General features: G+C 43.4%; 1 protein-coding gene and 1 pseudogene across 6 annotated transcripts; both read left to right on the top strand.

The window, feature by feature from the left end:
* The first annotated feature begins 47,879 nt into the window (after positions 1 to 47,879).
* On the top strand, positions 47,880 to 51,847 carry LOC146389793 (uncharacterized). 5 transcript variants are annotated; one of them, XM_084912841.1, is made up of 5 exons: positions 47,880 to 48,141; positions 48,472 to 48,521; positions 49,338 to 49,440; positions 49,894 to 51,498; positions 51,746 to 51,847. In XM_084912841.1, exons 3-4 carry the CDS (start codon positions 49,423 to 49,425, stop codon positions 51,472 to 51,474), a joined length of 1,599 nt encoding a protein of 532 aa, XP_084768967.1. In that variant the 5' UTR covers positions 47,880 to 48,141; positions 48,472 to 48,521; positions 49,338 to 49,422; the 3' UTR covers positions 51,475 to 51,498; positions 51,746 to 51,847. The 5 variants fall into 5 exon arrangements, with proteins under 5 accessions (XP_084768967.1, XP_084768957.1, XP_084768948.1 ...); XM_084912831.1 differs by having other exon boundaries at positions 48,472 to 48,590; XM_084912822.1 differs by having other exon boundaries at positions 48,472 to 48,822.
* Positions 51,848 to 53,012: 1,165 nt separating this feature from the next.
* On the top strand, positions 53,013 to 55,028 carry LOC146389792 (uncharacterized; annotated as a pseudogene). Its single transcript, XR_014797619.1, has 3 exons — positions 53,013 to 53,289; positions 53,447 to 53,587; positions 53,735 to 55,028. The product of XR_014797619.1 is annotated as an uncharacterized LOC146389792 (transcript).
* Positions 55,029 to 72,089: the final 17,061 nt, after the last annotated feature.

Below are 72,089 nucleotides of genomic sequence, written 5' to 3'. Positions count from 1 at the left end.
TACTGTAAAGGATACATGAATGATGGTGGGACAGAGGAATGATGGATGGCACTTGAAGGGCTGTTCACACTGACAGGGCACGTGCTCCATTGCTGGACCGTTGGCTGGCCTAGTTTTTCATATGTGTAGACACGCCGGGGTTGTCTCATTCTCTTTGGCTTGTGCCTCCATGTCTCAGCATCACTCTGCTCACTCTCGGGTCCAACAGCTGGAGCTTCAACCTCCTCCTCCAAACTGTGTCTCTCCTCCACCTGTTCCTCTTCAGGATGCCCCTCTGCTCTGAAAGCAGGCTCAGACTTCTCTCCGAGTGCTTCACTCCGGGGGCAGAAATCCTCTGCTTCTGGGTTGAGGGGTAGATCGGCATATCTGAGTGCTGTCCACATGTGACAGTCGTCTTCACTAGAACTGCCTGTGTCTGTTTGGTCAGTATCGGGCTTGGTCTGATGATGTCTTCTTGCCGACTGTCTCTGTTTGTTTCCACGGCTTTTCTCTTTCAGGCTGCTTTCGCACACCCCAGACTCGTCAACCAGGTAAGGACACGGCAACAGTAGGTTACGGTGTAACACTCGTCTTCTTCCTGTCCCCTGCAATGGCTCAACCACATACACTGGACTATCAGGACCTTTCCTTTCGGTGATGACATGAATCATATCCTCCCAATAGCTGCGCAGTTTCCCAGGACCTCCTCTGGGTGTGAGATTTCTCACCAAGACATGGTCACCTGGCTGAAGCACAGAGCTCCATGCACGTTGATTGTAGTTTTTCTGTCCCCTTCTTGCACTCTTTCTCATGTTCTGCCTCGCAATTGTATATGCCTCTTGCATAACTCCTCTCCATTTCTCTGCATAGCCACTGTGTGACTGACTCTTCTCTTCTTCTCTTTTTGGGAAGAGCAGGTTGATAGGCAAGGTTGGTTCACGGCCAAAGAGAAGGAAGAATGGAGAAAATCCTGTTGCTTCGTGCACAGTCGAGTTGTAGGCATGAACTACTTTGTTCAAATGGTCTTTCCATCTTGACTTCTGAGATTCATCAAGTGTCCGGAGCATACCTAGGAGTGTCCTATTGAAGCGCTCTGCAGGATTGGCCTGTGGGTGGTACGGGGAGGTACGAGAATGGCTGATACCGCAGTAGCCTTGAAGCTTGCGGAAAAGATTGTTCTCAAATTCTTTCCCCTGGTCATGGTGTATTTTGGATGGGAAACCGAAGCGCATAATAAAGTCATCAAAGAGCTTTCTTGCTGCAGTCTTCCCAGACTTGTCCCTTGTCGCATATGCCTGGGCATATTTGGTGAAATGATCCACAACTACGAGTATGTATTCTTCACCTCCTTTGCACTTGTCCAAATGCAGATAGTCAATGGATATCATCTCAAACGGTGCAGAGGTTTCAATGCTCTGAATTGGTGTTCTGGTTATTCTGTTAGGCTTCTTCTTCTTTATGCAGCGACACACCTGAGTGACATAGTGCTCCATTTCCTGCCTCATTTTAGGCCAGAAGAAGCGCTCCCTGGCGAGAGCAACCATCCTATCTGCTCCTAAATGTCCCATCTCCTCATGTAGATGTTTATAGACCATGGGCTTTAATGAGTCAGGAACAACTAACTGTTTTCTCCTGGTGGTCTCACGCCTCAGAATGCCATCTCCATCAATCTGCAAATGGGGCCACTGCCGAAGAAGGTACCTAACTGCCTCACTCTCCGCCATCTTTTCTTTATGCTTCAGGTAGGTGTATGTTCTTTTCAGGGACAAAACTCGGTTTATGGCTATGTCTGCATCCTGGGCGTCTCTGATGTCATCAACTGCAAACGGCTGAATTGATTCTGAGACGATGCATCCCTCTGGCAACGCGTTGACATTACAGGTGACAGCTGAGATCCAGTTCATTTCTCCTGTTTTCTCTCTCTCTAGGGCTTTCCCAATACATTCAATGGCATCTTGCTGACATTCCTCTGTGCATTCCTGCATGATGTCTTCAATGGGCTTTCCTCTTCTTGATAAGAAATCTGCATCTCGATTCGCTGCCCCTGGCCTGTACTTAAGAGTGAACCGATAATCTGCCAACTCCGCCACCCAGCGGTGTCCAGCTGCATTAAGTTTCGCTGACTTCATGACGTATGTCAGCGGGTTATTGTCACTGTACACAGTAAAATGAGGCGCATGAAACAGATAATCACGAAAGCGTTCTGTTATGGCCCATTTCAGTGCCAGGAATTCCAGCTTGCCTGAATGTAGCTTGTAGTTTTTTTCTGCAGCTGTCAGTGTCCGTGATCCATAGCCTATGACTCTCAGGGCAGTCCCTTGACGCTGGTACAATTCAATTCAATTCAATTCAATTTTATTTATATAGCGCCAAATCACAACAAAAGTCGCCTCAAGGCGCTTCATAGATACAGAGAAAAACCCAACAATCATATGACCCCCTATGAGCAAGCACTTTGGCGACAGTGGGAAGGAAAAACTCCCTTTTAACAGGAAGAAACCTCCGGCAGAACCAGGCTCAGGGAGGGGCGGCCATCTGCTGCGACCGGTTGGGGTGAGAGAAGGAAGACAGGATAAAAGACATGCTGTGGAAGAGAGACAGAGGTTAATAACAGATATGATTCAATGCAGAGAGGTCTATTAATACATAGTGAGTGAGAAAGGTGACTGGAAAGGAAAAACTCAATGCATCTTGGGAATCCCCCGGCAGCCTACGTCTATTGCAGCATAACTAAGGGAGGATTCAGGGTCACCTGGTCCAGCCCTAACTATATGCTTTAGCAAAAAGGAAAGTTTTAAGCCTAATCTTGAAAGTAGAGATAGTTTCTGTCTCCCGAATCCAAACTGGAAGCTGGTTCCACAGAAGAGGGGCCTGAAAACTGAAGGCTCTGCCTCCCATTCTACTTTTAAATACTCTAGGAACAACAAGTAGGCCTGCAGAGCGAGAGCGAAGTGCTCTAATAGGGTGATATGGTACTACAAGGTCATTAAGATAAGATGGGGCCTGATTATTTAAGACCTTGTATGTGAGGAGCAGGATTTTGAATTCAATTCTGGATTTAACAGGAAGCCAATGAAGGGAAGCCAAAACAGGAGAAATATGCTCTCTCCTTCTAGTCCCTGTCAGTACTCTTGCTGCAGCATTTTGGATTAGCTGAAGGCTTTTCAGTGAGTTTTTTGGACATCCTAATAATAATGAATTACAGTAGTCCAGCCTGGAAGTAATAAATGCATGAACTAGTTTTTCAGCGTCACTCTGAGACAGGATATTTCTAATTTTAGAGATGTTGCGCAAATGGAAGAAAGCAGTCTTACATATTTGTTTAATATGTGCGTTGAAGGACATGTCCTGGTCAAAAATGACTCCAAGGTTCCTCACAGCGTTACTGGAGGCCAAGGTAATGCCATCCAGAGTATGAATCTGGTTAGATACCATATTTCTAAGATTTTCAGGGCCGAGTACAATAACCTCAGTTTTATCTGAATTAAGAAGCAGAAAGTTAGCGGCCATCCAGGTCTTTATGTCTTTAAGACATTCCTGCAGTTTAACTAATTGGTGTGTGTTATCTGGCTTCATGGACAGATAGAGCTGGGTGTCATCTGCATAGCAGTGAAAATGTATGCTATGTCTTCTAATGATGCTGCCTAAGGGAAGCATGTATAATGTAAACAGAATTGGTCCTAGCACTGAACCATGTGGAACTCCATAATTGACCTCAGTGTGTGAAGAGGACTCTCCATTTACATGCACAAATTGGAGTCTATTAGATAGATATGATACAAACCACTGCAGCACAGTACCTGTAATACCTACAGCATGTTCTAATCGCTCTAATAGGATATTATGGTCGACAGTATCGAACGCTGCACTGAGGTCTAGCAGGACAAGCACAGAGATGAGTCCACTGTCAGAGGCCATAAGAAGATCATTTGTAACCTTCACTAAAGCTGTTTCTGTGCTGTGATGAGCTCTGAAACCTGACTGAAACTCTTCAAATAAACCATTCCTCTGCAGATGATCTGTTAGCTGTTTGACAACTACTCTTTCAAGGATTTTTGATATGAAAGGAAGGTTGGAGATTGGCCTATAATTAGCTAAGACTGCTGGGTCTAGAGATGGCTTTTTGAGTAAAGGTTTAACCACAGCCAGCTTGAAGGCCTGTGGTACATAGCCGATTATTAGAGATAGGTTGATCATATTTAAGATCGAAGAATTAATCAATGGCAGGACTTCTTTGAGCAGTTTTGTAGGAATGGGGTCTAAAAGACACGTTGATGGTTTGGAGGAAGTAATTATTGAAGTTAACTCAGAAAGATCAATTGGAGAAAAAGAGTCTAACTTAACATCAATGGTACTAAGAGTAGCTGTAGATAATATTACATCTGTGGGATGATTACTGGTAATTTTTTCTCTAATGATAAAAATTTTATTTGTGAAGAAGTTCATGAAGTCATTACTAGTTAACGTTAAAGGGATGGTTGGCTCAACAGAGCTCTGACTCTTTGTCAGCCTGGCTACAGTGCTGAAGAGAAACCTGGGGTTGTTCTTATTTTCTTCAATCAGTGATGAATAGTAAGATGTTCTGGCTTTGCGGAGGGCTTTCTTATAAAGCAGCAAACTATTTCTCCAGGCTAAATGATGATCCTCTAAATTTGTGACACGCCATTTCCTCTCCAGGAAAGACTGCACCCAAACCATCCTCAGAGGCATCTACATGAAGAACAAATGGCTTCTCTAGATCTGGATATGCCATGATTGGTGGGTTTGTCAGCTGGTTTACTATTTTGTCCAATGTCTCTTGGTGAACTGTCATCCACTGGATTGGATGGGATGGTGGCAGCTGGGCAGATTTGCGGTGGCACTCCTTACTCTTTCCACGCTGCTTGTGTTCAGACTTAGGCTTTGCTAAGAGTTCATAGAGGGGTTTGGCTGTCCTTGAGAAGTCCTGTATGTAGGGTCTGTAGTAGCTAAGGAAACCCATCAACTTTCTCACCTCTCTCACGGTCGATGGTTTCTCCTGTTTCAGTGCTTGCACTGCTTCAACTTCTTTGGGTTTCATCTTGTATCCCTCTGCTGAAACCACTCGCCCCACATAGCAGACTTCACGTTTGAAAAAGTCACACTTCTGTGGCCTTAATTTGATACCACATTCTCTTTGTCGCTGTAGCACTCTCCTCACATTTTGGATGTGTTGTTCGAAGCTTGAGCTAAAGACGAGTACATCATCCAAATATGGGACACACATTTCATCCCTGAGGTCTCCCAGGCATCCCTCCATGTAGCGCTGGAATGCTGCTGGGGCATTAGTAAGGCCGAATGGGACCCTAACCCACTCATAGAGTCCCCATGGTGTTATAAATGCGGTACAGGGTCTACTGTTCTCACTCATGAAACCCTGGTGATAAGCCTTTCCCTGGTCCAATACTGTGAACCAGGAGTTGCCCCCAAGGTTTTCCAGGATCTCCTGTATTCTCGGGATGGGATGTCTGTCGGGCAGTGTCTTTGCATTCAGGAGCCTATAGTCTACACACAAGCGAAGGCCACCATCTTTCTTCCTGACGCATACCACAGGCGAAGAATATGAAGAACAAGATTTTTGGATCCAGCCCCGATTGAGTAAGTCTTGTATGTGTGCTTTTACCTCCTGATAAAGGTGTCTGGGGATTGCATTATATGTCTTTTGCACAGGCACTTTGTCTTTTAGCTGTATCTCCAGCTCTAGATCTTTAATGCATCCCGTGTCCCAGTCATCTTTTGCAAAAACATTGCATTCCTCCCTCAGCATCTGTTTTACCTGCTGCTGTTGGTCACTTGTCAGATGGCTCAAATCCACTGGTGGGTCCCAGGGCTCAGTTTTTGTTGTCTGGCTGGACTGCACTGTGGGTAAGGAAGTACTTCCGTCTGATGTCTTAGAAAGCTCCCCCTCCATACATTTTACATGTGGCATGTAGATAGCATCAACATTGTGCAGCCACCCCAGTGTAGTGCGACCACAGAGGGTGATATCATGGTCAGTCATGTTTTCCACAGTCACTGCAACTTTAGCATCACCTTCTGAGGGGAGCTGAATTAGCTGTTCTCTAACAACTAGGCCTGCTGGCCATGGTGTCTCACAGTTTGGCTCCAACACTGCATGTGACCCACTCAACACACTCTTATTTAGCCAACCACATTGCACTGTCATCATGTTACGCTTCGGGATGGTCACAGGTCGCCTTCCTACTCGGGCTATGTGGGGATGGCTGTCAGGCGTTTGTTTCTTTAGGACAGACAGGACAGCTCTTCCAGTTTTGCGCCCCACCTCAAATGCTGAGCACAATCTGTCCAGCATATGCCCTGGGGGGATACAGTCTTTGCTGGTGTCATTTCTCAAAGCTAATTCTTCTATCACATTAAAGCCAATGATGGGGCATTCAATGTCACCACTGGCGACTAGGATTGGAACTTGGACGGGCACTGTTGGTCATCCCAGCCACAGCATTTTTGGACAGGCTGAACTCAGTCTCTATCCATCCTTCATATGGAATACTGGTCCCATTAGCAGCTGAGAGCTCTAAAGCTCCCTCTTCGAGCAGCTCTTCCACTGACCTCATTTCAGCATCAGGCAGGTGTTTCTTCCTCCAGTTCGTCCCCACTATCGATACTTGTGAGCCGGTGTCCCACAATATTGTGGTGTCCACACCTCCTAAGAAGCCACGGACCTGGCATCTTTTGCCTACCACCTTCGCCATTTGTTGTTGTTTACCAGTGAGGGGTGCTTTGAGGCTGAATGTTAAGTATGATTTCGATCTTACTTGAATTAGCTGAGCACTTTTTCCTACGACAACCTGCTGCCCAGTGTTCCGTACTGCCACATTTGTAACAGTGGTCACATTTGTTTCCTGTATTGGATGATTGACACTGCTGGCACTGTCTAACGTTTGTGCTCCTAGGCTGTGATTGGTATTTCCGGTCAGGTGGTTCAGCCATTCTCATGTGCTGAGGCTTAACGGTCTGCTGGAGGCTGGCAATGTGAGTGGTGAGGTTCTGCAGAGCCTCACATATAGCCTTGTTGCCTTGATCAACTTTATCCATTAATGTGTCTCGTTTGACCGCTCCACCTTGCTTGTTCTTACTGTCTGATGTGTGCATACTGCTTTCTTTCTCCACCTCTTGATCTTCCCCACTTACTGCTGCAACTTTGATCATCTTTGCTCTTGATGCAGCTGACAGCTTATTCTTTCTTTCCATTTCCAGACTGTATGCCGCAGTCATTTTTTCCAGAAGAACCTCATCTGTGATTTTAGGATTTTGCAGGTATAGCTTCACATCAGCTCGGATGGTGTCATCATGGAGGCCAGTGAGTACTGTCTGGAGAAACTGATTTTGGATGAGCTCCAAACTGTACTTTAAACCAGACTTAACTCTCTCTGAAGCAAGAACAAGTTGTTGTCTCAAATCCATTGCTCGCATCAAAAACTGGATTGGAGTTTCTTTTGGCTCCTGTACAGCACGTGTGAGCGAGTGATACAACTCTGTGGCATCTTTCTCAATGTAATGAGTCCGTAATATTTGCCTGAGAGCTTGCAAAGTCAAATCTACTCTACTCTCAAGGTAGCTTTTCAGTTTTGTTCCTGGGGTTATAGCTTGAATGATGGCTTCAACAATGTCTCCTTCATCATATCCCCTCTTCAATGCCCTCTGGATTTGTCTTTCCAAGCTAGTGTATGTTAATTTGTCCTTTTGGTTTGGTTCTCCAATTTGTCCCATTATTTTCAGATCCCGTCGGTACAGTGGGTGTACAAAAGGGACACTTTGAGTGGCGACAGGGGTGACTCGTGTAGCATTCAGATGAGAAACACTTTCTCTCTGCTCGTCTGAATTACTGGGTGCTATCACATTTTCAGCCACAGGGTGGTGCTCTTGTACCACTTGTTGAGGCAACGGGGCATTACTTTCGCATCTCTTTTGCTTCACTTCATTCATTTTGTCATCTAATTCCAACAACAGAGACATTCCTTCATCTTCTCGTGCAGTAACATCCTCTCCCTCTAAGTACTGGAGAATACGCCGCCTCAGTTTACGAGGTAAGTCTTTTTCACTTTCATCCACGGCTAAACTGAGGGCAGCACAAATCTCATTCAAATCCGGTGCTAGCAGTGTAAGTAACTTTTCCTCTATCTCCTCAAGAAGTTGCTCCCAATCAGGAGACATCTGCTGTACTTTAGACATGACGAAAAACTTTTACCTTCACTGCCTTTTCTGGAAGGGATGGCACTGCTGTACGAGTTCAGGTGGGGGGTAGTGAGCGAGGCTAGTCACATGTAGCTCGTCCTTCTTTGCGGTATAAACTCCAAACCGGGCGGAAACACCAAGATTATGTTGCACCCTCAGAGAGACATGACTCTATTCTCCTTTTTTTTGCAACTTTATTCTCCTCAGTTCAGTTTGGAGTTTACAGGCAGCATAGCGTATCATCAGCAAAACATCGCTTCCTCACGTCTCAGACACTGTTTGTTTTTTCTGCGCTTACTGATGACATCACACATCTGAACTCTGACCTCCTGGAGCCAGTGAACTACAAAAATTAACTGGAAATGTGTCCAAAAACAAAACACAATTAAATAAGAATAGTCTTTAAAGATTTTCCCAACAATTCAGAAAAATTTAAGTTTTCTTAAAATACTTTCAGAGCGCAACATCAGCGCGACGCGATTGTGAAAACAGCAAACAATTAACACCACGCCGGTGTTGTTCACAGGAAGGCGAGAGTAAACGATCAGGAGATTCTTGTCGCCGTTATCGCTTCCCTCGCACATTTTATTACGCAGAAATAGCACAACCAACAACTGTAATACTTGCATTAACAACAATAAAAACAAAACAAACTACTACGACAATCAGTCCAACATATCCCTCCAACAGATCCATCCATTTGGTTCCTCCTGGCTGACCTGAAGGTAAGAAACATATGTAGTGTGTCAGCTGTCAAGTAGGTGAAGTAAGTAACTAAAACTTATTAATATAGCACGTTTTTAGACAAGAAACAACACAATACACAAGAACATCATAAAAAATATTTTTTATAGTTGATCAGAAATTTACTGTAACTGTTTTGTCTGGGAGTGTTATCTACTAAAACTGAATTGTAACTGAATCTTGGCTCTATTCAAACATCCTCAATGCCTAGATGGAGTTACCAAGCTGGACATTACACCACCAGGATCACACCAAATATTCCTGTAAGGAAAGGTGCGACCACAGCAGAGAGCAACCAGGGCGTCCATATCATTGTTGGGGACTTTAATAAGGGATGTGTGAAAATTGTACTCCCCAAATTCCACCAATATGTTACATGTCCTACCAGCGGTATAAGGACACTGGACCATGTGAAGATATCAAGCAGGCCTACAGACTGACACCCCTCCATGACAATCTGACAGAATCTCTCTGCTCCTCATCCCTGCCTACATCCCCCTCAGGAAAAAAACAAGCCCCTCCAAGAACTCTGGTCATGGCTAAAGACCTATAGCCGTCACAGGAAAAGCTACGTGAGGATCGTCTTTGTGGACTAAGCTCAGCGTTCAACACCATAATCCCAGATATTTTTACCACCAAACTGGACCACCTTAATCCTGATCCTGATTTAAATATTTCCTCATCAACTGGCCCCAAACAGTCTATGAGTCCAGCAGCCACATCTCTGTCAATCTCACCTGGGCCCACAACACCAACATGCTGGTAAAGAAGGCCCAGCAGCAATTGCATTTCCTCCTTGTCCTAAGAAAGAATAACCCAGACCAGAAGCTGCTGCTGGTCTTTTACTGTGCTTCAGTGGAGAGCGTACTCTGCCACCCATGGAGGCCATTGCCATGTCCTCCATTCTCAGGAAAACCACTGTCATCATGGGTGACCCCTTGTAACCCGCCCACCACCCATGTGACCCGTGCACTCTGGTTGGTACCTAAGGTCAGTCATGTTTCACACCTCCAGAGTCAGAAACATCTTCTTCTGATTCGGACTCTCAAAAAGTACTGTCCCTGCTGGTGACTTCTTGTGACAATTGGATAAACCTAGAATCTCAGCTCACAATGACTTGATGTCATCTTCATTTGGCCTTCATTTTAATGTAGCTAATCACATGCAAAGATAGGATCTAGGACTATGATCACAACATTGTGTGAAAGAAAGACGGAGGGCAGAAACTGTGAAGACAGCGACTGTGGTGGTACAGGCCAGGTACACAGAGCGACACAGAGACAAGGATCTGGAATTAAATGCAGGCAAATTGGGAAAAAGTGATAGAAATGATCAAAAATGGAACAGGAGAATGAATTTCTAAAATGTTAATATTTATAAGTGCTGCTCATATCTACTTGTAGCTGGAGGAGAGGTGACATTCACTGGCCCTGGGAGAGTCTCCTGTTTTGAGTCAGGTATATCTGCTGCACCATCCACTGTGTTGAATAAGCTACGGCCTGCTGCAAGTCAAATCAAAAGAACAACATTTATTCCAAAACAAATGTCCCCCGACAAACAAAAAAGTGTTGATGAGGAGGATTTTTTTGTCTAGGCTTTAAACCACATGTCTGTTCTTCTGAGCACTATTATACGCATAAGAAATAGGCTTTTATGAAAACACTAAATCAAACACTGCTAACTGTGGGAATAAAGGAATTATTTTACTGCATTAATAATATAACTTTATCATTAACATTGCATTAAACTGTTTATTACAGCAACTGGCATCAGATTAACATTTTTATTACAGGTGCAGCCATAATCATTGTATACACACATTCAAATGTTTTCCAGCTCTCTTGATGACACAGCACTCATATGTTCCAGCATCATCTTGTCTCACATTCTTCAGAATCAAAGACATGTCTCCATCAGCTATCTGTCTGTCCTTCAGATCCACCCGGTTCTAAAAGATGGATGCTGGTAATCTGGAACAAGTCGTCCATGCTGATATAAAAGGACAAGTTCTTCATCTTCCAGGTCAGTTCTGCTCCACTCTACAACTATGACGATGTGGGCTTGAGCTCGACATGTCAGAGTGATGTCCTGTCCAGACTCAGCTGTGATGCTTTTGTGATCTGAAATAGGAAACAACACAGCGGAGAGAGGTTAAAGGTCAAAGTAACACTGTTCACTTCTACAGCAGCCAATCAGAGTGATGATCAGACAGCACTAAACTGTACTTACACACAGAGAATTTTCAATAATATCACTTATTACAAAATTAATGTGTGCAGCCTCATGTTGCCTGCACACACACAGACAAACGGAATGAATATGAAATAATCCTACTCTATTTCTTTCTCTTTATCTGTCATTGAAATGTCATTTATCTCCTGACAGCTAAAACTCACCTGCAGAGGTAAACATGCAGAGGCTGAATAACAACAAAGCTGAGCAGAGTGATGCAGTCACAGCAGACATTTCCTCTAGCACAGATGGTCTTAGTTTGTTCTAAATGTCTGTATTGTCAGTGAATAACAGAACGTGAGTTTAAACCTGACTGCATCAGATTAAATTTAACGTTTACATAAAATTCAGTTTCCATAGAAATTATTCCAGGTTAAGATACTAATGCTGGATAATAATCACTAAGGCTTTTGAAATATGTGAGCGAACTCGATCCTCAGCAGTTCTGTGTAATTAGTAAAGAGGTATGTGTCTCTCAGCTTTCTAGTCAAACTGGTCCTGTAATGATTTTTGCTGCGTGCGATGTGTGTGTGTGTGTGTGTTTGTCTGAAATCAATTTTTTTCCCCTCTCTCTGTTCTTGTTTTTGCATGATCTGTTTGGTTGAAAAGTGATTTCAAAGTTTCATGTGAGAGATAAAATAACAGTGGTTAAATGAAGCTGTCTAAAACTGTCAAGATTCAGCCCAGAGAGAAGAGCAGACTCATTTTAAGTTTTATTTTAAACAAGTTCCTCACACCGAGGGGTTTCAGAGGTGAATATTTCTGAAGCTGACACTGGACTCAGCGCTCACAGAGAGAGAGGAGAAAATAATTAGGCTACGTTCACAGTGCAGGGCTTAATGCTTAATTCCAATTTTTTTGATCAAATCCAATTTTTTGTCTGCTTGTTCACACTACAAATAAAATGTGAAAGCAAACGCGCTCTAGTGTGAACCCTCAAAGTGCACAAAAGAAGATGTCACACACAACGCGCTCTGTTTAGACCCAGAGCAAACAATATTGTTTTACTGATGGCCCTAGGGACAACTCTGCTTTGTCTGCATCTTAGGTTGAAACGGAGATGGAGAACCTAAGATGCAGACAAAGCAGAGTTGTCCCTAAGAGCCTGCGCCTTGGATCCACTGTTAGGGGATACAGAGCAGACTTGATTCTACAGAGAGCACAAAATCACCTTTTAAGTGAAAGGATAAGACAGGTCCATTTCACTATAGATGCCCTCCAGATCAAGATCAGCCAGACTCTGCAGGAACTGGAAACCCTTCTACCCTCTACTATCTTAGAAGAGGTTTAACAGTTTGTGGACAAGGCTCAGCGGGCCCAACACTCTAAAGGAAAAGAAAGACAATGCAGGAAATTTCACACCTTGCTTTCAAAAACACACACTCCTCATTCTGAACCTACACAACCCAGAGAAGAAAACACACCTAAAGACAGTCAGGAGAAATGGGTAAAGAACTTTTCAGGCCGGAATCTGACTGAACCTGAAAAGAGAGTATTAGCCAACGGACTCAATTTTGCCATTTCTCCACAACAGTTGCCCATAGTGGACTTCATCACAGCCGCAGAAACCGCCATACGGATTAATAAATTATCACAGACAGAAGCAGAGCAAATCAGGATGAAAGTCTCAGCCACCCTCTCCAGTGCCAAAGTCCCTCCGTCTAACCTCACAATACAAGAAAAGAAGGCCTTCGCTTCCCTGAGCAAAGACCACAACATCACTGTTTTACCAGCCGATAAGGGAAGATGCACCGTGGTCCTAAATACTACAGATTACCATACAAAGATCACTACTCTCCTCAGTGACAACAATACCTACGAAGCCTTAAAGCGAGACCCCACAAGCAGCTACAAAAATAAAGTTATAGCTTGCCTTCAAGACTTTGAAAAGGACAAAATTATTGACCGCCTTACATATCACCGCCTTTACACAGGGGATGCCATACCCTGCATTTACGGACTTCCTAAAATCCACAAGGAAGCTGTCCCACTCAGACCCATAGTCAGTAGCATAAACTCAGCCACTTATAACATTGCAAAACACCTTGCTACCATCCTTGCTCCTCTTGTGGGGAACACCCCACACCACATCAAGAACTCCACCAACTTCACTGACAAGGTCCAGAAATTTACCCTGGATCCAGATGAAACGATGGTGTCCTTTGATGTAGTCTCCCTCTTCACTTGCATACCCACCACGGAGGCAGTGGAGACTGTCAGAAAACGACTACAAGAAGACAGCTCCTTGGAAGACAGGACCAACTTCACACCCGATCAGATTTGCACACTGTTTGACCTCTGCCTCACCACAACATACTTCAAATACAACGAAGGCTTCTACAGACAAAAACATGGCACCTATTGTAGTCAACCTTTACATGGAGGAAGTGGAAAGGAAGGCTCTTGGCTCTTTCAAAGGAAGAGTACCCAGCCACTGGTACAGATATGTAGACACCTGGGTCAAAATCAAGACACAAGAAGTGGAATCCTTCACTGCGCACATTAACGCTGTGGATAAAAACATGAAGTTCACCAGGGAAGACACAAATGACGACTGTTTGCCTTTCCTCGACTGCGCTGTGCACATTGAAGAGAATGGCAACCTCAACATCGAAGTTTACCAGAAGCCAACACACACGGACCAGTACCTCCTCTTCGACTCCCATCACCCTCTGGAACACAAACTTGGAGTAATTAGGACCCTACACCACCGGGCAGAACATGTTCCCTCTAAGCCTGAAGGAAAAAAGAAGGAACACACACATGTAAAGGAAGCACTCAAAACGTGCGGCTATCCTAAATGGGTGTTCTTAAAGTCAGCAAAGAGGCACAGAAAAGAAGATCAGACACCAGCGAGGGAGGATAAGAAGGACAGACGCAACAACATTGTCATCCCCTATGTAGCTGGTGTATCAGAAAAACTCAGGAGAGTTTTCTCCAAGCATGACATCCCGGTGCATTTCAGACCCAGCAACACGCTCAGACAAAAACTGGTTCACCCGAAAGACAAAACTCCAAAACACAGACTTAACAATGTGGTGTATGTGGTACAGTGCAGCGAGGAATGCCCAGACCTCTACATTGGAGAGACCAAACAGCCACTTCACAAGCGCATGGCACAACATAGAACAGGCACCTCCACAGGACAAGACTCAGCAGTCCATCCGCATCTTAAGGATAAAGGACTCTCTTTTGAGGATGCCAGTGTTCACATTTTGGACAGAGAGGACCGATGGTTTGAAAGAGGAGTGAAAGAAGCCATCTATGTCCACTGTGAGCGACCATCTTTGAACAGGTTTACTACACCAACTGTCTGCCATCTATAATCCAGTTTTGAGTTCCCTCCCCAGATGCCTTAATGCTCACTTACATCCTGGGCCATCTGACCTCAGGAATTTGCATGATAAGGTGGGGCCAGGTTTCACAACGAGCTCATCCGAAACCCTGGCTGATTGGGACCCACACCCAGTTTCACACCTTGGCTCAGGCGATTAGAGGATCATCAGGGGGTCCTTTTGTCCCTCTGCGGGGGGATACTCCCACTAGGTTTAAATCTGGGACTCCCCACCATTTGACCTTAGAACAGAAGAAGCTTCTTGGATGAGAGGTGAAACGTCTTCAAGCAACTTAAAGAAGTCCAGACGCTTTTCTTTGCAAGTTCCTTTGATGACTTTGAGGTAGATGATGCTGATGAGCTTCATATGTTGTCTGCCTCTCTGGATGACACGACACCTATATGTTCCACTATCAGCAGTGGTCACATCCTTCAGAATCAAAGATACGTCTCCATCAGTGATCTGTCTGTCCCTCAGAGGCTGGTAATCTGGAACAAGTCGTCCATGCTGATATAAAAGGACAAGTTCTTCATCTTCCGGGTCAGCTCTGCACCACTGTACATGTCTGATGATGTTATTTTGAGTTTGACATGGCAGAGTGACGTCCTCTCCAGGCACAGCGGTGATGATTGTGTGTTCTGAAAAAGGAAACAACACAGAACTGATGGATTAAACATTTATCACTCAGACCGTCTAAGAAAAGGTGATGGTGTGGCAGCTTGTGTGAAGGTCTGTGTTGCTGCTCAAGTGCTGCTCTGTAGATCTGCAACTAAGCAATTTGCGATTTTGGCCTTAAGTATTAATTTGTTTAGAAAAGTCTTTGACAGTTGTTGGCTCCTGTCAGTCTCCATCTGCTTCCCCCAGCACATTACCTTCCCTGGTTCAACTTTTATCTAAACTGCATTTTAATGAAGTCACTCTGGTGGGCGATTTTTATTGGGGCTGTCTTTTTTTTCTGTCTGATGATTTTAAGGTGCACTGCTTGTTGTTAAATCTTACACTAATAATTTAAAGCCAACACTTTAATTACAAACCTCCAGACAAATCTTCTCTTTTTGTAACCAATGTGCAGCATACGTTTTCCACATTAGCAATTTTTACCAGTGGCCTTAATCATCACTGCATAGTTGGCGCTGTGAGAAACACCAAAATCTCATGCTCCAACCCCCACATGATCACAAAAAAAATAATTAAATAATTAAATAAATAAAAATGAAGCTTTACAGTGAGCAAGCTTTTCTTCATGACTTAGTCAGTTTTAACTGGGTTGGTATTAAACTGATCGACAATGTCAATTTAGCTTGGAAATATTTCCAGGAGAGTTTTATGTACTTTAGGGACAAACATTTTTGCCACATCAGAGTGAAATGTCAGGACATCCCTCAGTTCAGGTCTGAACTGGCTGATCTCCTACATAGAGAAACCAGGTCTGAGCAGCCGTGAGAAAGTTCGGATCTGATGCTATTGCCAACGTTTTTGTCAGCAGTGTAATCGGTTTACTGCCTCCATCAGGAAGGCGAAATGTGACTATTTTTTTACTTTAACCTCCTAGGACCTGGAGTCCACATATGTGGACATCACATTTTGGGTTATTTAGACCAAAATACTCAATTTTGCTCTGCAAGGGCCTGATATCCACTTATAAGGACATTATACTGCTACTGTTCTATCAAAATTTTAAACGAATATCCTCAGATGTGGCTCTTATTTTTTTATATTTTTTATAAGAAAAATACATATATACATATATATATATATATATATATATATACATATATATACACACATATATATATACATATATATACACATATATATACACATATATATATTAACAGCAGTGTTTACAGGGAAGGCCATTTAAACGTGCAGCATTTATAGAATGACTATTAAAGGTCAGCGAGTGTCAATAATGTTAATGTGGTTATGTTAGTAATACACCGAGTGCTAATATATCAGCTTTAAGATGCATTTGTAGATATTATTACGCGTTTTACCGTCTTTATGGTGCTAGCTTAAAGTTACGGTGTGTAAACGTTAGCTTCTATGGTAGTAAATCTGTTACTGATTAAACGATGTTAGGACAGAAAGATTAGCTTCTGTCATGATTGATGAAGTTACTAGTTAATAAAGTTTCCAGTAAAGTGATTAATCACAGCCACAGATTGACAGTAAATATCCTGATTAGCTTCAATGCATCTGTAATAAATATGTGCAAGTTTCAGTTTTTTTGAAATTCTATACGCGAAAAGTGAGCGCGAGAGCCCTCGGTGCGCCTTCTTGTTGCTGAAGTCAAAGTAAACTTTATTGTCATCGATGTTATATACAGTGCAGTATATAGAGAGACGAGACGACGAGGCTTCAGTTACAGCAGTGCAAGTAAACAAACAATAAATATAAGAAGAGTAAGAAAATAAATATACACTTTAGGACTAGGGGTAAAGGGATCAACAACAATTTAAGATTTATATTTTTATAGTTTGATGATTTAAAGTCTCACACACAACCCGTCGAAAGGGGAGGGGGGCCGGCTGCTTCCAAATAGAGCACATTTCGTTCATAATGTTGTAAATACAAGATCATTATGTATTCATGATTTGAATCTGGTTGTGCAAAATCCCAGAAATAAACCCTAGACAAAGTGAATCTGTGAACTAAGGTGTAGGTCTATTAATTCAATTCAATTTTTCAATTCAATTTTATTTATATAGCGCCAAATCACAACAAAAGTCGCCTCAAGGCGCTTCATAGATACAGAGAAAAACCCAACAATCATATGACCCCCTATGAGCAAGCACTTTGGCGACAGTGGGAAGGAAAGACTCCCTTTTAATAGGAAGAATATGATTCAATGCAGAGAGGTCTGTTAATACATAGTGAGTGAGAAAGGTGACTGGAATGGAAAAACTCAATGCATCTTGGGAATCCCCCGGCAGCCTACGTCTATTGAAGCATAACTAAGGGAGGATTCAGGGTCACCTGGTCCAGCCCTAACTATATGCTTTAGCAAAAAGGAAAGTTTTAAGCCTAATCTTAAAAGTAGAGATAGTTTCTGTCTCCCGAATCCAAACTGGAAGCTGGTTCCACAGAAGAGGGGCCTGAAAACTGAAGGCTCTGCCTCCCATTCTACTTTTAAATACTCTAGGAACAACAAGTAGGCCTGCAGAGCGAGAGCGAAGTGCTCTAATAGGGTGATATGGTACTACAAGGTCATTGAGATAAGATGGGGCCTGATTATTTAAGACCTTGTATGTGAGGAGCAGGATTTTGAATTCAATTCTGGATTTAACAGGAAGCCAATGAAGGGAAGCCAAAACAGGAGAAATATGCTCTCTCTTTCTAGTCCCTGTCAGTACTGTTTCTGCAGCATTTTGGATTAGCTGAAGGCTTTTCAGCGAGTTTTTTGGACATCCTGATAATAATGAATTACAGTAGTCCAGCCTGGAAGTAATAAATGCATGAACTAGTTTTTCAGCGTCACTCTGAGACAGGACATTTCTAACTTTAGAGATGTTGCGCAAATGGAAGAACGCAGTCTTACATATTTGTTTAATATGTGCGTTGAAGGACATATCCTGGTCAAAAATGACTCCAAGGTTCCTCACAGCGTTACTGGAGGCCAAGGTAATGCCATCCAGAGTAAGAATCTGGTTAGATACCATATTTCTAAGATTTTCAGGGCCGAGTACAATAACCTCAGTTTTATCTGAATTAAGAAGCAGAAAGTTAGCGGCCATCCAGGTCTTTATGTCTTTAAGACATTCCTGCAGTTTAACTAATTGGTGTGTGTAAACTGGCTTCATAGAAAGATAGAGCTGGGTGTCATCTGCATAGCAGTGAAAATGTATGCTATGTCTTCTAATGATACTGCCTAAGGGAAGTATGTATGATGTAAACAGAATTGGTCCTAGCACTGAACCCTGTGAATCTCCTTAATTAACCTCAGTGTGTGAAGAGGACTCTCCATTTACATGCACAAATTGGAGTCTATTAGATAGATATGATACAAACCACTGCAGTGCAGTACCTGTAATACCTACAGCATGTTCTAATCGCTCTAATAGGATATTATGGTCGACAGTATCGAACGCTGCACTGAGGTCTAGCAGGACAAGCACAGAGATGAGTCCACTGTCAGAGGCCATAAGAAGATCATTTGTAACCTTCACTAAAGCTGTTTCTGTGCTGTGATGAGCTCTGAAACCTGACTGAAACTCTTCAAATAAGCCATTCCTCTGCAGATGATCTGTTAGCTGTTTGACAACTACTCTTTCAAGGATTTTTGATATGAAAGGAAGGTTGGAGATTGGCCTATAATTAGCTAAGACTGCTGGGTCTAGAGATGGCTTTTTGAGTACAGGTTTAACTACAGCCAGCTTGAAGGCCTGTGGTACATAGCCGATTATTAGAGATAGGTTGATCATATTTAAGATTGAAGAATTAATTAATGGCAGGACTTCTTTGAGCAGTTTTGTAGGAATGGGGTCTAAAAGACACATTGATGGTTTGGAGGAAGTAATTATTGAAGTTAACTCAGAAAGATCAATTGGAGAAAAAGAGTCTAACTTAACATCAATGGTACTAAGAGTAGCTGTAGATAATATTACATCTGTGGGATGATTATTGGTATTTTTTTCTCTAATGATAAAAATTTTATTTGTGAAGAAGTTCATGAACTCATTACTAGTTAATGTTAAAGGGATGGTTGGCTCAACAGAGCTCTGACTTTTTGTCAGCCTGGCTACATTGCTGAAGAGAAACCTGGGGTTGTTCTTATTTTCTTCAATCAGTGACGAATAGTAAGATGTTCTGGCTTTGTGGAGGGCTTTCTTATAAAGCAACAATCTATTTCTCCAGGCTAAATGATGATCCTCTAAATTTGTGACACACCATTTCCTCTCCAGATTACGAGTCATCTGCTTTAGGGTACGTGTTTGAGAATTATACCACGGAGTCAGGTACTTCTGATTAGAGACCTTACTTTTCACAGGAGCTACAGTATCCAGAGTCGTACGTAGTGAGGAGGTAAAATTATTAACATGAAAATCGACCTCTGTTGGGGTAGCGTTCAGATAGCTGCTCTGCTCTATGTTGTTACAGGTCATTGAAGATGATAACAGTGGGTGGATTATATTCTTAAAGTTAGTTACAGCGCTTTCAGAAAGACATCTACTTTGATAAAGTCTACTCTCCACTGCTGTGTAATCAATTATTGTAAATGTAAATGTTATCAGGAAATGATCAGACAGGAGAGGGTTTTCAGGAAACACTGTTAAATGTTCAGCTTCTATGCCATATGTTGAAACAAGATCTAGAGTGTGATTAAAGTGGTGGGTGGATTCTTTTACATTTTGAGAGAAGCCAATTGAGTCTAATAACAGATTAAATGCCATGTTGAGGCTGTCATTTTTAGCATCTACATGGATGTTAAAATCACCCACAATAACTATTTTATCTGAGCTCAGAACTAAATTAGATATAAAGTCTGAGAAATCAGACAGAAACTCTGTGTAAGGCCCAGGTGGACAATAGATGATAACAAGTAAGACTGGTTTCTGAGTTTTACAGCTGGGGTGGACGAGGCTAAGCATCAGGCTTTCAAATGAATTAAAAGTCTCTCTTGCTCTTTCGTTAATTAATAGGCTGGTGTGAAAAATTGCTGCCACTCCGCCCCCTCGGCCTGTGCTTCGAGATTTCTGGTAGTTAGAATGACTCAGGGGTGTTGATTCATTTAAACTAACGTAATCATCCTGCTGCAACCAGGTTTCTGTAAGGCAGAGTAAATTGATTTGTTGATCAATTATTAAGTCATCTACTAACAGAGACTTGGAGGAGAGAGACCTAATATTTAATAATCCACTGTCAGTTTTGGCCGGCGGTCATAGGTTCTGTCCAATAATATGACACGAGACTAGAGTAAAAGACATCCATGGATTGGCACTTTATTAAAGAAGGAGCGTGATAACAGCACAAACACTAACTACAACTAAACAAAATGGCTTCCTTTTATACTCTACCTTTTCAGGTGAGCATGTGGAATAGCCCAAGTATGGGGGTTAACTAATCAAAATGAACACATAACCCTCCACACAAACAAACATACAATAACATTAAAGCACATCACATACATATACATATTTCCAACACGTACTATAAACAAACCAATAACATAAGCTTCACCCATTTCTATCTAAATTAAAACCCTCTTTAACCATACTCCCTAACCTGGCACACTGGTCTGCTCCAAGAGCTCTTAAACAGGTGACTGAGCCGCTTTCACTCTTTTGCGCTACATCCTGCAAGAAGCAACCAGGACAGGTGAGTACCTTTACAAGTTCTCATTTCACATATGTTTAGGTTATTGATAAATGATTAACTGCAAGCAGCTCTAACTTTGGCTCTTCTCCGACACAGGTAGGATGGCCAGTCCCACTGTCTCTTTTCCGTTACAAGCTGTCAATTTAATCGTATGTCAAATAACCTAACAAAAGACTCCATAAGAACGAATGAGTTTTCTTTATTACCCTATTTTAAATTCCTAATCCAACAATTAATCACTAACACTACCAACCAGGTAATGGAACCCCTGGTCTCCATTACATTTCCTCCCCCCTTCTCCTTAGACTACCGTACTTCAATCTTCATACATACGTGAAAGACAGTCTGCAACACAGTTAGATTTGCCTGGACGATACCGCACTGTGAAATCATAGGGTTGCAATGACAAATACCATCTCGCAACACGCATGTTGTTCTCCTTCATCTTGTGCAGCCACTGAAGGGCACGGTGGTCTGTCTCCAGGGTGAAATGTCTGCCTAGAAGATAGTACCTCAGTGACTCCACTGCCCACTTCATAGCAAGACACTCCTTTTCCACGGTGGAGTATCTAGACTCTCTGTCTAGAAGCTTTCTGCTGAGGAAAACAACCGGGCGCCTCACTCCCTCCACCTCCTGCAGCAGCACGGCTCCTAAGCCTACTCCAGAAGCATCTGTCTGCAGTGTGAAAGGCTGAGTGAAATCCGGGCTGTGTAGAACAGAATCACTTGTGATGGCTGACTTAAGGTCAATGAAAGCTCTGTCACAGTCTTTTGTCCACTTGACCTTATTCGGCGCCGACGCTTTTGTCAAATCCGTGAGAGGTGCCGCCCTCTCTGCAAAGTGGGGGATGAATTTACTGTACCAGCCCACTAAGCCTATAAATGCCCGCACCTTCTTTTTGGTTGTAGGAACTGGATATGCATGGATTGCCTCCATTTTCCCCACCTGAGGCTTCACCTGTCCATGTCCAACCACATATCCAAGGTACTCCACCTGCGTCTGTGCGATCTTACACTTGTGAGGATTGATAGTAAGACCAGCAGATTTGATTAGCTTTAGAACGCGTCGCAGGTGAGCCACATGCTGCTCCCAGGTCTGACTAAATATCACAACATCATCTAGGTATGCTGCAGCAAAGTCTGACACATCCCTCAAGACCTGGTCCATCAGCCGCTGAAACGTTGCTGGTGCCCCCTGGAGACCAAACGGCATCACCCTGAACTGAAACAGCCCAAACGGGGTTTTGAAGGCCGTCAGTTCCTTCGCCTCTGGAGCTAGGGCCACCTGCCAGTAGCCTTTGCTTAGGTCAAGAGTGGTAATGAACTTACTTCTCCCCACCCTTTCCAAGAGCTCATCAATGCGAGGCATTGGATAGGGGTCAAACTTTGAGACAGAGTTGAGATATCTCAAGTCAATGCAAAACCTCAATGTTCCATCCTTTTTCGGGACCAGAACAATTGGACTGCACCATTCACTCGCTGATGTTTCAATTATCCCAAGTGACAACATTAGGTCAATTTCTTTCTTCAGCTGTGGAACCAGGCGTTCAGGAATCCTATAGAATTTTCTACAGGGTGGAGCATTATCCCTCAAGTGGACTTTGTGTTGTACAAGTTTTGTAAAACCAGGTTTTTTCCTGGAACAAATTCGGATCCAGAAGAGCTCTTAAATCTCCCTGCTGGGAGGGCTTAAGATGGGTCAGTGACACTAAACTTGGCCCTGATTTGCCTGTGGGAAAAAACTGTTCTCCCTCCTCTTCGTTCTTGACTACCCGAACAAGACAATGCTGTTTTACCTGCTGCATGGACTGCATTGGCAGTTGCTGCTGCTGCGTGGTGGGCTCCTGCTGCTGCTGCGTGAATTCTTTTAACAGGTTAATATGGAAGACCTGATGTTTCTTCCTCCTGTCAGGCATGTACAGCTCATAGTTAAAATTGCCAAGACGTTTTGTAATTTTGTAGGGGCCTTGCCACCTGGCTAGCAGTTTGCTGTCTGTCGTAGGAAGCAACAGCAACACATGCTGTCCTGGTTGAAATGTCCTTTCCCTGGCCTTCTTATCATACCAGGTTTTCTGCTTGTTTTGAGCCACTTTCATGTTTTGCTGTGCCAGTATTGTCATTTGTTCTAGTCTCTCTCTCATTTTCAGCACATAAGCTATTACATTATCTCCATCAGGCTCTGGATTCTCCCATTGTTCTTTCAGCAGGTCGAGTGGACCTCTCACTTGACGGCCATAAAGCAGTTCAAATGGTGAAAATCCTGTAGAGGCCTGTGGCACTTCGCGATAGGCAAACAACAAGTAAGGCAGCCACTGATCCCAGTCTGAGCCAGTCTCTGTTACAAATTTGCGCAGCATGTTCTTTAGTGTCTGATTAAAACGCTCCACCAGTCCATCTGACTGGGGGTGGTAAGGGGTGGTTTTAATACCTTTTATGCCAAGTAATCTATATACCTGCTGTAGAAATTTAGACTGGAAATTTGTGCCACAGTCTGTCAGGACCTCTTTAGCTATACCTACTCTAGAAAACAACTGCAGGAGACAATTGGCAACCTGTCTCGCTTTCACTGATCTTAGGGGGAAAGCTTCAGGATAACGAGTGGCATAATCACAAATGACCAAGATGTAACGATTACCTGATGAGCTTCTTTCAAGGGGCCCCACTACATCCATTCCTATTCTTTCGAAAGGTGTATCTATGACAGGCAATGGCTGAAGATGGGCACGGGCCACTCCTTTATTTAGGGTGAGCTGACATATCTGACACGACTTACAAAACTGCTGTAGTTGAGTGTACATGCCAGGCCACACAAAACGGCTTGCAATCCTATGTAGAGATTTCTTTTCTTTTCTTTTTTTTTTTTTTTTTTTTTTTGTGTGTCCCGTTTGGATCTTTAGCCATCAGAATTGTTGTCTTAAGGCCAAGAAAGATGCCAAGCGGATTTATTTTACCAAGTGGATCATCATGGCCTTGCCATATTGGTCCATTTGATTGACCTTTATTATAATTATGTATTTATTTTATTTTCGGTTGCTACAAACGGGACAGACGTGACTGGGGGATAGGACAGGGAGAAAGAATGAAAGAAAGAGAGGGAGAGAAAGAAAACCAAAGGGGAGAAAAGACGGTGAGAAGGGGGGGAAGAAAGGAAAAAACAAACAAACAAACAAAACGCCTGGATCACCTGTATGGAGAAAAAAAACAGAAGAGAAAGCAAACAACAAAGAGCAACATAATAAAAACAGCACCATCACAATAAACTAGCTAGCAGTAGATAACAGTAGATACTAAATAATAAACGATATTGTGCAGCACGCAAGATAGACAGCGCACAATGTGCTTTGAGGCAGCAGCCAAGAAAGGTGTAGTCCGCGTCTGTGAACACCCGTGTGTACACCTGTGTGCATACCTGTGTGGATCAGCATGCTTGTATTCCAAAGGTTTCTCCATGTAACGATCTGCTAGGGAGTGTGGGGAGCCTATGTAGAGATTTCTGAAAACCAAGATGGCCTGCCCAAGGTACAGAATGACCAAGTTCCATGACTTTGTTTCTTAGTGCCTGTGGTAATGCTATGGCTTCAGTCTTGCCTTTACACTCATAAAGGACACCATTTCTCAGCACATAGGTTGCATCTGCCAACACATCTACTTTCCCTTGCATCTGTCCATCAACCTCAGACACCTTATCAAACCAGGATTTTAATGATGGATCTGCCCGTTGAAGTGAAGAGATATCTGGTGGGATATCAAGTTCCAGAGGGAGGCTGGGGCTCTGGTCTACACCCTCTAACCTGGATGAACCCCTAAATTTGTCTCTTCATCTTTACGCTCGAGATTTAGCTGGTTTTGCTGGGCTTACTTCTAATTCTTCATCATAGAAAGGTAGCTCTTTTAACGGGTCATTTGCACTCTGAGCTCTTGTGGTGATCAAACTGGGGATTGCACTTTCTGGCTGTGCCTGCAGAATAATGTCTTGCTTCTGTAAGTTGAGGTCCTGATCTACATGAACTGTATGCAAATGTCCCGGAACTTCATTAGACACCAAATCTAGCAGTGTAGGTATATCTAAGCCCAATATCACTGCATATGGTAGTCTGGGTGCTAAAGCCACTGGTAGGAGAAATGTCTGGCCACCTACAGTCAAATACACCTCAGCCATGGGATAATCCTTCTCATCACCATGTACACAGCTTATTTTAGTCCTTGTGTCACTCCATAGCTCTCTTGGTACTAAACTAGCCAAAACCACTGACTGAAAGCTCCCTGTATCTAAGAGTGCTTCTTCACGCTGACCATTAACAAGTACAGGTGCTGTTCTTACTGCTTCATGATCAGGACCTGGCAATGTGGGTCTGGGGGCTGAGCACAAAAGGGATGGCCTACTTTGTGTTGTTGCTGGGCAGGTATACTGAGTGTGGCCTATCTGGTTACAGTGATAACATCTAACATCTGATTTAGAACCTGAATGTGACTTTTTAGTGTTGTTACTTTTACCAGAAACAAAATGTCTGCTTCCAGGATAACTTCTACTCTGGCCTATACCACCACTCCTTACACCCCCATCAGACTTACTTTGTCCAGTCACGAAGCTGTCCCGGCCAAAGGTGGTTCCTCTCAATCCTGTTCTGGCAGAGATGAAGATTTCCGCTAGCTGTGAAGCCTCCTGTGCAGATTTGGGGGCACGTTCCTTGATCCACACCTCCAGATCTGGGTGGACCATCCTCAGAAACTGCTCCAAGATCATCAGTTCAGAAATGTCTTTCACTGTAGATTTTTCAGGTTTCGCCCATTTGTAAAACATATCTTTTAATCGCACATAAAATTCTCTTGGAGTTTCACCTGGGTGAATATCCAGGGCTCGAAACCTTCTTCTGTATGTGTCAGCAGTTATTTCGTATTTAGCAAGAATGGCATCTTTTACTTTATCATAGACTTGTGAATCAGCAATGTCCATATGCACATAAGCACTACGTGCTTTACCAGTGAGCAGAGGTATGAGTCGAACATCCCATTCTTCTCTCGGCCAATGGCAGACTTGAGCCATTCTCTCAAAAGTAGTGAGAAAATGCTCAATATCATCATCTGGAGTGAGTGGCAACAACTTGGGATCTCTCTGGTGAAATGGTTCCTGTCTTGGCAGAGACCACATCTGCTGACCAGTCAGACTAGGCCCCTCATCGGGTTCACCTCCTTCCTCGATTTGGTTGTCCTCTTGTTCCTGCTGCTGTTCTGTCATTTCTTTTACTTGAACTTGAATTTGCTGAAACTGATGTTGCATACTTTTCCATCTTTGTTCTTGTCGGGCTGATTCTCTGTCCATTCTCTGGTCTCTTGTTGCTTGAGACTGCATCAATGATTTCACCAGAGCTGTCAGTTCATCCAGTCTATCGCCAGGTTTAGCTCCTGCTTTAGCCACTGGATCAGCTGTAGCACCTTCACCATCCTCTGCCACTTCATTACTGTCATTCTTCTTTCCACTTCTTGTCATCATATTTACCTCATTCATTAGAGGGAGCACTCCTGACACCACTTGTCAGTTTTGGCCGGCGGTCATAGGTTCTGTCCAATAATATGACACGAGACTGGAGTAAAAGACATCCATGGATTGGCACTTTATTAAAGAAGGAGCGTGATAACAGCACAAACACTAACTACAACTAAACAAAATGGCTTCCTTTTATACTCTACCTTTTCAGGTGAGCATCTGGAATAGCCCAAGTATGGGGTTAACTAATCAAAATGAACACATAACCCTCCACACAAACAAACATACAATAACATTAAAGCACATCACATACATATACATATTTCCAACACGTACTATAAACAAACCAATAACATAAGCTTCACCCATTTCTATCTAAATTAAAACCCTCTTTAACCATACTCCCTAACCTGGCACACTGGTCTGCTCCAAGAGCTCTTAAACAGGTGACTGAGCCGCTTTCACTCTTTTGCGCTACATCCTGCAAGAAGCACTACCAACCAGGTAATGGAACCCCTGGTCTCCATTACATCCACATTTCACTGTTTTACTCTTTGGTTCAGATGTGGATTCTGTATTGTTCTTTCTTTGTAATTGTTTATGTTTAAGTTGTTTGTTGCTGGTTTTTAGTTTGTTTTTTGTCTGTTTGGGAGCTGACACAGTCTCTATGGAGATGGGTTTTTGGGGGGGGGGTAGCAGGAGGAGAGAAGCTGCAGAGAGGCGTGTAAGACTGCAACTCTGCTTCCTGGTCCCAACTCTGGATAGTCATATTTTGGGGGGTTTAATAAATTTGTCCATATTTCTAGAAATGAGAGCTGCTCCATCCAAAGTGGGATGGATGCCGTCTCTCCTAACAAGACCAGGTTTCCTCCAGAAGGTTTGCCAATTATCTATGAAGCCCACATTGTTTCTGAGACACCACTCAGACAGCCAGCAATTTAAGGAGAATATGCAGCCAAACATGTCACTCCTGGTCTGATTGGGGAGGGGACCAGAGAAAACTACAGAGTCCGACATTGTTTTGGCAAAGTTGCACACCGATTCAATATTGATTTTAGTGACCTCCGATTGGCGTAACCGGGTGTCATTACTGCCGACGTGAATTATGATTTTACTGAAATTACGTTTACCCTTAGCCAGCAGTTTTAAATTTCCTTCAATGTCGCCTGCTCTGGCCCCTGGAAGACAATTGACTATGGTTGCCGGTGTCTCTAGCTTCACATGTCTGAGAACAGAATCACCAATCACCAGAGTTTGACCCCCGGCGGGGGAAAAACGGTTAGACACATGAACGGGTTGGTGGTGTACCTGGGGCTTCTGTTTAGGACTATGCTTCCTCCTCACCGTCACCCAGCCGCCCTCTTTCCCCAGCTGCTTGGGGTCTGCCGGGGAACAGCTAGCGGAGCCTACGCTATCTTCGGCTGCACCAGCTACAGGGGCCTGGCTAGCTACGGGTGAATGAAGGGTGCGAAGCAGAGTCTCCAATTCAGTAATCCTGGCCTCCAGAGCTGCAAATATGCTACATTTGTTACAGATATCATTGCTGCTAAAGGAGGCCGAGGAGTAACTAAACATATGACACAATGAGCAAGAAATTGCAGGAGGGACAGGTCAAGTAGCCATGGTGCTAACGAGTCGGCTACAAGCTAAGCTAAGCTAGCAAAACAGTACAGAGACAGTGAGTGAATACTTTGGCTATAAATTAGGTAGTTAGTACACAGAAAGTGTGCTTCAGATGAAGCACGTGAAGATTATACTATGAAAAAAGAATGTATTTAAAAGTTGTTAATTAAATTGCTAAGCAGATAAGCTACTCAGAAACACCACTGTGTTTGAGCAGGAGCAGGAAGTGATACTCTACCACAGAGCGAGCGAACACCAAGTGACAGCGCCACCAAGAGTGAGAGAGGTCAGGCCATATTAGGTTATGTTGTGGTGATTCTCGGGTTGGGGGATGGGTGTTCATACTGGAGTGCAAAATTAAAACCAAGATGGACAAGAAAACTTCAAAGCCATCAGGTCTTCAGTTTAGGAAAAAGAGAAAAGAAGAGGAGGAGAAATGAGCAAAAGATACAGGTAAGCAGATGTGTCATTGGATAATGGCAGGTCATCCTGAAACAATCAGAATCAGAATACTTTATTAATCCCTAAGGAAATTATGTGGGTTACAGTTGGTCCAAGAAGAAATGGTAAAAATAGTAACAGTAACAGACTAAACTCCAAACAGTACATTATGAAACAGATTTTAATATTAATTAGTCATTGTCAATTGTTGATTTTTCCTCATTGTATTAGGAATGATGATGGCTGGTTGTTTTCCATTTGCATACTATGCATACTCTCTCTCTTCATATGTTTGCGTGTGTATGTTTCTCTGGTGAAATTCAGTATGGTTCCGACAACAGTTATATGTTAATGTACAATCCTTAATATGTTTTATGTGTGTGTGTGTGTGTTGGGAGGGCAGAGGGAGTGTTCGCCCAGGGCGCCAAACAGGCTAGGACCGCCACTGGTCCTTACTATCACAACCACAGCAGGAACAAGATAGAATTTTTTACGGCGGTAGATTTTGTGCAATTTGCAGTAAATTGTGCGGCACAGACTTTGTAATTTACATTTGTGTCACTCATTTAAATCGTCTTCTCCTGAAAGTGAAACTCTTACAAATAAATATGTCATATCTTTGAGTCACAAACTGACACTGAGTCTCTTCAGTAAATCCAGCAGCTTTTTAACATGAAAAGACATCTTTGAGCTGCTGCACATGTTAGTAAATCTGACCCTAAATGTACATTTAGGGTCCTTCCCCTTCCTTACAACATTCAAATGTTGTAATGAAGGGAAATTTTTAACAGGCTGTTCTCATTTATACAACAGGGTTAAAACACATTGTGACCAAGTAAGATATTTATTTTGCAGTTCATCTTCTGCACAATGTAGTTTCAACAGGCGGACATCCGGTGGCACATTGTTACAGAGAGACGAGTGTAAGGCTGTATCCCAATTCAAGGTCTGCAGCCTTAAAGGCCGCATTTTAAGGCCGATTACATCACAGCGACGCAACGAATGCAGTCCCAATTCAAAGGCTGCTCGAAATGCGGCCCTCAAATGCATCCTTCATTTCCCTGAATTTTAAGGATGTGGCGGTGTAGACTTCATGGCCCAACATATTCCAGACTTCATAGCGTGGCGGAGGGTGTGGATAATTTTGCCGAAACAAAACGGTGGAAGCGGAGCGGCCGAAGAGTAAACTTTTAAAAGTACAGAATATTATGTAACTTATGTGCAAATGTTTAGTAACAAAGAACATTAAAACATTACTGTTGGCCTGTTGGCAAAGTTATGTGACATTAGTGATGTTTGTACTAACTTGGTTTAAAAGTCTTTACTTTAAAATATACGCCGTTCAGTAGTCGACCTTAATCTTACAGAGAATGTGATGATTTTATTGATAATTAAAGTCAGTCATATATCCACAAACACAACAAGCTGAAAGTCAGTGATGCGGCTCGGTTTGCAGTCCTGAATATCACGGCACAAGCAGGATTCACTGCACTGTTAATGTTAGCTATGCTATATTGCTGCCTCTGTTCGGTGGTGTCGAGCTGTCAAGAGATATATTCTAAGACGCTTCTTCAGCTGAGAATCAGAGAGGAGAAACACAGTTTTACTTGCAGCAAGGGCAGTCACAGAGCACTCGCATGAGAGAGAGAGAGAGCTCAGGGACACGCGCTCTGCCACTGCCCTGGTCTTTATTTATATACATCGGTACGTTTGTTCCTTACATTGGAATGTGGATGTGTATACGTTGGAATGTGGATGTTTATATGTGTGTGTGTGTTTGTGTGTGTGGGGTCAGGGTGTGACTGTTAAGGTTCAATGCAGGGGACTCAAACGCGGGACTCCTGAATTAGCTGAACACAAGGATTTATTTACAGAGTTCACCAAAGTTTATATACAGAGAGTGCGGGGTAGTGCTATATACAGAAATGTGAGGGACGGGCTCCAGGGAAATCCAAGGGGGGAATCACTCGCTCTCCAACTCTCCACATACACGACGGCAGTCTTCTTCTTTCACACTTGACACACAGATTCAGACGGGAAGGGTAATCCAGGGGGTCTGTAGATAAGGAGACAGGAATGAGAACGATATTCACAAAAGGCACTTGACTTATCTTGAGCTGAAGTTCGACTTTCACTAACGTGTGGCAGACAACGATCCAGCGAAGACCAGCAGTCACCTCCTGGCTTAAATGCCGTTCACCTTGATGGGCGTGAACCCACAATGAGTTCCGCCCCGGCAACAGAGAGGAGGAGAGAGAGAGGGAGCACGAGAGAGAGAAAAAGACAGAAACGATCAGCGTCTCGCCGATCCCTCAGGCCGTGACAGTGACCCCATAAATGACTTCCCTAAACCTGCTGGCCTGGAAGTCCAGCAGTTCATGTAACCAAAAGGCACTTAGACTAAAACTGACATAGCTACGTTTATCCTACCATAAAACAATAAGAGAAGGTACAACCTCTCCCATGCTCCCAGGATGTGGGTGTGAATGCCAGTGCACTCTGGAATGCACACAAGTGTGCACGTTGTAGTGAACAACAGCCTAACGGTGTGTTCACACCGAACGTGATAGACGCGAGCGAAAACACCCCAAACGCCCCTAATTTGACGCGTGCACATTCGCACCTCGACGCGTGTCCAACACAAATCAATCGCGCCTCAAAATTGCATATTTTGACGCACGTGAACCGGAAATGTGGGAGGGATGTGGGAAGAAGTTGTGCCAGATGGTATCTTTGCTAGATGGCAGCTGTCGAGCTAGCATTTGAAGAGAGAGTCTCCCTTCTCTATTTACTGTGAGAGCAGAGCAGTGGCGTTAAGGACTTCCTCGCCACACCTGGGTCCATCAGGTCCTCCAGACACGTGAGCAGTTTGGTGAGTTTCACCACTTGCTCCAGGAGCTGCGCCTGGATGACGGCCGATTTCAGCGATATCACCGTCTTTCACTCGCCCAGTTTGAGGACCTGCAGTCCCGCATCGGTCCCAGAATCGCCCGCCTAGACACCAACTACAGGCGCTCAATCCGACCTGCAGAGCGCCTGTCCATCTGCCTGAGGTTAGTAAAAGTGCTTAATACGGTAGTCCTTTATTGATACCTGTGCTAATATATGCTAAACTATCGTTTATACACTGCTAACATGGATGTGGTATGCTATCCATGAATGCCGTCGGTGTTTACTGATAGCAAATTGTGGTATGGAGACGACTGTTTATAATATTTCTAGTGATACTCAAAAGGTCTCATCAAGTCCCGATTTAATTCGATTTATGCTGTTATCAGTGTTTGCAATAATAGCATGGCTGTGGTGTCATATCAATGTATGCTCTCGGTGTTTGCTGATATCAACCTGGTATGAGGACCACCTTGTGTTAACCTTTTTATTTAGACCTGGTTTAATTCTGGTATAGTTGAATATTTGTATATAATCCCTGCAGCTGTCAGACTCTGACCAGCCTTTTTAAAACTGAGCTAGACAAAATTGTGAACAGTTTGGTTCACCTTTAGTTATATGGTTCTATCTAGCATATTCTATCTTGATAAGCTGTCTTATCACAGATTAATTTTTCAAAAATATTAACAATGATTTAAGCAAGGAAAGGGCTACATGTCAACATACAACTCTTTATTTCTATTTATGTCTTACTTCATTCCTACCTGATTGACATGTGTAGGAATTATGAGTGATTGGCCCACTGTAGTTGTAAAAGTTGCTACCAATCAAATTATGACATGTTAAAGTTAAAACAAAACACTGACTGTTTAATATTATATCTAATATATATTATGTAATTATCCTTATAATTACAAAATGTTTTATGTAAGATTTATGTTTTGTAATTTAAATCTGACATCACAAAAGTATTTTGGAATTTGAATAATGTATTTTGTAACTGCAGTACACATAATACAAATTTTGAACAATTTTGTCCAGGTTCCTTGCCACCGGGGACTCCTTTAGGACCATTGCGTTCAGTTTCAGAGTCGGTGTGTCCACGGTGTGCCAGATCACCCCCCAGGTATGTGACAGGTTGAAGGACCACTGCATATAAAACTGTTCAGTTAATACTAATTCATATCAGTTGATATAAGGATGAAAATAATGTAAATATGGTAAGAAAATGGTTAAGAGTTTATTATTTTTCATGTTATATTAATGGTTTTCATGTTATTTAAGAGAACTGCAATCTATACATCAGTGATCGGCTAGTAAGCCTTTTCTGGGATCGATTAGTAGTGTCTCTATTCTCCACTAGGGGGCTTTCGCGCGTTCACCTCACTGCAATAAACTACTGCATGAGAGACGCAAGTCATAATCACTCTCGTGATTCTTTTCCCCCTGTTTTCAGGGATGTAACATTTGGAGGCACCGCTGGGATAGCTGCTTAGATGTCCGGTGTCCACAATCTGCACATCGTAGTCCAAGCCAGCTAAATCCCCCCACTACAACCCAGGCAGACTGCAGTGAGGAAAGTGTTGCTGTCGAGGCGAACTGGTAGCTGTGTTTTAGCGCATGTTTCCTGTGTCGTGGTTTTAGGCAAGGATTCAAGCGACACCTTGTAGAGCACTCAAACTCCGACCTTTATTATCTGCTTCCTGTTTTAGAACCCCCTTTCACAATAAAACGGGTTATACTCAAACAGATTACACCACATCCTCCTTTCGCTGAAAACATCAAACTTACAAGAACATTTACTGCATATATGAAAACTGTACTCTTTTTTTTCTTAGAACCTTTTATAGAAACTTTTCTTTCTCTTCAACCTTTTTTCCTTTACTTTTAAACCCATGTTTTTCTTTTTTGTTTTGTTTATTTTCACAAGTTCAGTCTTTGTGGTTTTTTGACAACCCTGCCAGCCCTAGTTCTGACAGGACCTGGGTGTGGCGTGGGTGTGGTCTCTGGCCAGCTGCAGAGGAGGGGTGACGCAGTGAGCTCCCGGGGCGGCGCAGGGGCGGGGTGAACAGGTGTGCTGGGATCTGACAGTGATTGTGTCTCTTTATATGTTGGCAGTGACAGTCGGAGGAGAAGGGCGGACGTGACAGCAGAGAGAGAGACCTGGAGTGTCTGTGTCCCAGTAAACCACAGTGTTAAATAAAAGTTCTGCTGTCGTCAAATTCGCTCCGGCTTATGTTTCTTGGGTCCAACGTTACACTGGGTCTTCTGTCTTAGGAGTCAGAGTTGTAGCCACCGATAGGTTTGAAGCAGGCAGGGCGTTCTCTGTTGGACTGACAGGCGTAATTGGGGTTTGTAACTTTGGTGTGGCATCTGGCAATGGCTGGAGGTGATGCCTATTTCTCCTGATGGCTCCTGAAGGGGTCTCTACAATGTATGAGCGGGGTGAGGAGTGAGAGGAGATGACAGTCCCTTCACGCCTAGTGTCTGTAATCCACACTGGTTGTCCCGGTGAGAGTGGAGGAAGTTCTGTCACACGATGTCTCCTGTTGTACGCAACACTGTCCTTCATCACTCTCTCTCTTGCTTTTGTCAACACTGTAGCCTTGTTGGGCAGGCTGCGATTGAGCAAAGAAGGAAGCTGGGGAACTGACGTGCGCAGTCTTCGTCCCATTAGTAGTTGCGCAGGGCTATATCCATTAGCCAATGGGGTTGCTCTGTAAGCTAGAAGTGCAAGATATGGGTCTTTTGCTTTCTTTAGCAGACTTTTCACAGTTTGGACATGACGCTCAGCCTCACCATTGCTTTGTGCAAATCTTGGACTGCTTGTTACATGCCTGAACCCATAAGCTGCTGCGAAGTCTTTGAACTGTTGGCTTGAAAACTGAGGTCCATTGTCACTGTAGAGAAACTCTGGAATCCCATGTCTGGAAAAGATTGATTTTAGATGCACTATAACATCCTCCGATCTTGTGGGAGTAAGTTTGGCTATTTCCACAAATTTAGAGTAGTAGTCCACCAGAAGCACATAGTTGCTGTTGTTAAACGTAAAAAGGTCTGCTCCAACTTTTTGCCATGGTCTCTCAGGGAGTTGGCTTGGCATTAAAGGTTGCACTGGGTTGGTACGCTCTTTGATGCATATGGTGCAGTTTTTCACAAGTTCATTTATTTGCCCACTCAGACCAGGCCACCATACTGTCTCCCTGGCTCTCCCTCTGCATCTAGACATTCCCTGATGTCCCTCGTGTAGGGCAATGAGGACAGAGTGGCGCATAGCAGTAGGGATCACTAGTCTGGTGCCTTTCAGTAGCAGATTGTCGTGTACCGTTAAGGTGTCTCTGTGTGGCCAATATGCTTTAATTGGGCCTGTGAGATGGCTGTATTCTGGCCAGCTGCTCTGACAAAAAGCCATGACATCTGAGCATATGCTGTCGGTTTTAAGCTGTTCCTTTAACTGTGTGATGTATGTCGAGGTAGCAGGCATGCATTTGACTATTTCATCCACATATATATTTGTGTCATCCAGTAGTTCAGCTGTAGCCTTAGAATCAGGGTCTTGGTTAACGGGTGCACGTGACAGTGCATCTGCTGTGAGGAGTGCTTTGCCTGGAGTGTGTGAGATGGTGTAATTGTACCTCATGAGCCTTAGGCGGAACCGTTGGATTCTGGGTGGAAGCTCGGTTAGAGCTTGCTGTCCTAGCAGGCTGACGAGTGGCTTGTGGTCAGTCTCTAAGGAGAAGTGTCTCCCGATGAGAAAATCTTTGAATCTTTCACAACCCCATGTTAGTCCAAGCGCCTCCGTCTCCACCTGTGCATACCTCTGTTGTGTTTCCATTAAAGAACGAGACGCATATGCAACAGGTCTCCATTGCTCTCCTTCTTTTTGAAATAGGACTGCTCCCAGTCCATAGGAGGAAGCATCTGCAGACAGTTTTAACTCTGTTTGGGTCATAGAGTGCAAGAATGGGAGTTGACGTCAGATCGCCTTTTAGCTGATTGAATGCTTTTTGCTGTGCGCAGCGCCAAACCCACTGATTTTTCTTCGAGAGCAGGTCTCTTAGGGGCTTGTCTTTTTCGGCCAGTCCTGGGATGAATTTGCCTAATTGGTTAACCATACCGAGAAAGCTGCGCACTTCACTGACGTTTTATGGCTCTTTCATTGCTGTGATCGCTCTAATTTTGTCTGGGTCTGGCTGTACTCCCTCCACAGACAAAACGTGTCCGAGGAACTTCACTTCCTGTTTGCTCAGGTCACATTTCTCCAGGTTTAGTGTGACACCGGCCTCTTGCAGTTTATTGAGCACTGTGTGCAGCCTGGCGTTGTGCTCCTGCTGATCCTTTCCCCAAATGAGGATGTCATCCATGTGACAAACCACACCTGGCAGCCCATTAAGGATCACTGACATTCTACGCTGAAAATGTTCTGGGGCTGACACTATTCCGAAGGGAAGTCTGTTAAAGTGGAATAAATGTTGTGTAGTGTGCTGACTCTGGTGACAATGGAACCTGCCAGAAGCCTCTGTTTGCGTCTAACTTACTGAAGACTTTTGCTCCCGCCAGGGATCCAAGTGTCTGTTCAACCGAAGGCAGGATGTACTTTTCTCTGCACACTGCTTCATTGAGGTGGGTGAGGTCAACACAAATACGCACAGTCGTTTTTTGTTGGCACTGGGACCATACCTGCACACCATTCTGTTGGTTCTTCAACTCTGCTGATTACTCCCATGGACTCCATTCTTTCCAGTTCCCGTTTCACCTTTCCTAACAAAGGAATGGGACCCGTCTTGGTGTGGCCAGGGAAAAAGGCACAGCATTGGGTTTCAACTTAATCGTATAAGGTTGTTGCATTAAACCTAATCCCTGACACAGCTTTGGGTAGTTCTCATTCAACACATTCATGTCAATACTGTCAGCTCTACACACAAGGTTCAGCTTGACACTTGCTGGCCTGCTTAACAGTGCTATGTGCAAGTCTTTGATAATGTACACATTTTCCTGTATTTCCTGTTCACCTTTGCAAATTGTTTCTCTGCTCATACCCAACACATCAAGTGGAGTACCACCTGGACCAAACAATGGTCTATCTGGTTTACATAACTCTGTCTCATTTTGGTTTATGCAGTAATACATCTGGAATGGGATAACAGAGACGTCAGCTCCTGTGTCTATCTTAAATCTAACTTTGTGGTTTCTGATAGTAAGGTCTGCATACCAAGGATCTGAACCTGCGTCTACAGAACCAAGGAACACGGGTGTATCATCACTATTCTCTGTTTCTATCACATGCACAGATTTAACAGATTTACACACTTTACTGAAGTGTCCTCTTTTACCACATGAGTGACATGTTGCATCTTTTGCTGGGCATTGTCCTTTACCATGCGCAGGGGTTTTCCCACACCTGTAGCATGATCTCCCATTTGGTGTTTTGTCCTTTGTTGTGCATTTACGTTCTCTTCGGGGTTTGAATGTTGAATGCTTTTGTTCCCTGTGCTTCGCTGTCACAGCATCTATTTCCATCTTATTTTCCCCTCTGATGTCTGTCTGTTGTTTCTTGATGACTTCAGACTGCCGGGCCTGATTAACCGCTTTCTCCAACGTCAAATCTTTGTCCATTTGAAGTCTCTCCGCTAAGCTGATGTCCCTCAGACCCACGACGAGGCGATCTCTTATTAACTCATCGTGCAGTGCACCATAACTGCAGTTTTCAGCTAAAGCATAAAGTGCGGTGACAAACGAGTCAACAGTCTCATTAGCTTGCTGTGTTCTTTGATTAAAGCGGGCTCTCTCATAGATAATGTTTTTCCTGGGAACAAAGTACGTATCCAAAGTGTCTCTTACTGCTGCCTTTGTATGTCCGATAAAGCTTGCCCTCGGAGGATATCATCTGCTTCATCCCCCATGCAGTAGATGAGTGTGTTTACCTGGTTAGCCTCTGAGCTAAGGTGCAGGTTGCTTGCAAGTCGAAATCTTTCAAACCTCCTTATCCACTTTTCCCATTGCTGTGGCTTTGAGAAATCAAACAGCTCGGGAGGCTGGATGGTGAATGTGGCATTCGGGGGTAAGTTGGCGTTAGCATTATAGCCGCTGTTAGCTTGCTGGTGGGGCGGTGACGTGCGAGGCTGTGTAGCTGTTGCGCTAGCTCCCGCTTCTTCGTCCGACATCTTATCGTCTGGAGAAAAACTCATAACCGCTCCCAAAGCCGCTTGCTGTCACTCCCCGATGACAAGGCTCTTACTGCAATCCCACTTCTGACACCATGTCGTGGTTTTAGGCAAGGATTCAAGCGACACCTTGTAGAGCACTCAAACTCCGACCTTTATTATCTACTTCCTGTTTTAGAACCCCCTTTCACAATAAAACAGGTTATACTCAAACAGATTACACCACATCCTGAGGCCAGCCAGAGATCATCAGGGGCTGCAAAAACGACTCAGCTCAGCGTCACCCGTACATGTAAAATTCTTCCTGCCTACTGCCACAATGTCTTCGGTGGAAGAGCTGCGAGAAGAGGTTGTGCATGAAATGCACACTCTGTCCAAAGATCAACTAGTGTCAATCTGCGAGTTCCTTGGCATTGCAGAGAAAATAGATGTTAGCAGAAGAACACGACTGTCACTGCTAACACACATCCAAATACACATTGAGAGAGAAGGTATAACAGTACTTGAGGATGAAGGAATGTCAGAACTGTTGTTGCTTAATGATAAGATTGCTGAAGTAATGAAAGAGACAATTGTTGCGACTGAACCAAATGCAAATGAAGAGGATGATTCAGGGCACAGAGAGCAACCAAACACTGCAACCACACTGGTAACAGAGACAGCTAATGCAGTTAACACAGCGGTTATTTCTCACTCCCAAGGTAATCATTTGTCCCTAACTCATCTGTGTCAAGTACCCCCCAACGACCAAGCCCTTACTGGCAGAAAGATTTCAAAATATCAGGCCAGACTGGCGAACCAGGTCAAAAAGATAAACTGACATTTTCCAGTCTTGCTCACCAGATCGAAAATGGACTGAGCAGAGGCTACTCAGAGCTTGACATTGTAGATGCTGTCATCAGAGCTATCTTGCCAGGTCTACAACTACGCAGCTTGTAACGTTGGGTTGTGTTGTGTGGTTGAGAGGAGGCGGCAAAACACCTAGCAGGCTAGTCGGAAGAACACACACCCACGCTGGTATCGGTAATCCACGGTGGTTCTTTAATACGCCTTCTTCAACAACCATATAAAAGCCCGGCTGAACGGCTGCGGCTCAACAACATAACGCCCAGCGTTCATACAACCCAAGCGTTGCAAACAAAACAAAAAAAAAGGTCTGGAGAAGAAAACGTAAATCCGTCCCTCGTTAAGCACAAGCGTGCAGGCACGTGTCCTCATAATCCCAGAGAGAGAGAGCAGTGGCACAAACTGATGACACCATCAACCCTCGACTTAGGTTGTCTTAAAGAGACACCACACCATTGTGACTGTTACAAGCTATTTGGAGGGAAAAGCTCAACTCACCCTTCCGACTCTACGCCGCATACTGCGCTCCCATTTCCAGGAGAAGAGCGCCACCGAACTGTATAAACAACTTGCCTCTGAGGTACAGACCCCAAAAGAGACTGCTCAAAGCTTCCTGATGAGAGTTTTAGATCTAAAGCAGAAAGTCTTATTTGCTTCCCAAGAATCAGAGTCAGGACTCAAATACGACCCAGCTTTAGTCCAGCGTATGTGTTTGCACACCATACTCACAGGCTTCCAGAGTGACAGTGTCAGGATAGATATGCAGCCACTCCTGTTAGACTCTAAGACACCTGATGAACTCCTGTTAGAGAGGTTAAATATGGCTTGTGCCAATGAGGCAGAAAGGAAAAACAAGAAGAGATGTTTAGCATCACAGACTGCTACAAGTGTGAGTGCAGTGCAGTCAGATGATGTGTCACCGGCTAAGAACCCTGTGAAAGAAGTTAAAGCTAAGATACCACCCGAGCTTTTAACTGAGTTAGCGGAGCTTAAGACAGGTGTAGCCTCCCTGAAAGGTCTCAGTGCAGAGATAGCTCAGATTAAAGAGACTCTACAGCAGCCGGTGCCTGGTCCTCAGTCATATGCCCCACCACCAGTTATGCAGTATGATAGGGACCAGCAGTATTATAGCTTCCAGGGCCCCCGTCAAAGACCACCACCCCCTCAGTATCCTGTACAGCACTACACAGGTAGTACAGCCCGCCGTGAGAGGAGGTGCCACATCTGCCAGCAGAATGGAGTCAACGAGTGCTGCACCCACTGCTACCTCTGTGGGAGTAGAGAACACTTTCAGGCTGGATGTAGAAGCAGAGGTAGGAGACCATATAAAGAGAAACATTTAAACCAGCAATGGTTACCACCGAGGGACGAGTGTTAACCATGCCCATCATCCACAAGTCCCAACATTGCTCCAACTGTAAACAAGAAAAGTCAGGCATGAGACAGTGTTCAGCATGTAAAAACGCACTTTATTGTTCAAGGACATGCCAGAAACAACACTGGAGACAACATAAGAGACAATGCACTGGCTTAAAGACTAACAAAGACCATGAGACTGTTCAGGTACCACTGCCGTCAGCTCATGTAAACACCCCTCACAAAGTCACATCTCTGGTGGGCAGGCAATGTCTGGTTGAGTGTTTCCTGGACGGCCACAGGCTTCAAGCTCTATGGGACTCAGGCTCACAGGTATCAATAATCGATGAAAAGTGGAAAAAGGACACACACTCTGCCACACACAGAGCTGAGAGATGTAGCAGATATTATGGACACATCTGAACTCACCCTGACCGCAGCAAGAAATTGACTGAGAAATTGACCATCCCCATGTTGGTAATGAGGTTTTCAGGTTTTCAGCTCACATGCCCTATTATAGGCTACAATGTAATTGAATACATTGTGAATAAGACTTACCAAGCTAAACTGTACAGCACAGTGAGAAAAACATTTCCCAGCCTCAAAAGACACAAGGTGAAAGCTTTTATACAGGCTGTTAGTGCAAATGCAGTTGACGAGTACAAAGTGATGACAAAGAAAGACTGTATTACTGTACCTAAAAAAAGCCACGTGCATGTTGAGGGTCGTATAGCAGCAGGGCCATTTAAACAAGACATGGTCATGATATTTGAGCCAGACTTAAACCCCCAGTGGCCAGACAATCTTGAGTTTTTTGACACTTTGGTTAAAGTTAAGAAGGGTACTTTACCCGTCATAACACTAGGTGTCTCTAACCCAACTGACCATGAAATTGTCATTCCAGGCCGTACATTAGCTGGCTCGGTTCAGACTATTACAGCTGTTTTACCTGCCCAGGTAAGGTAAAACCTGGGTGAAGAGCATAGAGTATTAGCGAAACAGATGCTCAGAGAGGAATGCCAGTCTTTCTCTAAAACAGACAATGATATAGGCTGTATTGAAAAACTGAAAATGACCATATCACTCAAAGACAACGAACCAGTCAAACACACATACCTGTCTGTGCTACGGCCGCTCTACCAAGAGATGAAAAGTTACCTGCATGATTTAATAGCACAAGGCTGGGTCAGGAAGTCAGACTCGTCATACTCCTCACCAGTTGTTTGGGTTAGAAAAAAAGATGGTACTTTAAGACTGTGCATAGACTACAGAGACCTGAATCGGAAAACCCATCCTGATCGCCAGCCCATCCCATGCGTCCAGGACACTATGGACAGTTTGGGTGGAAACTCCTGGTTTTCGCTTTTAGATCAGGGGAAAGCGTACCACCAGGGGTTCATGTCAGAAGAAAGTCGTCCACTCACTGCTTTTGTGACCCCCTGGGGATTATATGAGTGGATTTGCATCCCCTTTGGACTTATGAATGCCCCTGCAGCATTTCAGCGCTGTATGGAAGAGTGCCTGGATGGGCTTCGCGACAACATCTGCATCCCCTATCTGGATGACACATTAGTTTACAGCAAAACGTTCAAAGGTCACTTGGAGGACGTGAGAAAAGTGCTCCAGAGATTGAGAGGCTTTGGTATAAAGCTTAAGCCAAGTAAGTGCGACATGTTTAAGTCTGAGGTGCGCTATTTGGGCAGAATAGTGTCTGCAGAAGGCAGTAAAGTGGATTCTGCAGACTTTGAAGCAGTCAAAGCACTCAAAGGTATAAGACCACAAAATGTTGGTCAGCTCAGAAAAATGTTAGGCCTTCTCTCCTACTACAGACAATACATAAAAGACTTCTCCAGAAAAGCAGGTTGTTTGTATGAACTGTTAAAAGCTGACAAAACCACAGAGAACTCAGACACCACAAAAGGGTCAAGGGCAAGACCAAAGAGAGCCAGTCAAGTTGTGCCCTCCTCAAAACAAATCGTGTGGACTGGCCAGCATCAAAGTGCGCTTGAAGAACTAATAGACTGTTTGCTCCACCCACCAGTGCTGGGGTTCCCAGATTTCACACAGCCATTCATCGTACACACAGACGCCTCACACAAACGGCTAGGCCCAGTGTTGTACCAGAGACAAGATGGTAAGCTGCGAGTTATTGCTTATGGCTCCCGTACTCTAACAGCGGCTGAAAAAAAACTACCACTGCCATGCAGGAAAACTAGAATTCTTAGCATTGAAGTGGGCTATCACTGACAAATTCAGAGACTATTTGTACTATGCCCCAACATTTACTGTCTATAGCGATAACAACCCGCTAACGTACATTCTGTCAACAGCCAAACTGAATGCCACCACATCAAGATGGGTTGCTGAGCTCGCTGATTTTCACTTCACCATTAAGTACAAACCAGGGAAGGAAAACAGTGATGCAGATGCTTTATCAAGAATGCCACTTGATGTAGAAACCTTAATGAGAGACTGCTCTGAGGAAGTGCCACCCGACACTATCGCAGCTGCTATCCAGGCCATTGAGGTACAGAAAGACACACCTGCCGCATGGACACTCTCAGCTGCAGCAATGTCAATCACAGCAGAAGGTGAGCCAGCAGAAGCAACATTCACACACATACCAAAAGAACAGCTTAATGAAGCACAAAAGTCTGATCCTGTTATAAGCCCTGTATTACAGTGTAAACAGACAGATTCAAAACCACTGCCCAAAGAGCTAAGAACATTTGACCCTAAGACAAAATGCTTGTTCAGAGAGTGGGGCAAGTTAAGACTAGATAACAATGGCATCTTGTACAGACTCACTTCTGCCCGGAAACAGCTAGTCCTGCCAGATCAGTTCAAAAAGACTGTACTTGAAGAGCTGCACAATAATATGGGCCATCGAGGTGTTGATCGCACAGTGTCTTTGATACATGAACGCTTCTTTTGGCCACACATGCAGGCAGACATCGAGCATTATGTGACCAACGTTTGTTCCTGTGTAAAGCAGAAAAAGCCCAGCCATGAAACAAGAGCTCCTTTAACAAACATTGTAACTACGCAGCCCTTTGAGCTGGTGTGTATAGACTTTCTCCATCTTGAAAAATGCAAAGGCGGTTATGAATATATTCTAGTGATAACTGACCACTTCACACGTTTTGCCCAAGCCTATGCCACCACCTCAAAGTCAGGCAAAACTGCTGCAAACCTGATATTCAATGACTATGCCCTAAAGTTTGGCTTCCCCTGTCGTATTCACCATGACCAAGGAGGTGAATTTGAAAATCAGCTATTCAGTCAGCTCAAGAAACTGTGTGGCATGGCCGGTTCTAGGACAACACCCTATCACCCAATGGGGAACGGTCAAGTTGAACGTATGAACAGGACATTGTTGCAAATGTTTAGAACGCTAACTGAAACACAAAAGTCAAACTGGAAGGAATCTATCAACAAGTTAATGTATGCATATAATTGCACACGTTGTGAAGTCACTGGCTACTCCCCATTTTACGTACTGTTTGGACGGTCACCCAGGCTACCAGTAGATAGTCTCTGTGGTCACTAAAATCTGTTTCTGAGTACAGTCCAAAGAGCCTATGTTGAAAAATGGAGAAAGGGCATGGAACAAGCATACTCTATAGCAAATGAGAATGCAAAGAAAGCTGCTGAAAAGGGCAAAAGACATTACGACACAAAAGTAAGGAGTTCTGTGTTACAACCTGGCGAGAGAGTTCTGATCAAAAACCTGACACCTAGAGGAGGCCCAGGGAAACTGAGAGACTATTGGGAGGACACTATTCACACAGTAGTCAGACAAATGGGGCCTGACCTCCCTATCTATGAGGTAAGACCGGAGAGAGGCAGAGGGCGCTCTAGAGTGCTTCACAGAAACTTGCTTATGTCATGTGACCACTTACCTTTTGAAAAAGTGCCTGAAAAAGATAATCGTACAAGACATGAACAGAAAAAGACTGATAAACCCGTCGCTGTTGTGCCAGACTCTGATGATGAGGGCAGTGTTGATAAATACCACTGTCATTACGCACCACCCTAACCTGTGTCCCAGCCATCAGAAAATGAACTTCTCACAGCAATGTCTCAGCCCGCAGCTTCAGTCCCTGCTCTTGCACCAACACCAGAGCCTCTTGCTGGAGACCATCTGGAGGCGCCTAACCCAGCTGCCGTGGAGACAACTTGTGAGGAGGCAGAGCCCACTGCAGGTGACATACCTGCCCCTCCTCCACCTGTTGTACTCGAGAGACTTGAGGAGGAGACACCTCAGCGGCCACAGCGAGAGAGACACCCGCCAAGACGGATGACGTATGACCAACTGGGCACCCCATCTTGCTACAGTGTTCAGCCAGCACTGCAACTGCTTCCTGTGTACCCGGGCCTGGTTCCATGGTTTCAAGCTGTGCAGTCATACTGCACCCAGCCCATTGGTTTGTATGGACTCCAGCAAATGTAAGTTGACACTTTTTCACTGATGACTTGAGAACTGTACTTACAGACTGTCATCAAGAAAAAGACATGAACTTTTCCCCATCTGTGGATTATAACCATAGACAATAGACTTTGTGAAGACTCACATATGGACTGGTTATAGACTTTGTCTTCAGTCACCAGTGATGGACTGTGGTGAAACAGGTGTTAAACCCACAGAATTGAGGACATTGGTTCACTCTACTGTTGATGTCCTGACTACAAGAGAATATAGACTGAAAAGCATCTTGTTGGTAAATGTCGGGACAACATTTTTTGAGTGGGGGAGAGTGTGACAGGTTGAAGGACTACTGCATATAAAACTGTTCAGTTAATACTAATTCATATCAGTTGATATAAGGATGAAAATAATGTAAATATGGTAAGAAAATGGTTAAGAGTTTATTATTTTTCATGTTATATTAATGGCTTTCATGTTATTTAAGAGAACTGCAATCTATACATCAGTGATCGGCTAGTAAGCCTTTTCTGGGATCGATTAGTAGTGTCTCTATTCTCCACTAGGGGGCTTTCGGGCATTCACCTCACTGCAATAAACTACTGCATGAGAGACGCAAGTCATAATCACTCTTGTGATTCTTTTCCCCCTGTTTTCAGGGGTGTAACAGGTAGCGACGGCCATCTGGGACTGTCTAGTGGACGACTTAATGGCTGTGCCTTCACCTGGAGACTGGCGGTCCATTGCAGAGGGATTCCAGGAGCGCTGGAACTTCTCTCTCCGCTGTGGAGCGCTGGATGGGAAGCACGTCCAGACAAAGGCACCCCATATATCATATAGGAGACACACACATTGATATACACTAAATATTTATTCCATTTCTTTTTTTGTGGTGCCCAAATTTATGTGCCTGCTTGATTTTGTTTAAACAATTATTGCACACTTTCTGTAAATCCAGTAAACTTCTTTTCACTTCTCAAATATCACTGTGTGTGTCTCCTGCATGATATATTTAACTGACATTTTTTATTGTAACAACCAATGATTTACACAGTAAATTAATGGCTATTAACAATGTTGCCCAAACTTTTGCATCCCACTGTATTAGTATATTTTGTCATTAGTATAATATGAAATAAATTCTACATGTGTCAAGTCATGTGCCAACATTTGCTGTGTAGTAGAACTGAGACATTAGTCATTATAAAAATTTATTTGAAATAATATTAAAATTCTCAAACAGAAAAACATTAAACATAAATATATAAAATATAAGTATTTATAGAGAGACAGGAATAAAAAGGACCAGCTGCCCTCCAGAGCAGGAACAAGGCTGAGGAGGAAATGCTCCATTAGAGACTGGTGTGGACTCTTCAGGGACTCCAGGATGGCCAGCTCCACCGCCGATGGACCGTCCTGGGACCCGTCCCTCATCTGCCTCGGAGCTGTCCTCCTCTGTGGGCCTGTAAAACAGCACAAAACACAAAGAAATGAGAAGGCTGCTACTAGATTTTAATTTCAACATTGAACAAAAAAAACAACAACAAAAAAAAACAGGATATAATCAGATTAGTTGTAGATATTTAGTAAAAAGCTATCAGTGCTTGCTGTACATCTGATGCTACAATTGCATACCTGTGGGTGCAGCAGCAGGAGCTCAGGGACTGGGGAGCAAGGAGAAGCAACAGGGGATGCTCTGCTGCAGAATCAGTTGGTTCTATCAAGACAATATTACATGTTAACAGGTTGAATACAATAATCATAGAGAAAGTATATACAGTGTTACCTCATTTATTGCAGCAGGGGTTCTCAGAATAAGTAAGTCATCAAAAGGTCAACATGCAGTATTCTACCATATGCAAATTTATATCATTAAAAGATTATACCGACTACTAAGTACAATTTTCTATTGACACGAGCCAAACGGACTTTAACGTGTGTTTGAACGAGCTGATGGTTCACTCAGTAAGCTGAAAGAAAGATGCTTTAATCACAGGAGTCACACATGTGTCGACTGTACCAGCTGGGAACTCTTCTTGTTTAGCACTGGTAATAACACAAACACTAAATCCTCCTCTTGTGCTGTTTTGTAGCAGTGTATACACCTGAGACTGTCACCTGTCTGTCTGTCCTGCACTCTCTCTCTGTTTCTTTCTCTCTGATTGTGTAATAAAAGTATGAACATGAATTTATAAGTTACACTTGTGTTTGAATCCTGCAGCTTATCACACACTTGATTTCCATGTGTGACAACTGCAAGTGTCCAGAGTGAGGACAGACTGAGGGACCCACTGCTGCACATCATCTGTGAGGCTTTGCACCCCTGATGATCCACCAGGACAAACTCAGCAGTGTGTGAGGAAGAGGAGGAGGAGGAAGAGCCAGCAGCAGCTGACAGATGGAGAGAATAGACAGACTGTTCCCTGTTTGTGAAGGACTGCTAGAAAAGTTTAAAATAACTAATTGTCCCGAATCAGTCTTATTAGGTAATGTTAAAATAATTTTATCATTCCTGTGTGTGTAACTTGAAGGCCCTGAGTACTTTCTCCCACACTGTTTCCAGTGTGGGAGAAAGTACTCAGGGCCTTCAAGTTACACACTATGAAAGGCAGAAACAAGTTTAATATTCAGAAACCTAAAGTATGTATCAGCAGCAGAATAGACCTAAAAATAAATGTTTGTTTCAGTTCTATGAAGCTTTGAGTATTTTGGATTAGTAGTACTGCTGTGTTTGTTGCATCATATTGCTGTAATTGATTATGCTTTATATATTCTAAGGTAAGTTGCTCTATAGTGTTACATCATATTCTATAAGGATGTGTTTGGATACCTTCTGCCCAGTTTGACCCATTTAGCAGAAGTCAGCCTGTTTAAGGCTCTGATATATATTCTGTATGACTTACAGCAGTTATGACATGGTCTGATTTTCTCACCCAATAAAGGAATATTTAATATATCAGTCTACTCTTCATTCTATCAGAAACTGTTTTCACAGCTCGTATATTTTCCTTTTTCCACATGTATGTAAGCATTGAGCCAAATTTAGTAATGCCAACTGAATCTTTACTGAAGTTCAGTATTTGACACAGAGTTCACATCACATGTGCTGTACCAGTGTACCTGCACATGTGATGTGACAATAAAAGTGAATTGATTTGAGAGTTCAAGTTCACTGCTGTAATAACTAATAATGATTAATATAATAACTATAATATTGGCCATATTATATTTACACTGACTTTAGTCTCATGAACAACATTAGCTAATTGTTATTCACTAGCTAATCTTAAAATGACTGTTCAGTACAGAAATGAAGCCCCATCATGTTTTAGAGTCCTGTGGTCTCAGCCTCAGATACTTATCAAATCACACAAAGCTCATGTAGAAACAAAAAAACAAATGAACAAAATATGTTTTTCTTCATTTCTGTCAAACAAAGCTGTATGAAACGTTTCCAGGGGTTGGTATCATGGTTGCTAGGCAACCTGGGCAGCGCAACGGAGGCTAGACCGTCCCATTTCACAAGCCTACAACCCTCGCACTTCCGGCCTTAGCGGTGTTTGAGTACGCGGCCCTTGTGGACCGTTAAGGCTGCAGAACCTGAATTAGGATACAGCCTGTTCCAGTTCTCAGCACCGCTCCTCTCTTTCCCTGAGTACTTGGTAAATCTACTTCCCACGATGACGTTTTCATCGAGGCCAAGGAAAAGAGTTTAGGAAAAGGAGATAGGCGCGAAATTAGAAATTACACCCCACGTGGTTACGTTGCGCAGCTGAGTCACGTGACCGCACAGTAACAAATCGCCACAAAGCCAGGAAAAGGGGGCGGAGAAAGTGTGTGCAGGAGAGGAGTCGAGCAGAGAGAGCTGCTTTTTCATGAAACGGGAGTAAAGTAGTGAACTTACAGGAACATATACCACTACCAACGTTTGGATCGATGTCTGCATCGATCTGCACACCCTTGTCTCCTGGATCGTAGCTGAGATCAGCGTGAACCACGTGGGTCTCTGCTCCCTGATCTGTTTCCTGTGTTTGGAAAGAGTTCCAGCTTCATCACGGAGTTTCTCTCGGTTTGTGGGCTCATCTAAAGGTAAGCACGGAGCTAACTTTAATGTGGGTTCAGTTTATGTTGAGTTTATCTCTGTTGAGAAATAATAGATTGCTTGGTATACACTGGAGTTAGACAGACTGTAGAGTTTGGGATTGTCTGCAACATTATAATCTGGCGGTTGCTATGGGGTAAGAATACATACAGAAAAATGGTCTTTGAATATGAACAAAGGGTGCAGGGCAGGAGAACAGCCAACCCCCACCCCAGGACATGAAGCCACGGGTACAAGCCTGGGGGAGGGCAATCAGCCTTCAGAATAGGACTTAATGGGACCGTCTCCAGATTCATCTGTATTTTATTTTCTTCCAGCGCAAATGAAGACGTCTGATTCTTCACCTGGAAGTAAACGTCTCCAAAAGGTCGCTACCATCAAAAATCCGTGAAATCGGCGAAGTGTGTTCACAGTTTATTGTGAACACGTTGAAGGAGTGAGAGACTGTTTGCAGAAAAACACCAACTAATCATTAGCTCAGCATGCTGGGAGAAGCTGAGCGTTTGCTTGCTTGTTCAATTATTTCCATCTTGCTTTGACTGCAGCTGTAACCTGACGTATTCCAGCAGGATTTGTAAAAAGAGTTTTGATAAACACAAAGCTGGACAGCTTTTGTTCTGAGTCTAAGAAGCTTAGAAAGAAAGTGACCGGACTTTTCGTGTGGCTAGGTATATATATATATATATATATATATATATATATATATATATATATATATATATATATATATATATATATATACATACATATATACATATATATATATATATATATATATATATATATATATATATATATATATATATATATATATATATATACATACATATACACATATATATATATATATATATATATATATATATATATATATATATATATATATATATACATACATATACACATATATATATATATATATATATATATATATATATATATATATATATATATATATATATATATATATGTATGTATGTATGTATGTATGTATGTATATATATATATATATATATATATATATATATATATATATATATATATATATATATATATATATATATATATATATATATACATATACATATATATACATATATATACATATATATATATATGTATGTATATGTATATGTATATGTATATATGTATATGTATATATATGTGTGTGTGTGTGTCCCAGCTGAATAACAGGAGAAGTGTCTGGTGGTGCAACAGAGGAACAATTTCAGCCATTTGGACTCAGCTCAGCCACTATAGAGGAAAAAATGACTTCAACACAAAAGGTGAGAAAAGTATCACTGTTACACTGTTATTGAAACTGTGTTTACAGCTGGTTGGTTTTTAAAAACCTGTTAACAGCAGCTTTATCTTTTGCATCCTGGGCTCAACCATATATACAGAATCTACATTCAAAATCGAAAACCACAGAAGTTACAAGAAAATACAAAGATCATATTTTGTAAGCACACATTGAAACAACAATATCATCAGTTGAACTTGCAATTTCTTATGCATAAAAGATTTTCTCCACTGATCAATATTTCTTCAATAATGTAATTTTCATTACAACTCCTATTGTAGCACATCATTGTTATGTGATACTATCACCACAAGGTGGTGGTAACACACCAACAATGTGTTTGTTTACATGTTTGATTCCACCAATGGAGGGAGTTTCAGTTTGGTCCACAACTGCATTTCACTCACTGCCTCTGTTTGTATCTCTGTCACTGCAGGACCAACATGGAGCAAGAAGTCAGCTCTCTCAGGAGGCCGACAAACCTCACAGAAGAAAGGGAGAGAAAACATACAGCTGTGATGAGTGTGGGAAGGCTTTTACCCGGACTGGACACTTAAAAACTCACCAACTCATCCACAGTGGAGTTAAAGCGTACAGCTGTGATGAGTGTGGGAAGTCTTTTACCCTGGCTCAAAGCCTAAAAACACACCAACTCATCCACAGTGGAGTTAAACCTTACAGCTGTGACTTGTGTGGAAAGTCTTTTACCCAGGCTGGAAACTTAAAAACACACCAACTCATCCACAGTGGATTTAAACCTTACAGCTGTAAATTGTGTGGAAAGTCTTTTACCGAGAGTGGAGGCTTAAAAAAACACCAACTCATCCATAGTGGAGTTAAACCTTACAGCTGTAAATTGTGTGGAAAGTCTTTTACCGAGGCTGGACACTTAAAAAAACACCAACTCATCCACAGTGGAGTTAAACCTTACAGCTGTAAATTGTGTGGAAAGTCTTTTACCCAGGCTGGAAGCTTAAAAACACACCAACTCATCCACAGTGGAGTTAAACCTTACAGCTGTGACTTGTGTGGAAAGTCTTTTACCGAGGCTGGAAACTTAAAAAAACACCAAGTCATCCACAGTGAATTTAAACCTTACAGCTGTGAGTTGTGTGGGAAGTCTTTTACCCAGGCTGGAGGCTTAAAAAGACACCAGCTCATCCACAGTGGAGTTAAACCTTACAGCTGTAAATTGTGTGGAAAGTCTTTTACCGAGAGTGGAGGCTTAAAAAAACACCAACTCATCCATAGTGGAGTTAAACCTTACAGCTGTAAATTGTGTGGAAAGTCTTTTACCGAGGCTGGAGGCTTAAAAAAACACCAACTCATCCACAGTGGAGTTAAACCTTACAGCTGTAAATTGTGTGGAAAGTCTTTTACTCAGGCTGGAAACTTAAAAACACACCAACTCATCCACAGTGGAATTAAACCTTACAGCTGTAAATTGTGTGGAAAGTCTTTTACCGAGGCTGGAAGCTTAAAAAAACACCAACTCATCCACAGTGGATTTAAACCTTACAGCTGTGAAGAGTGTGGAAAGTCTTTTACCCAGGCTGGAGTTTTAAAAAGACACCAACTCTTCCACAGTGGATTTAAAGCGTACAACTGTCACTTGTGTGGAAAGTCTTTTACCCACGCTCAAAACTTTAAAACACACCAGCTCATTCACAGTGGAGTTAAACCTTACAGCTGTGATGAGTGTGGTAAGACTTTTCCTCAAAATAGCAGCTTTCAGAGGCATCTAGTTACCCACTCTGGAATTAAGGCGTACAACTGCGACTTTTGTGGAAAAAGGTTCAGTGACAAACAGTACCGAAATATTCACCTACGGATTCACACTGGAATTGATGTTTCCTGCTGTGATCAGTGTGGGAAACTGTTTACAACAGATGCACAGTTACAACAACACATGTTTAGCCACACTGAGGAGAGACCTTATAAATGTGACCTGTGTGAGAAGACTTTTAAAGCTCCACATCAGCTGAAAAAACACCAACAGATCCACACCAGAGAGTAACTCTACAAGTGCAGTTACTGTGAGGTATGTATTTAGTGTTATCTTGTAATTTTAACCTGATTGTTTGGAACAAGTCTGATTAGTAAACTTATGGAGTTATACTGAATGAACTGTTTGGAAAAATGAAGAATCATTTTCTCTCAGTAAGCTGAGTGTTGTAATGTAAACAGTAAAATGTAATTGGACTTTGGCAGAGATGCTTTTTTATTTCAGGTGACGTTCAGGATAAAAACGTTGAAGGAATTCTCTGACTTACAATGTCTTTGTTTAGAAGTGGAGCGACGCACATGGATCCATTTCTCAACCCTGTCGTCACTGTGGTGGTGGGAAAGAGTTTCTCTGTGTCCTTTGTGGAAAAACTTCCAATCATGAATGGGACCTAAAACCACATCAACGTAGACACACTGGAGCCAAAATGAACTACTGCAAAGAATGTGGGAGAGCCTTCCACACACCAAGTACATTAAAAATACATGAACTCTTCCACAGTGGGGTCAAAAAGCACATCTGTGACCAGTGTGGGTCATCCTTCACCACTGCACGTGAGCTTAAAGAAAAAGTATAAGGGAATCCACATAGAAGAGACACCATACAAGTGCAGACACTGTGACAAAAGCTTCTCACAATCAGGTCATCGTAACAAACATGAACGTACACACATAGAAGTGAACTTCAGCTGTGACCAGTGTGACAAGAGCTTCAGGAATCTCAGTTCATACTCCGAACACAAACGATCCCACACTGTAAATAAACCTGTTTCAGGCTCAAACTTAAAAACCTTGAGATCAGGCTCCACAGAGTTCAGATGGAATCTCCTGTAAAGAGTGTCAGCTGATGCCACACTTGGATCTGATGAGGTAGCTCTGATTTCTGGACCTGCAGTGAATAATCCTGAATGTTACATTTAGGAAGCTGCATGTATAGATATGCATATCAAGTTTATTTTTTTTCCTTTGAGGGATTTTAATTCTCTAAAATGTTATCCCTGTTACATGTTAATCTTTGTTCCCTTAGGACACAGTAGTGTTTAGTAGTTGTACTTGTTACTGTATTATTAAAGTTATAGGAATGTCTTTTTCACCAAACAGATGTATCAAAATTGCAGATATGGTTTTATATATCAATTTCTTTTATTTTAGCTTTTCCAAAATTAACTTCTTTTTTTATGTATTCATTTTATGTGTTACCTCAGTTAAATTTCAATTCTTCATTCATATTTAATCTTTTGCTGTTGTAAAATCTTCTCTTAAATCCTTTTCTCCCCAAACTGCAAATCATTTCACAGCAGTTTCTCTCAAAACCTCCAAAATGAACTAAATCTGTCCACCAGCTTTGAAACAACACCTGCTGTGACTTTATGTCCAGAAAAAAGAAACTCAAGCTAAACTGGTTTTGGGCTGTACTTCCATGTAATACCGGTTTGTACCAGAAGATGGAGCAGTAAGTCAGTGTAACCTTTATTCAATTAGGCAAAGAACACATTCATATAGGGCTTTGGAGCGTGATGTCACAGGAGGCGGGCCACGCCCCCCGCCGCCATGACAGTAGGCCAGACAAAGGATACAGCTTCAGCTATGGTTCGTACGTGTTGTGTAGTCGGTTGCAACGTTAGATCTCACGATCGTGAAGGCAAGAAACTGGATAATGGGCTCTCTTTTCATCGTTTTCCATCCTGGCGGCAACGTCAGGGATCCCATGTATCCGATATCACCAAACAAAGACGCCAGGCATGGATTGCAGCGGTGAGACGAGCGGATATCGAGTTCCGTGCAATCCCCAGCTTTCTGTTGGTTTGCTCGCGGCATTTTCTCTCCGGTGAGTTCTAAATGAATTCATATCACTCTTAAAAGGCTTTTAGTGTTTTTTTTCCAATGCGCTGCGGTCATAGATAATGAGATAAAACATGCTAATGTGTGATGCTGCAGAACCACGTCATGTCCACTGAGTAGCTTATGATTTGGCATTATTGCAGGCAAACCAGCATATGAAATGGATGTAACAAATCCAGACTGGGCACCAACACTGCACATGTGGCACGACGACAAACCTGTGTCAGACTCGGACCGGCACGCAAGGCGTATGCAACGGAAGCGAAAAAGAGCACCCATTGCAGGTAAACACCCCCCCCCCCCTCTAAAAACATACTAAATTGCTCTTATGGTACACTAATCCGCACATAACTTAAAGATGAATCACACACCTGTCATTGGAATATTGGTGTACATTAACCTTATGTCTATGCACTATTTTTATCTTACAGGCTTGATGTTCGATGAAGGTCTGACAGAAGAACAACAACAAAATAACCATGTCATGGAGGCAGTGGACAGCAGTTGTGTTGGACAAGTGGAGGTTGACGTACCAGCTGCAAATGTGGACAGTGGTAATGGGAGTGACAGCGTCACGGAAGCTGAAGGGCAGACGAAGGATTGTGTGTGCAGTCAACAGGGCAGAGCAGAAATAAACCGGCTGTTGGAGGAGAACAGACTGCTTCGAGCACAGTTGCAAAAGACAGAGCTGAATGAAACTTTCTTAAAGGACGATACCGAAAAAGTAAGATATTACACTGGACTACATTGCTATGTCCCTCTTCAACACTGTCAAAGATTTCCTGCCAATATCGAAGAAACTGACAGGTTTCCAAATGCTCTTACTCACACTAATGCGTCTGAGACTTGATCTTCCAGTCCAGCATCTTTGTCATCTATTCGATGTGTCCCACAAAACACTGTCTTCTGTCTTCACCGATACCATTGATGTTTTGTATGCCCGCTTAGGAGCACTGGTGCACTGGCCTGAGAGGCACTGTCTGCAGGCCACAATGCCTCCACAGTTTACTGAAACCTTTGGAAAACGAGTAGCCATCATTGTTGACTGTTTTGAGATTCGAACAGAAAGACCATCTAATTTAAAGGCACGCGCACAAACATACTCTCATTACAAGGGTACACACACCATAAAATACCTCATCGGGATTACACCCCATGGAGCTATTTCTTTCATTTCCAGGGGATGGGGGGGTCGTGCATCAGATAAACACATCACAGAGAGATGTAGCATTCTTCAAAAGCTGTTACCAGGGGACGTAGTATTGGCTGACAGAGGCTTTGACATCAGAGATGCTGTAGGAATGATGTGTGCCGAGGTCAAGATTCCAGCTTTCACAAAAGGCTACTGTCAACTTGATGCAAGGGACGTTGAACAAACGAGAGCAATTGCCCACCTGAGAATTCATGTTGAGAGAGTAATAGGTAGTTTGCGCAACAAGTTCAAAATGTTACACACTACAATGCCAATCCGATTACCCTTATCATGTGAGGCTGAAGACACAACACTTCTTGATAAGATCGTTAAGGTTTGCTGTGTTTTTGTTAATATGTGCCCCAGTGTTGTTGTCAAACCAGGGCCAAATGACACTTGCTCCTGCTGAGTATTCTTAAAGCTGTTTTTTTGGATGTACAGTACATTGTAAATAGTTGTACTTTGTGTGAAGTTGTTTTAATAAAACAAAAAAGAATAGTATATTTGTTTGTTTTTCTTTATTATAGATCTATTCACATGTACACAGCAATCACATAAAAATGAAATGCAAACTATTTACATCACACCACACAGCTGTCATCAATCTTTAACCACAACATGAAACATTACAGGCTATTTAGAGCAGCACGTTGTTTCGAGAAGTATTTCCCAACAAGTTCAGGAAGGCACACTTTACAAAAGAAGTCTTGTGCTTGCTTTAAGCGTGGTTTCCAGAAATCCACAGCAGGGAAGACGCGAATCACAGCAAGGTCTCTCTGTGTCCACACAACGAGGTCACAGTGGTTGGCGCCCGTAACAAAGATTTGTGTTTGTACCTGGCAGTAGTATGGGTGTGCCTGCTTCAACTGAAGACCATTAGCAGCTACCTCCAAGCAAATGTCTTTGTCCTGTGCAGCCAAAGCCTCCTTAATGCTGGCCGTTCGTTGTTTAAAAGGACACTTTATCTCCAGGCACCCCTTACCACAACAGTCACATATTGTCAGTCCGTCTGGAGATGCTCCTACTTCCGGAAAATTGGTGTTCACACAGAAACCACATAAACGTACCTGCAGATTGCGGTGATGCGATGCCATTATCTCGTTGTAGGCCTTTCTTGCATCCTCTTCATGCTCGATACCCCACCTTGTTTGCACAGTAGAAAAGGTCTTTTCTGGGTAACACACACGATTCACAACACTATGGGCTGGAGTGTCCAAACTTGTAGCCAAAACAGCATGCATAGCCGAAGCTGTGATTCTCCCTGCACGCCAGCGAAACCATGCAGGGGTCATGTGCTGCGATCTAGTCTGTGCTTCAATCTCTTCTGCCTGCGCCTCTGTAACACTTGCTGCTGTAAGAAACTTTAGACAGTGCACCTGAAGATCAGGAAGGCCAAGGGACTCAGCGTCTCTGTTGTGTAAACACGCCAGTGATTGGGGTAATGTGGGTGACTGTGTAGTGTAGTTGGTGTAATAGTTTTCGACTCCACACAAAGTCACTGCTTTGCTGTGCTTCTGCAGCGTATCCAGTAATGGTGACAAATCCTCCAGCGTTGCAATAGGAATCTGCCTTTTTTGCGATCGCCTCCTTTTGCCTATCGATGCAGAGGGTGTGTTTATGACTTCATCAAGACCACGTTTTTGGGCAGCTGCTGAGGAGAAGTCAATGTTGTGTGCAACCTCGGGCTGTATCCTGGTCATATTTCCGGGCAATACCCAATATGCTGGCTCGTCTGTTACAGTTTTGGTGCCTCTGATACGCACTGTAGCCTCGACTTTAAACAAAAGAGCAGCAACATGGGTGCAGGTCTCTGCAACTCCGGCCATGCATGTGCAGTGAGCAGCCTCAACTCTCCCATTGGTGCTCACAATGACCCATGGCTGTAACGCAGTTTCATTCAGACGTTGTGAGTGCAGTACCTGAAACACACAAAAACCACTTTTAATAAAAGGCCTGTAATTAACAGAGGCTAATATAGATGGGTTGGCTGTACGTGCAAATCAAAAACTGTAACAAGGAAGTTGTTTAGAAAGTTATCAAGTTCAAAGCGACTTACCTTTGTCTTAACGACAACGTACTCGCAGCGTGGAGGCTTAAAGATGGACAAATCTTGCACCCAGCCGTTCGTGAATTGGATGTGGGCCTCCAGGGATTTATAATTCTTAAACTGGTTCGCTGTGTATGCGCTGACTCCACAGACAAGGTATGCGAAGATATCGGGATAGGACAAACGCGGTAGGTCGTCTGGGTTTCCACTCCACTTCCTTATTTCATATGGGTCCACATTACCGATGCACGCAATTTTTTCAAAGTACCGTCTCTTGGCGTCTGGGCACAATCGGTCGCGATACAGCCCTTTGTCTTTTGCGCTGATTTTGAGCATGGTTCTGGCAGTCCCGAATCCAACACTCCAACACTGTGCGCTTGTTTTGCTTTCTGGCCTACTGACATGGCGCCGTGATCCCACAATGCACTGCGGCGTGACGTCAACTCCAAAGCCCTATTCACAGTGGCAGCAAAGAAATGTTGAAAGTTAAAAACAGCAGCACACATCTGGACCATTTTAAAGATCACAGGTGACTACTTTTACTTAATTCAAATTCTGTTAAACCTCTATTTTTGGCTCCTCCTTTCACTTTAGTGTATTTAGTCCTTGAAGTCCACATGTTGTTTTTTAATGAATTTTGATCCACATGTTCTGCAGCAGTTTTCTTGTTGATTTGAAGTTTGTATTATGAAATCCTAAAAATGTTAAAGCGTTACTTATATTTGATGAAGTCTGTGTAGAGTTTATCTTATTAAACAGTTTGGTGTGAAAAATAAAGAAATGGTCTCAGAACAAGTAGTTTGAGCCATGATTTCAGATTCAAACTAATTTAACTGTTTTCAGTGGTACATGTGGAGGTTTATCACAGGAGGCGACTTGGCTGTTCTCCACTCACACTGAACAAGGATCCTGCAGCTCATTAAAAACTCTAAAATGATCTTCAAGGAAAATATGTTTGATTTTCCTTAAAAACGTGCTGTTGGCATGAAGTTTTCAGACAGTGCTTTTAAGAGTCATTGTGGTTAACATCTCACACATTCCAATAAAGCAGATGTTCCTGCATTGCAACAGCGGTTTGCAGTTCTCCCCCCTGCTCGTCTACAGCAGCGGTCCCCAACCTTTTTTGCGCCACGGACCGGTTTATGCCGACAATATTTTCACGGACCGGCCTTTAAGGTGTCGTGGATAAGTACAACAAAATAAAACTAGTACCGGTACCGAAAAAAAGAAGATTTATTCATAACACACGTGTAAAGACCTAGGAAAACCGAGTAAACGATAAAAACGATAACAAAATAACGCTGAAAACCGATAAAAACCCTGAAAACTATACATTTCACACCTGAGCCTCAACTCTCGCGGCCCGGTACCAAACGACTGACGGACCCGAGGCCCGGGGGTTGGGGACCGCTGGTCTACAGGACTTTCATGGAGTACCATGTTGAAACTTTGTAACTCTCTCTCTGCAAAATACAATATATAAAAACCAATGCTGGGCAATTAATTATATAATTACTTCTTCAAAAAGTTACTGAGTATTGCAAACAACAAAGATTTTTTATAGCGGTTTACCTAAAAATGCTGCTAAGGCATTTTTTTTAAACAAACGTTTCAAACTATTTACAGAACAATCAGCTGTTCTGCATCAAATCTGATACCACACAAATTATTTGTGCCTCTCCAAAAAATAATTTCTATCCACTATGAGATAAAGGAGAACATCAAAAGCCCGATACCTGCAGGCCTGACAACAGGAGATGTATCACTCCTGTAACATTTAGCAGTCGCCTCATTGTTCTGACACACACAACAAAACTATTGACTACACTACACACTAACTACACAAGATTTGCGCTAAACGTCGCAAGTCTCTCACATCTCAAAACACTGCCGTCACTCCTAAAATTTCCTCTTCTTAACAACTTACGTTTCTTAACAACCAAATGCCATGTTTTATTGGTCAACATGGTACATTTTTTGACCAATGGGAAAGTGTGGGGGTGTTTTGGTTTTGTCTTTGCTCACAGGCGGAGAGTGCTTTAGAGCGTTTTCTTTATAAAACGCAGTTTTTACCGTTTCTTCCCCCAGTAAATATAAACAACAATAGTATTCTGGAAGAAAACCAAACATTGCATTTTTTTTTATCACAACTCTGTTTTTTTACGTGGCCTATCAACACAATTTAAAAACTGGTATAAAGTCCACACTTTTTCCGTCACTTGTTCCATCTGTCCTGCAATGCTTGTCTTTTTTTATGATGCTGGATTTAACCAACGCTTACTGGCAGATTCCCTTGTCTGCAGAGTCCAAAGACAAAAACGGCCTTCTCCACTCTGTATGGTTCGTACCAATTCATCACACTTACCTTTGGCTTATTTGAAGCCTCTGCCATTTTTCAGCACCTCATGGAGCGGTAGCTGCTTCCTCAAATTGCATATGCTGTTTCCTACCTGGATGATGTTGTTGTGGTACCCCTGTAAGGGAATGGCCACATTAATATCATTTTGTGTAAAACATTTGTATTATGGGACATTTTTTATTACTATATGTATTTATATTCGGTTTCTTTAAAAGAATCGAAATCCTTGTAAAAGGGAGTCATATTATGTTAGAAAGCCGTGATGGCGGAACGCTGGTGGTTGCTCCAGGGGTGGGGTGCAGCCCACCTTTCGCTGCTTCCTCAGACACGTTCTGGAGGAAAACAGAGACGCAGCGTGCCTTCCTTACTCTGCTCTTCACCTGCTTTTACAGGTCGGTAAATGGTGCTCGTACCGAAAATGTTGTTTATTGTTACCATGGTTAACCATGTTAATGTGAATGGGAGAGTTTAAGGAGGTCCGCCAGAGTTATTTATATGTAAACATTACCATTTACCATAAACAGGTGACAAACCAGATGAATGTTCCGCGCGGCCACATCGTGAGCCCTGCCCGTTAGGTGGAACGCTCGTGAAGCAGAGTCAGTGCGCTTCTATGCTCTTTGCAAACTTTTTGTAACGCTCCAATCAAATCAGTTCTGTGAGATGTGAATGTTAATAGTGACTGAGTAGATTAGCTAGTGTAACACAAGCACTCTGAGCAACTCTGTGTAGCTAACAGATGCATGGGAGGTTAATTAAACAAGCTGGGTTTCAATATGCACTAAATAGTTATTTTGCCAGTAAATTACTGAAGGGAACAAATGTGATATATTTACCGATGCTGGTATTGAATATAACTGTTTAGCCAGTAAGACACTGTAGAAGACAATGTGATGTGTTTATTGATATGAGTAAGGAATGTAACTGTTATGAAAGAAGATGTTAATTAGAGAAAATGAACCAGTAAAGAAAGTACATTTCACTGTGAAATAAGTAAATGTAATTGATGTGAATGAGGAACCAGCTGAATAGTATATTGAAAGCTTATGGTAGTGTTTATATAGCATTTGTTTGTGTGAAATAAATCAGACTCAGACACGTTCTGGAGGAAAACAGAGACGCATTGTGTTTCCTTACTCCGCTCTTCACCTGCTTTTACAGGTAACATATTTGTCATCATGGTCTTCATCCTTGGGACCCGTAACAAATCTTGGGGGCTCGTCCAAGATCGTGGCCACCTTGCAGTTGGGGCTGCAGGCACAATTAGTCAGACTGGCCTAGCCAGCTCCATCCCTGATATCACTAACGCTGAGCTGCAGGAGATGTTAAATAGCTATGAGTAGCTTGGTAAAAGACTTAGACAAAGTGTAATGGTCCCCACTGAACAGTCACCTTGACAGCCAACAGGTTTGCCAGTTCAAGCTAAACTAACACAGAGCGACCCACTTCAACCTAACCCACCTGGGCAGCCAAGGGCCCAGCCCACTCTTTAGGGGATAATCTCTCTGAGATATCGCTCTTATCTCCAGAGAATAGAATTTAGACTACACCCTACATTATGTAACAAGTGTCACCTTGCAGTTTGTTGCTCTCTGCCAGGTGATTGGCTGAAGAGCTGTGAAAAGGTAGTGGGTGTGTGGGGTGAAGTCAGCGCTCTTCTGTGGAAAAAAACAGAGGCAATTAATTCACTCGGGTGCCAGTGGGTATACTGTTGTGTGACCACGAATTTTAATAGAAGAATTGATCAAGCTGATCAATATTGTAGGTATATTGCGTGTTTGTTTTAGCTTCATGATTTTGAATGGTTTCATAAAATTGATATTTTATTGGGTAATATTTTAATCGATAATGTTGTTTGTTTTTCAGCTGTGCTGTCTCTGCTGTTGTGACGCCCACAAGTGTATGGTCACAATTGTAATTTTTTTGTGAATTGTTTTTGATGTAAAAGACCTGATTTTATGGTGGTATTGCACTTTTCATTTAGAGTTATGGACAATGTAATTGCGTGGCATTGTCACAAGGGGGAGATAGTGGTGAGTGCGATAGGCCGTTGCAACGCGTCTCTGCCTCAGACGAGGAAGAGCCTGCAGACCGAACGCAACTGATGTCTCCTGTCTCTGCTTTTCTGTTAAAAAAACAGGTTAGTGGTTCAAGTTGCTCACTGCAATGTACATATAAAGGCAAGAAACCTTTTTCTGTCTTTGTTTAAAGACCACGAATGTTGTGAGAGAGTGTGTTTTCACTGACTGGGAGAAAGCTAACTATACCGCCATTTGTGATGGCAGCCGCCATTCCACTCATAGTCTAAATAGGCAGCTGGTCTTATTACCTGTTTTATTTTGTGACAAACGCAGCTCTTAAGACGCTTCTTTTATCCTGACATTATTGGAAGTTACAGTTGATTAGGACCTACCCAGTTCTTATGTGTGAAATGTAAATAGTCTGATGTATACTGTTTGTGGATGATTGTAAACTGTTTGTGAGCAATGGTAGAATATTTTTGTTTATTGGTTAAAAATGTAATATATTGTTGAATCTGTTAAAGTATAAAGAAAGTATAACGGCGACATAAGCAGGTTAATTGCAGTGTTAATGGTGCTGCACAGAAATGTTTTTGATGCTGAAATGCAGTAGAATTGGTTACAGATTTATTGTAAAGGACACTCATATACAATGATTATTTTGTAAGTTTATTCTTGCGAGAGTGCAAGGTAACCAAAAGGGTTTGAGCTATGGACCTAATTGAATGTTTGTGTTGTTAAAAGAGAAATGTGCAAATGAAAAGAAAAGGACGTTGTTAAATTCTGTTAATAAACCAGACGAGGAAGAGCCTGCAGACCGAACGCAACTGATGTCTCCTGTCTCTGCTTTTCTGTTAAAAAAACAGTTTAAAAACAGACCCCATCGAAGGCCTGTAACATAATTTTGGTGGCCCGTACGGGGATCAGCATGCTACGAGGGCAACTGCTGATCCTTTAATCAACGAACCAGAGACAGCCATCACAGGGCAGGCGTGTTGGAACAGCAGACGTGCAACTGAGGCAGCAGCGGGACCTGTGTCGAGGAGGGGAACCCCTGCTGGAGAGAGTTTGAGCTGACTGCACTGTGAGGAGTTGCAAGCCAAAGAACACACAATGGAGGACAGTGAAAGAAAAGAACTGGCTTGGCAGATCAGAAAGAGTCTTTATGCACTGACAGCAGAGGAACTCTTCCAGATTGCTACAAACATCACACCAGTACCTGATGTGGACCCCGCAAGTGTAAGACGTGGTGATGAGGAAAGTTGTTTTGATTATGTTTGTGCTTATCTGCACTGTAAGACATTGCTTGACTTAGAGGATCAGGGGTTTTCACACCTACTGTTGTTGAAAGATGCTATTATTCATCTCATTGATAGTCGTACCGCTGAAGTATCTCACCCTGTAGTCTCAGAGGAAAATGTTGTTACTCTCACAACACTTAAGCACCCTGAACAGAGTGATGTACTTACCTCAGCTATATTGCCTCTTGAGTCTGTTAATCCACAAATAACAGAGTATGAAATGCTAAAGGCTAACTACGAGGCACTTGGTAAAAAGTTAGCAGATTTACAAGTGACATCCGCAACACAAGACACACCCACCCCCACTATTACACAGTCACTCCAGCCTCGAGCTGAGAGCGTGACAAACAGCCGCTCCACCACAGACATGCAACAATCTAAGTCTGATCATATGGTTTCCCTAAGAGACCTGCCATTTTTGCAACGCAGAGAGTTTAAAGTACATGGGGGTCAGGTTGGGGACATTGCATCTGACATTAGCTACCATGGACTGTGTAAGCAGATTGAGGAGGGGCTCAAGGTGAAGCACAAAGAGAGAGAGATCATTCAAGGTGTGCTCCGTATTATCAAGCCTGGACAGTTTAAGGACATGTTGATCAGTAAAGATGACTTGACCCTCATTGAACTCAAAAGCTTACTACGTTCACACCTGAGTGAGAAGAGTGGGAGTGAGTTATTTCAGGAATTGTTGAGCACTAAGCAACATGACCATGAAACTCCACAACAGTTCCTCTACAGGATGATTGGACTGAAGCAGAAAGTCATGTTTGCATCCAGGCAGGATAACATGGACGTTGCGTATGAGACACGTACGATCCAAAATGTGTTTCTACGCACCATTCATCAAGGTCTTCTACCAAAATATAGTGACATTCGTAATGAACTCAAGCCACTACTATCAGACTACAGTGTGTCAGATGAAGCCTTGATAAGGCAAGTGAACAAAGTGTCAAGTGAAGAGAGTGAGCGACAGCGAAGACTGGGATATTCCACTCGACAAAAGGTAACACATGCTCATACTGCTCAACTTGAACCTGCTAAAGACACTGAAATGACTGACTGTAAAATTAAGAGTAAGAATAAAGTTATAGAAGAGCTGGCTGCAAAGGTGGAAACCCTGACCAAAGTGGTGGAGTCTCTCACAGCCAGTCAGGCTCGTGAACCCACTTGTCAGTGTGCACACCCAAAGCAGAAACCCAGACAAACTGCAAAACAGTACGGCTGTCCCAAGTGTATTGAAAGCGGGGCTACTTCATGTACTCATTGTTTTATCTGTGGGGAGACAGGTCATAGGGCAGTGGGATGTCTCAAACGAAGCCAACCCAGAAGCGCTAGTTGGCCTCCTGCTGATACACACACTCCCAGAACCAGTGGACAGCCAGACCCAAAATCACGAGATATGTGCTCAGAAGAGTTTGCTCATGTCAGAAGTAGTTGGGCGACCCTTCCGACGAAAAATGCAGACACAGGGGCAAGTGAGAGAGTGGCACAGCTTGTTGGAAAAAAATGTAAAATCAAGTGTTACATTCATAGCTTTGCAGTGGACTGTTTATTGGACACAGGTGCACAAGTGAGTCTCATTGATCGCCAGTGGGCAAAAACCTACCTCTCTGACCACAAACTCCGGCCACTGACAGAACTTATTGGAGATAAGGCTCTTAGTGTGCTTGGTGTTAATGGCCAGCCATTACCCTACGACGGCTGGGTGGGCGTGATGGTGAGTCTCCCAGAGAATAGTGACCCAAACTTGACTGTACAAGTCCCCTTTTTAGTAAGCAGTGTGCCCATGGACTGCCCCCTGATTGGTTTCAATGTAATTGAACAGCTGATACTGGGGCCAAATGCTAGTACAAACCTCATACCCACCATTGTGAGCCTCCTGCGCAGCGCAATGAACCTCCAGGATGACACAGCGACGGCACTGGTCAACTTCATCCAGACCAAGCTTACCAGTGATAACGGGGTCAGCCAGAGTGTCCTAAAAGTGGGCCTGTATGATGTAGTAATCCCAGCTGGTCAAGTTAAGTATGTTAAGTGTAAAGTCTCCTCTACAGTTGACAGGTCCAACCCCCTCGTGCTCTTTGAGCCAACTGAGAGCAACCCACAACTGCAACAGCTTGATGTTGGCAACAGCCTCCTCACAGTTTGTGATGCCAGAGTCCCATATGTCAAAGTACCTATTGGCAACCACACTAAGCACGATGTGACCCTCACCGGCAGAGCAGCCCTTGGAACTATTGAACCAATAGCAGGAGTCGTACAAACTGACTTACCAAACCTCGGTGAGCCCAAAGTGACTCAAGATGTCGACTCTGATGTATCTCAAATACCCCAGCAGTGCGGTGAAGATCAAGCAACACAGGAATGGGACCCACCTGTTGATGTTAGCCACCTGACTGAAGACCAACAAACTGTTGCCAAGAAAATGTTAAGGGAAGAGTCAGGGGCTTTTGCACGTGATGAGAATGACATGGGGTGCATTCCCAGCTTGGAAATGACAATAACACTCAAAGACACAACCCCAATTCAGAAATCGTACACCTCAATTCCAAAACCCCTCTATAAGGAGGTTAAAGAGTATATTGAGGACCTCCTAGCAAGAGGATGGATTGTAAAGTCTAGATCTCCTTACTCTGCGCCAATAGTTTGTGTGCGGAAAAAGGATGGCTCCCTAAGGCTCTGTATAGACTATCGTCTCCTGAACCAGCGCACAGTACCTGATCGCCACCCATTACCAAGAATCCAGGACCTCATTGACACCTTGGGAGGTTACAACTGGTTCTCCATTTTGGACCAGGGAAAAGCCTATCACCAGGGCTTTATAGCAGAAGGATCCTGCCATCTGACTGCATTCATCACCCCCTGGGGCCTTTATGAATGGGTGCGAATTCCCTTCGGCCTTACCAATGCGCCTGCTGCATTCCAACGCAGTATGGAAGAAATGCTGGCTCCCCTTCGGGATGAGTGCTGCATCCCATACTTGGATGACATCTTGTGCTACGCCAAGACTTTTGAGGAACATGTGGAAGGGCTGAGGAAAGTCTTGAGAGCCCTACAGAACTACGGAGTCAAACTCCGGCCGACAAAATGTGACCTATTTAAAAGAGAAGTGAGGTATGTTGGGCGCTTAGTGTCAGCTGAAGGAGTACGCATTGATCCAAAAGATCTCGAGGCAGTGTACGCCCTGAAAAAGGAGACACCTGCCACAGTGGGAGATGTGAGGAGGATCGCTGGGTTCCTGAGTTACTATCGCTCATATATCCAGGATTTCTCGAGAATAGCAAAACCCATCTATGAGCTTTTGCAACCCAAGAAAACCAAAGAGGAGCATCTTCTGGGGAAGGTTACAGGACAGAAGGGGAAAGGTGCACAGTTACCATCCAAAACACCAGTTGAGTGGGCCGAGAAGCACCAGGGTGCCCTGTGTAAGTTGATTGATATGTTGGTAAACCCCCCTGTACTTGCCTACCCGGATTTTGAACTTCCCTTCGTCCTTCATACAGACGCATCTGATAAAGGACTTGGGGCCGTTCTCTACCAACATCAGAATGGGAGGCTAAGAGTGATTGGATACGGCTCCCGAACACTGACACCGGCTGAAAAGAATTACAGACTCCACTCGGGCAAGCTTGAGTTTCTCGCTCTCAAGTGGGCTGTCTGCGAGAAGTTCAGGGATTACTTGTTCTATGCCCCGTATTTTACTATCTACACAGACAACAATCCCTTAACTTATGTCATGAGTACTGCCAAGTTGAATGCGGTTGGGTTCAGATGGGTGGGAGAGCTATCAGATTTCAGGTTTGATATAAGGTACAGACCTGGCAAAGTAAATGTTGATGCAGACACCCTGTCGAGGAGTCCCCTTGACATTGACAGATACGTCACTGAATGTACAAAAGAGCTCTCCAAAGAAGCTGTTGCCGCTACTTGGGAGGGATGTGGAGCAGGCAAGCATGGAGATGTTGCATGGATCGCTGCTCTGGCTCTAGCACAAGGTGACAAGCTTGAACCAGTAATCCAAGAAATGGTCACGCCCATCAATTTGGATGAACTACAAAGGGCTCAAAGAGCAGACCCTGTGATAGGTGAGATCATGAAAATGAAAGACTCAGATCAAAAGCTGACAGATGACATGAGACGGAATGTGAGAGGTCCTGCAAGGAAAATGATGCATGAGTGGACAAAGCTGAGCTTAGAAGACGGAGTTCTGTATCGTAAGACTGCAGAAAAGCGCCAACTAGTCTTACCAGCTAGCTTCAAATCCCTGGTCCTGAAACATCTGCATGATGACATGGGACATGTCGGGGTAGAAAGAGTTCTCAGCCTGGCGAGGCAACGGTTCTACTGGCCATACATGAGGCGAGACATCGAAGCCTATGTCACCCGGCAGTGCCCGTGCATCAAACAGAAGAAACCGGTGACACATGTCCGAGCTCCCATGTCCAGCATTACCACAAGCTCACCAATGGAATTGGTTTCAGTCGATTACCTCCACTTAGAGCCAAGCAGGGGCGGATATCAGTATATCCTAGTTGTGGTAGACCACTTCACTAGGTATGCCCAGGCCTATCCAACCCGCAACAAGAGTGGCAAAACTGCAGCTGAAAGGATTTTCAGTGATTATATCCCCAGATTTAGCTACCCTTTAAGGCTGCACCATGATCAGGGACGGGAGTTCGAGAACGAGCTCTTCCGGACTCTGCAACAGTTGAGCAATGTGGGGCACTCTCGAACAACTCCGTACCACCCTCAGGGCAACCCAGCTGAACGCTTTAATCGTACCATCTTGCAGATGCTGAGGACCCTGGGTGAAGAAAAAAAAGAAAGATGGAGAGAGTATCTCCCACAGATGGTTCATGCGTACAATTGCACGCGCCATGAAGCAACGGGCTACTCACCATTCTTTCTGCTTTTTGGTCGACATCCACGAATGCCAGTAGACCTTCTGTTCAAGTTGGTTACTGATGGAGAGCCACAAACTGCAAGAGGTTATGCTGAGAAATGGAAAGAACGAATGACTGAAGCTTACAGGATTGCGTCTGGAAACAGCCAAAAGTCAAGTGATCGTGGGAAGAAACACTATGACCGGCACTTGAAAGGAGTGGTACTCCAACCTGGAGACAGAGTACTAGTGCGGAACCTGACTGAGAGGGGTGGTCCTGGCAAGTTAAGGTCCTACTGGGAGAACACCATTTATGTGGTGAAGGAACAGATCAATGACAGCCCAGTGTACAGAGTGACCTCAGAGGCAAAGGGGAAGAAAGTGCGTGTTCTGCATCGCAATCTATTGCATCTTGTCAATGAGCTTCCTGTGGACTTGCCTGCTGTAAATAAGGGGGACGGGCCATCTGCCGTCAAGAAAAAGAAACCAAAACCAGCTCAAAGAGAGACAGAGTTTCAACCCCACTCTGACACAAGCTCTGATGACGATGAGAGTTCAATGTATTATGAGTTGAGGTATGATTTGAGGAGTGGGAACAAAGAGGATGCTCTACATACCTGTAACCATACTGTTGGACCCTCAAGCAGAACAGGTGAGTTCAGCAGAGTGGTTAACTGTGGTGCACCTCAGCCAACAGAAGCAACAGTAGTGGGGGAACCAGAAGCAACAGATGAATTGAGGGAAACAGGAACGGAACAAGATGGTGGACACCAAAGCACTGAACTTGACAATGACATGGGAGAGGAGGAACATGAGAGGGTACGGGAATCAGGAGTCACTGAAGTGCCTTTCACAGTCGACGGAGGAGAAGTTGGACTGCTGCTTTCAGAAAGGGCACAGTATACACCTAACGGGACCCCGCCGACTAATGAATCAGTTCTAAGAAGGTCTACTAGAGAACGACGGCCTGTTACACATTTCACATATGACACCCTTGGCCAGCCCTCTCTCCAGGTGCATCCATCAGTCAGTTGTGCTGAAGTGCACGAGTCAACAAACACAACACAATACACCATGCCACCATATCCCCTGTTACCTTACTTCCCCCTAGTGCCATATCGCATTCCAACATCTCACTGTGCACACCCAGGCACCTTCCCTCTATACTATAACTGTCCAATCTATACATGTTAGTACACAAGGAATGTGGGTATGTGGGAAGGGGATGTGATTTGAGCTGTTTGAATAATGAGTATAATGAGTTTTAAAGGGTAAGAGGTTAAATGTCAGGAGCCATTTTCTTTTTGTTGGGGAGTGTGTGACGCCCACAAGTGTATGGTCACAATTGTAATTTTTTTGTGAATTGTTTTTGATGTAAAAGACCTGATTTTATGGTGGTATTGCACTTTTCATTTAGAGTTATGGACAATGTAATTGCGTGGCATTGTCACAAGGGGGAGATAGTGGTGAGTGCGATAGGCCGTTGCAACGTGTCTCTGCCTCAGACGAGGAAGAGCCTGCAGACCGAACGCAACTGATGTCTCCTGTCTCTGCTTTTCTGTTAAAAAAACAGGTTAGTGGTTCAAGTTGCTCACTGCAATGTACATATAAAGGCAAGAAACCTTTTTCTGTCTTTGTTTAAAGACCACGAATGTTGTGAGAGAGTGTGTTTTCACTGACTGGGAGAACGCTAACTATACCGCCATTTGTGATGGCAGCCGCCATTCCACTCATAGTCTAAATAGGCAGCTGGTCTTATTACCTGTTTTATTTTGTGACAAACGCAGCTCTTAAGACGCTTCTTTTATCCTGACATTATTGGAAGTTACAGTTGATTAGGACCTACCCAGTTCTTATGTGTGAAATGTAAATAGTCTGATGTATACTGTTTGTGGATGATTGTAAACTGTTTGTGAGCAATGGTAGAATATTTTTGTTTATTGGTTAAAAATGTAATATATTGTTGAATCTGTTAAAGTATAAAGAAAGTATAACGGCGACATAAGCAGGTTAATTGCAGTGTTAATGGTGCTGCACAGAAATGTTTTTAATGCTGAAATGCAGTAGAATTGGTTACAGATTTATTGTAAAGGACACTCATATACAATGATTATTTTGTAAGTTTATTCTTGCGAGAGTGCAAGGTAACCAAAAGGGTTTGAGCTATGGACCTAATTGAATGTTTGTGTTGTTAAAAGAGAAATGTGTATGTCTAAATGAAAAGAAAAGGACGTTGTTAAATTCTGTTAATAAACCAGACGAGGAAGAGCCTGCAGACCGAACGCAACTGATGTCTCCTGTCTCTGCTTTTCTGTTAAAAAAACAGTTTAAAAACAGACCCCATCGAAGGCCTGTAACACTGTCCCTCTTTTTTTCATTCTTTTGATTGATTTGTAATTTTGTTTTGGTTAGTCCGTCAAGCCATAAAGGCGATTATTGATTGAGAGTGAGTTGTGTAAGGGCGGACTAACCTCCCATTTTGTTTTTTGTTTAATTGTCTGTGCCACTTCCCTTTATCTCCCAGATCACAGGTCATGCATAGCGCTGATTCCCAGCTGCGCTGAGACCCGAATTGTTTGCAGTGCATCCCACGATTGCAGTGTCGCTAAGCGGGGTGTGACGGGTTGCAGTGTTGTGTTATTTTCGCACTGTTTGTGTGGTAAGTCTCATATGCAACTGGGATATCAGCAGGATGTGTTGTAAGTCCTGTCTGGAAATAACTGGTATTTTGTATGTCTAACTGATGTAATAAATAAATGATCAATTTATTTCTTTGCCCCGTTTACTCATACCTTGTCCTCGGTTACAATTAGCTGCAACAACATTTGCAAACAGATGGATGAGGGGATTAGAGAAGGCTTCCCTGATGCAGAGATAGTTCGTGGAGCGCTCAGGATATTAAAGCCTGGAACTTTTAAAGATATGTTAATCAATAAAGACGATTTGACTGTACTTGAACTGAAGGGGTTCCTCCAGGCCCACCTGAGAGAGAAAAATAGTACAGAACTCTTTCAAGAAATAATGTGTGCCAGAAAAGATGAGAGTGAGACACCACAGCAGTTTCTCTACCGCATGACAGGGTTGAAGCAGCGGGTCCTCTTCACATGGGATCCAACCTAACCTTAACAGTAGCAAACCAATTCTACCCTCGCCAGTCACATCAGAAGTAGTTAACCAGCAGCAGGGTGAGGCACTCGCTATGTCTGGTGTTATGGCACCCCACACTAAACTTGGGGCAGTTGCTAAGGTAATCGGTAAGAAAGCTCTCATACATTGCAATTTGAATGGCTTAGCAGTGAAAGCACTACTTGACACATGTGCTCAAGTTTGCATCCTAAGTAAACATTGGAAAGACTGATACTTGCCTGACTTAGTCATGCGACCTCTGTCTGAAATCTTCGAGGAAATTGATGAGTTGAAAGTTTGCGCAGTCAACAGGGAAACCATATCATTTGAGGGCTGGGTACCCATCATGATCAACTTACCGTGGGGTGAAGACCCCAGCCTCTCCGTCAGTACTCCGTTCCTCGTCAGTACCTTGCCTATGGACAAACCATTGATCGGTTTCAATGTCTTGGAACAGATCATTGAGGAGCAACTAGAGCAGTTGATACCTACTCTTGTTACCTTGCTGTGTAATGCCATCTGTCTTCCCCCAGAGAAAGGTGAGGTGGTCGTAAGCTTAATCCAGACAGTAGAGCCAAACATTACACAAGGGTGCTTGAGTTGAAAGAGATGTGATTATCCCTGCTGAACAGGTCACCTGGTTAAAGTGCCGGGTTCCATCAACCATGAATCCGCTTGATTGTTTAGTGCTGTTTGAGGCTGATGAGGGTAACCAGGCCCTAGAGCGGTTCAATGTCTTGACAGGGTTAGTTAAAATACAGAATCCAGCTAAGCCGTACATCACCATTGCTCTGAGTAATGACACCAAACATGATATCACCTTGACAAGGAAGATGGCCCTGGGCAACTTACAGCCGGTTGAACGTATTGTGGAGGTCGAGGCCCCAAACGAGTGCCCACCTGGAATAACAGTTCACGAGATAACGGTGGAGTCAGCTGGACCTCTCCCAATGTCGTGGTATCCGCCAGTGAATCTTGATCATTTGGAGGAGGAACAAAAAGAGAATGTTGTTTGATGAGTGCAGGGTCTTTGCGTGGGATGGGAACGATATTGGTTGTAATCCTGATCTGAAAATGGTGATAAACCTAAAGGATGACATACCAGTGCAGAGAGCATATACTTCGATGTGATTAGGTAGAGGATCATCAGGGGGTCCTTTTGTCCCTCTTTGGGGGGAAACTCCCACTGGGTTTAATTCTGGGACTCCCCACCAATTGACCCTTAGAACGGAAGAAGCTTCTCGGATGAGAGGTGAAACATCTTCGAGCAGCTCAAAGAAGTCCAGACGCTTTTCTTTCCAAGCTCCTTAGTCTACGATGACCTGCATGACTGAGAACCTTCATAGACATAATTGTTTACCTTTTTTCGGTGTTTTATTTGTTCCGGAGTAAATCGGTTTGGCTGAGATCAAAGTTATTCGATTATTAGATTAAATAAAACTTCATTAATCCATCGGGTGGGTTCCTGCGGGATTTTCACACAGCTGAATAAATGTTAAACAGAAAACTGATTAAACAGAACTGCGAGACAGTTGAGAATTTACGCCAGTGTCCTGTTGTATTTTAGATAGCAAGGAGCAGACGGCCGAGTTTATTAAACTCCACCGACACAGCGGTGACACAAATCTGAAGGCTAGACCGTCCCATTTCACAGCCTCGCACTTCCGGCCTTCTCGGTCTTTGAAGGATGCAGCCGACGTTTTGGGACACAGCTTGTGTGTCCTTAAAATGAAGGTTATAACGGAAAATCTGTCGCTCGCTCTCCCTTTCTCTCCCTCTCTGTCTTTCACTCACACAGACGGGCACACCACCACCATCAACTTTGCTAAATTGCTAATGGAAAACATTGATCAGGCAG

The sequence above is a fragment of the Perissodus microlepis genome, chromosome 3 (assembly GCF_051167445.1).
Source record: "Perissodus microlepis isolate ML-2025 ecotype Zambia chromosome 3, ASM5116744v1, whole genome shotgun sequence".
NCBI classification, from domain to species: domain Eukaryota; kingdom Metazoa; phylum Chordata; class Actinopteri; order Cichliformes; family Cichlidae; genus Perissodus; species Perissodus microlepis.
Note: the sequence above shows the minus strand (reverse complement) of the source record. Positions and strands in the feature narration are given on the sequence as shown.